This window comes from Phyllobates terribilis, unplaced genomic scaffold (genome assembly GCF_046119375.1).
Source record: "Phyllobates terribilis strain yellow unplaced genomic scaffold, ASM4611937v1 Scaffold_5__5_contigs__length_657084704, whole genome shotgun sequence".
NCBI lineage: Eukaryota > Metazoa > Chordata > Amphibia > Anura > Dendrobatidae > Phyllobates > Phyllobates terribilis.
Window position 1 is genome coordinate 388,132,473 of NW_027362765.1, and position 72,089 is coordinate 388,204,561.

Consider the following 72,089-nt stretch of genomic DNA (forward strand, 5'->3'; position numbering starts at 1 on the left):
CGCCTCCTACAAAAAGTGTGAGCCCCCACACAGCCTCCTATATACAGTGTGAGCCCCCACATAGCCTCCTGTCTACAGTGTGAGCCCCCACATAGCCTGCTATATATAGGATGATCCCCCACACAGCCCCCTATATACAGTGTGGGCCCCCACATAGCCTCCTATATACAGTGTAAGCCCCCACATAGCCTCCTGTCTACAATGTGAGTCCCCACATAGCCTCCTGTCTACAGTGTGAGGACCCACATAGCCTCCTGTATACAGTGTAAGGATCCACATAGCCTCCTGTATACAGTGTGAGGACCCACACAGCCTCCTATACACAGTGTGGTGACCCACATAGCCTCCTATATACAGTATAAGTCCTCTTATAGCCCCCTATATGCATGCACACATCCCATACACATATGAAAGAAAAACAACACATACTCACCTCGCTCTCTGTCCCCCAGCACTCTGCTCCGGTTTCCGGTGCACTGACTCTCCGCACAGCAGATGTGATGTAGTGATGTCATCACGTCTGCTATCTCAGTCACAAACGCTGATTGGTGGAAGTAGGAGCCGGCGGCCCAATCCTCCACCAATATATTCACCACAGTCGGCATCTTAGGGATGCAGATAGCGGTGATATCAGGATTACGGAGGGTATGGTGTGGCCCGTGGGCCACAGTTTTCAGCCCTTCGGCTGTCTTAGTCCATGAGCTGGGCTTTGTAGTTACAGCAGAGGTATATCTAGGTTTTCTGGAACCTGGGGCAAGAGTACAGTTTGGCGCCCCCCCAGCACATATGAGATTTGCACACTTAATCATGTGGCGATGAGCTGCTCTTCCTAATTCTCTCAATGTTCAGTGAAAAACTGAGAGAACATTTACATCCAGGTACCTTATAGATGACGTTGTCTCTGGAGTCATTCTTTTTCTTCTTCATCTTGTCCAGACGCCATGATGATTTTTCCCATCCACAGCTCGTCTCTGCAGACTTCCATCTTCTCCGGTCTTCTGCAGCACTTCTCCACATAATACCCTTAAAGATAGCAGAGTTATTATAATGCTCTGGAATAAAAATATCTGCCCTATGCTGAGCCCCTGAATAAATAATTGCCCCTCACTATATTCCCTGCACAAAATATGACCCCCACACTGTCCCCCTTATGGTACATGCCCTCCACACTGCCCTCTCCATACCATACTGTGACCCCTTATCACACTCCCCCCTCCTTGGCTTACTATCCCTTTCTGGCTGTGACCTTACACTGTCCCCCCATGCTACTCCCGCACACACACACACACACACTACTCAGTCTTTATTCTGTGCTCACTCACACTTTTCTCCACCTATACTGTCTCCTCATACTATTCCCCTCAATAGTCTCCTCATACATTTCCCCCTCCCACTTTCCATACTGTCTCCTCACACATCCCGCCGACTACTCCCTGGCTTCTCATATTTTGTCTTCAAATTTGTCCTGCTCCCCATATTGTGTCTGCACCAATTCCTCCCTTGATCCCTTGTGACCTCAAATCATCCCCACCCCATTACACTAAATCTCCCCTACACAGTAAATACCCCTCCACACAGTAAATACCCTTCCACACAGTAAATACCTCCCCCCGGCCTCCCCCCCACACACACGCACACACACTCAGTAAATACCCCCCTGGCTTCCCCCCCCCACACACAGTAAATATCCCCCAGCCCCCCCCCCACACACACACACAGTAAATACCCCCCGGCCTCTCCCACACACACACACACTAAATACCCCCCGGCCCCCACCCCCATGCACACACTCACAGTAAATACCCCCAAGCATCCCCCCCACACACATTAAATACCCCCCTGGCCCCCACCCACACACACACACAGTAAATACCCCCTCCAACCTCCTCCCTCCACACACACAGTAAATACCCCCCAGCCTCTCCCCCCACACACACAGTAAATACCCCCGGCCTCTCCCACACACACACGCTAAATACCCCCCGGCCTCCCCCCCCCCACACACACACAGTAAATACCCCCCCGGTCTCCCACACACACACAGTAAATGCCCCCCGGCTCCCCCCCCCACACACACAGTAAGTAAATACCCCCCCGGCCCCCCCCCACACATAGTAAATACCCCCCCGGCCTCCCACACACACACAGTAAATACCCCCCAGCCTCCACAACACACACACAGTAAATACCCCCCCGGTCTCCCACACACACACAGTAAATGCCCCCCGGCTCCCCCCCACACACACAGTAAGTAAATACCCCCCCGCCCCCCCACACATAGTAAATACCCCCCCGGCCTCCCACACACACACAGTAAATGCCCCCCGGCCTCACCCCCACATACACAGTAAATGCCCCCCGGCGTCACACACACACAGTAAATAACCCCCTGGCCTCCCCCACACACAGTAAATACCCCCCCTGCCTCCCCACCCACACACAGTAAATACCCCCCCGCCTCCACCCCACATACACACAAGCACAGTAAACACAGACACACAGTAAACAACTCCCCCCGGCCTCACACACACACAATGACAGTACATACCCCCCTCGAAAGTGCTCCTCTCTGGAGGGTTAGAGAGAGATGCAGCAGGCCTCGGAAGCGCTCCGCTCCAGAGGGTTAAAGAGAGAGGCAGCAGGAAGCGTGCTACGTTAGCACGCCCCAGCCAGGACCCTGATCGTCACGCCACGTGTCACGTACGGCGTGCTATGTCAGAGCGCCCGAGTTAAAGGTACCGCACACTGCCCGGCCCAGTTCCGGCTGCCGGGTGCAGTGTTGTTGTGTCACCTGCGGCCGCAGACGGACCTACCACGGGCCGCGACCACCGGTGATTTAAGTGTGCGGGGCGGCCCTGAACTGTCACTAAGTGACCGGCCTGGGGGGCATATGCCCCCCTGCCCACCACCCCAGCCCGCTCCTGACTCACAGGATTTCTTTATGAGTGGCGGGAGGAAGCAGGACTAACAGGCTTTCTATATGAGTGGGAAAATATATATTCTTGTACCGTGTTAGCCAGTAGATAGAAAAATATTTAGATTTGAGAGTCCTCAGTGGTTGATACCTTTTAATGGCTAACTGAAAAGATGGTAACAAATTGCAAGCTTTCAAGACTACGCAGGTACTCATTATGCACAAAACCTTTGTCACAGGACTTCTGAGAGACTAAGGAACCATCTTTTGCATGTCTTCTACAGCATCAAGAGTAAAGTCCAAGGGCAATTTGAAACTCGGAGGAAAACACTTACAGAAAACACAGAGCAAAAATTACAGCAATACTACAACAAACTACGGACCCATCTGATTCATAACAAGGAAAAGAACTGCACAGATTGCGCCTAAACTCAGGACGCTATACAAAAAGTTACAAAACAAAGCCAAAACCTGACAATTTGGACAACCACTCCATTCCACACACAGAAGCATCTAACTGGGTCATCAATCTCTCAGATTATACACCAAACAAAGCGGAGCTGACCGTGCTTTCTAGGGGACTCTCATTTTGTCCTACTAAGGCCCTAGATAAAACTGAACTCTGTAGTGATATGGAAAATTATTTCAGGAGACTGCGCCTGAGGGAATACTTCAATGCTACAGAAGATTCAGAACCCACGCGAACTGAAGGAAAAGGGATCTTGACAACCAAGAGGAGGTCAGATTGGACACCTCTACCTGGAAGCAACCCTCATTTGGATACATATATAGACATGTGATAAAATCCACCATCCTAGACACAAACAGGAGACAAGCATCCAACATCAGTGCCCAGGAGAGAAAGGCCATACAATCTTTGAAAACCAACAAAGAAATCATCATTAAACCTGCTGACAAGGGTGGTGCAATAGTCATGATGAACACATCAGACTACATGAAGGAAGCAAACAGACAACTGATGGACACGTGCTACTACAAAAAACTGGAGTCTGACCCTACACAGGACTATTACAAGCAACTAAACAAGTTGGTATCTTGTCTGCCTGACGAATCCATAAGAGCCGATGACCTGATACCAGAGAGTCCAAGAATAGGGACATTCTATATGCTCCCCAAAATCCACAAATCTGGAAATCCAGGAAGACCAATTATTTCATGTGTGGGCACCCTTACTGAGCAAGTTTCTGGATGGGTAGAGGGTGTTCTTAAACCACTGGTAAAGATTACACCCAGCTACATTCAGGACACGACAGACCTACTGAATAAACTAGCAGCAGTAGGTCCTCTACCAGAAGGAACCATCCTGGCCACCATGGATGTGGAATTTTTGTATTCTAATATCCCCCACAAGGATGGATTAAATGCCTGCAAAATCTTCATAGAAAATAAAGGAATTGTTGCCGATTCTGTGCTCAGACTTACAGAGTTCATCCTCACCCACAATTACTTTGAATTTGATAACAACATATATCTACAGGAGACTGGTACAGCGATAGGAAGTAAAATAGCTCCACAGTACGCAAATCTTTTCATGGCCAAGCTTGAAAGTGACTTTTTGTCCTCATGTCCCATCAGGCCTCTGGCCTACTTTCGTTTCATTGACAATATTTTAATCATCTGGACGGGGTCTGAGCAACAGCTGAAGACATTCCATCAACACTTTAATCGATTTCATCCCACCATCAACCTAACACTCAACTACTACTGTACTGAAATTAACTTTTTGGACACCATCATCAAGCTACAGAACAATGAAATAGAGACATCATCGTACCGGAAACCAATCGACCGTCCTACATACCTTAAATGGGACAGTTTCCATCCAAAACACATAAAAAACTCTATTGTCTACAGCCAAGCCATCAGATACAATCGGATATGTTCCAACCCTATGGATAGAGACAAACACCTTGATGGCCTCAGAAAGACCTTTTTGAAACAGGGCTACTATCCAAGAACAATTGAGAACCAGATAACAAGAGCCACCAGAATATCAAGGAATCATCTCCTACATTACAAAACTAAACAAGAAAGCAACCGGGTGCCTCTAGTAGTCACCTACAATCCAAATCTGGAGGCGCTAAGAAGAGCTGCACGGAAACTACAACCCTTACTACAAAAAGATGCCCGATTACAATCCAGATTTCCAGACCCCCCACTTCTGTGTTTCAGGCAGCCCCCAAATCTAAGAAGCATCATTGTCAAAAGCTCCCTGTCATCTCCACCAGCTACAGGTACCTTTCCTTGCAACCAGAAAAAATGTAAAACCTGTCCATTTATAATGACCACAGACAAGATAAAGATCCCCAATTCACATCAGGACTATAAGATCCCAGGTACGTTCAGCTGTATCACATCTAATGTAGTGTACTTAATTATATGTACCAAATGTCCAGCTGGGGGTCTTTATGTAGGGGAGACAGGGCAAAAACTTAGGACAAGGATGAATCATCATCGCCACACAATAAAAGAAAAAAGAATAGATCTACCTGTAGCCAAGCTTTTTTGTTCCCCTGATCACAGCATAAAAGACATGAAATTACTGGTATTAAAAGGTAACTTCAAATCTCAAAGAGAAAGAAATAAGATAAGATAAGATAAGATATACTTTATTTATCCCGGAGGAAATTGCGGTATCACAGCAGCAGAACACAGATCTCGAACAAATTCTGAGAAGAATCTCAGAATATAAACTGATGGTGACCTTTAACACTTTCAGAGCAGGAATGAATGTGTCGCATGGATTTATGTCATTCTACATCAACTAAGGAATGTGCTCCTCAGACTTGTGAGGCCATCACAACACTGGACCTAAACACAGGACAATAAAAGCTTCACACTCCTTATCTATTAACTGCTAAAATATTTATAGCCAGAACTGTTTATCTCTTCCATAATAACTCTGCTTTTCATCACCTGTCTTACCTATTGCATTTTTTGTGTGTCTTATTGTATATAAATATGTGACTCTTCAGATTTTGTGGTATACTAATCTGATGAAGAGACCTGCGTAGTCTCGAAAGCTTGCAATTTGTTACCATCTTTTCAGTTAGCCATTAAAAGGTATCAACCACTGAGGTCTCTCAAATCTAAATATTTTTCTATATGAGTGGGGGGAGAAAGCAGGACTCACAGGCTTTCTCTATGAGTGGGTGGAGGAAGCAGGACTCACAGGCTTTCTCTATGAGTGGGTGGAGGAAGCAGGACTCACAGGCTTTCTCTATGAGTGGCTGGAGGAAGCAGGACTCACAGGCTTTCTCTATGAGTGGAGGGAGGAAGCAGGACTCACAGGCTTTCTTTATGAGTGGAGAGAGGAAGCAGGACTCACAGGCTTTCTCTATGAGTAGGGGAGGAAGCAGGACTCACAGTCTTTCTCTATGAGTGGGAGGAGGAAGCAGGACTCACAGGCTTTCTCTATGAGTGGGGAAGGAAGCAGGACTCACAGGGTTTCTCTATGAGTGGGGGGAGGAAGCAGGACTCACAGGTTTTATGAGTGGGGGAGGAAGCAGGACTCACAGGGTTTCTCTATGAGTGGGGGGAGGAAGCAGGACTCACAGGCTTTCTCTATGAGTGGGGGGAGGAAGCAGGACTCACAGGCTTTTTCTATGAGTGGGAGGAGGAAGCATGACTCACAGGCTTTCTCTATGAGTAGGGGGAGGAAGCAGGACTCACAGGCTTTCTCTATGAGTGGGAGGAGGAAGCAGGACTCACAGGCTTTCTCTATGAGTGGAGGGAGGAAGCAGGACGCACAGGCTTTCTCTATGAGTGGAGGGAGGAAGCAGGACTCACAGGTTTCTCTATGAGTGGGAGGAGGAAATATGACTCACAGGCTTTCTCTATGAGTGGGAGGAGGAAGCAGGACTCACAGGCTTTCTCTATGAGCTATAAGTGGGCAGGAGAAGCAGGACTCCCAGGCTTTATGAGAGGGTGGGGAGAATTAGGCTTTCTCTCTGTTTGCAGCATTTACATTACTTTTTTTTACCTAAAAACTCTGAACACATTGGTAGAAAACTACATCGCCCTGAGCTTCCCCTCTCTCCTCTGTTGCCCTCAGATGTTCACTGATTTAAATATGTTAATATTTCATGATGGAGAGACCTCATCTAAGAAAAGAGCAATGAGCTGTTTACATCCCAGTTCATTATGGCAGCAGATACCGGCCACGTGCAGTCACCGAAACTGGAGGAAGTATTCATTACAGTTGTTATAAGCAGTCGTGTTAGTAGTAATAAATATTACACTATAACGCTGTGACACGCAGACAATTCACAATTCTGTTGAACCGGACTCGGATAACTGGGTTGTTCTGTGACCTGTGTTTTGTTGAGTAGAACCATAACGGTCCGAAATCCTGATAGAAAGCCAAAATATAGGCAAGTGATCTGACCTATGGACTATATACAGTGGTGTGAAAAAGTGTTTGCCCCCTTCCTGATTTCTTATTTTTTTGCATGTTTGTCGCACTTAAAAACAAATGTAAAAATTAGACAAAGATAACATGAGTAATCAAAAAATGCAGTTTTTAAATGAAGGTCTTTATTATTAAGGGAAAAAGAAATCCAAACCTACAGGGTCCTGTGTGAAAATGTGAGTGTCTACCCCCCCTTCAAAAGATAAATTAACTGTGGTTTATCACATCTTTGGGAAGCTCAGTTCAATTTCCCAGGCCACACACAGGGCCTGATTACTGCCACACATGTTCTCAATCAAGAAATCATTTAAATAGGACCTTCCTGACAAAGTGAAGTAAACCAAAAGATCCTCAAAAGCTAGACATCATGCTGCAATCCAAAGAAATTCAGGAACAAATGAGAAACAAAGTAATTGAGATCTATCAGTCTGGAAAAGGTAATAAAGCCAATTCTAAAGCTTTGGGACTCCAGCGAACCACAGTGAGAGCCATTATCCACAAATGGCAAAAACATGGAACAGTGGTGAACCTTCCCAGGAGTGGCCGGCCGACCAAAATTACCCCAGGAGCACAGCAATGACTCATCCAAGAGGTCACAAAAGACCCCACAACAACATCCAAAGAACTGCAGGCCTCACCTGCCTCAGATAAGGTCAGTGTGCATGACTCCACCATCAGAAAGAGACTGGGCAAAAATGTCATGCATGGCAAAGTTCCAAGACGAAAACCACTGCTGAGCAAAAAGAACATAAAGGCTCGTCTCAGTTTTGCCAGAAAACATCTTGATGATCACCAAGACTTTTGGGAAAATACTCTGTAGATTGATGAGACAAAAGTTGAACTGTTTGGAAGGTATATGTCCCATTACACTTAGCGTAGAAGTAACAGCATTTCATAAAAGGAACATCATACCAACAATAAAATATGGTGGTGGTAGTGCTTGTTGACTTCAACCTAGTAGGATCAATAATCATTCAAGATGCAGCGACGACACCAAGAGTCAATAGGAGAATATCGATGGGCAAATCAACAATGAAGTCACTGGACAAGGTCTTCAAATCGAGGAACAATGGAAGTCTTCAAACAGAGGCTGGACAGACATTGTTATGTTCTGCTACCAGAGCTAAGGAAAGAGAGGAGATCTGTCCCTACGATAGAACTCAGCTGAATCCCTACGATGTAACAGGGAACCTGATCCTGCGATCAGACCTGCTAAAGTCCTAAGCTAGTCTGTACGGAGACCTATAGATGTGGGGAAGGAATCCCTACAAGTACTAAGGACTGGGAGGAAAATGGACACCTCCTAACAGAAATAGTAGCAGACAGACGAACAAACAACATATATAGAACATAGAGGTCCGTAGACCAAGCAAACTAACAGAGTTAGATACAGAGCACAGGCTAGCTAGAAAGTAGATATACAATGAAGTCCAGCAAAGCCAGAAGGGCGGAGCAGGATTAAATAGGCCAACAAGGTCATGTGACCAGCAAAGGAAAAAAAACCTAAGAGCAAGGTTCTAACAGACATCTGTCTAAGATGATTTAGTGACTCCTCCATTGAGCCGGGGGTTGGACACGATGACCCTGGTGGTCCCCTCCAGCTCTAACATTCTATGATTCTATGAATCAATTTTGGAACAAATCAAGCCAGACATGTCACTTGAAGCAAGGATCACCAAGCTACGACTTGCCTACTTTGGACACATCATACGAAGAGAGCAATCACTGGAGAAGGACATCATGGTCGGAAAAATAGAAGGAACAAGGCGAAGAGGAAGACCAGCAACCCGATGGCTTAATACAATCAAAATAATGGTGGAGAAGACCCTGGTGGACCTATCAAGGCTTGCTCAAGATTGATCTTTCAACAGATCGTTCATGCATCAAGTTGCCACAGCTCCAGATCAAGCTGAAGGTCGTTAAAAAAATGCAACAAAAATGTAATCATGCAAACTGTGTGCAGGCATGTGGAACAAGTGGTTTAGGCTGTGTGCCCACTATGCGTTTTTTAAGCGTTTCCGCAGCGGCAATTCCGCTGCAGAAACGCTTAAAAAACGCTTGGTAGAAGGTCTGCCATGTTCCCCAATGATAATCCTCATGAGCTGTGCACATGCTGCGGAAATTTCCGCTGCGGATTATCATTGCGGAAAAATCCGCAGCACTACCATTAATTTTGCGTAAACGCGGCGTTTTCGCCGCCATTTACTTGCATTGGAACGCATGGAATCCGCATCACTGCATCTGTACATGCGGAATCCAAGCGTTTCAATGTGCGGATGGTACCCGGGTGTGGAGAAGAGGAGACTCTCCTCCGGACTCGGGTACCATAGAACTTGTAAAAAAAAGAATAAAATAAAAAATAAATATTATACTTACCTTCCGATGGCCCCGGTCTCCTTGTCTCTGCTTGCCGGCAACTCGCAGTAGACTAAAGGGCCTGCGCTGACGTCATTTAGTCATGTGACAGGTCACGCGACCGCTGACATCGGCAGGTCCTTAAATCTACCGTGAGCTGCCGGCAAGCAGAGACGCATCGGATAAAGACACCGGGGGCCATCAGAAGGTAAGTATAGATTTATTTTTTACCATTCTTTACGGTCACACTATGTAAATCCATGCCGGCTGCATGGATTTATATAGAGTGACCAAGTTGTCAAGCACTTTTCCAAGTGATGCTAAAATCGCTTGGAAAGCGCTTGTCAACCCTCATGCGGAAATGCAAGTGAAGAACGCTTCACTTCCGCTTGTCCCTGGCAGGAAAACGCATGTACAATCCGCATGTACAATCCGCATGCGTTTTTTCTGCCAGGGAGATGCAGAAATGCTCAGGAAAAATCTGGAGCATTTCTGCATCATGGGCACATAGCCTTAAACGCAATTATAGAGTGACTGCTGTAAATAGCTGAATCAGCATTCAAAGAGCTTAACAATCCTGGAAGTGAGGAAAGGGTGTTTTCCATAAAGCCATAGTCACACTTTCAATCAATAAAGCATGGAGATTCAATGGAGGCCATAGAATATATAAATGAATAAGTAAATGAATGTGCAGTCTAACAATTGTGAAGTTCTAGACAATCCTTCAGCCAGGGGCCATGCTGGAAAGGTAAACACTATTCAAAGTTTATCAGACAATGGTGGTCAGTGCATCTAATTAGCAGTCAAGTCCCCATGTGTAAACCATGGCATAATGGCATCACACCAAGGCCTTTTGTCCATCCAGACCTTCTCAAGGAGTGACTCCAAGGAAAAAAAACACCCTTTCCTCACATCCAGGATTGTTTAAACAATTTGAGAGCAGATTCAGATATTTACAGCAGCCGCCCTATAATTGAATTTTAACCACTTGCCCCCCTATGTCTGCACACAGTTTGCATGATTACATTTGTTGCATAATTCGTGACTATTTCATCTCCTGGCGGTTTAATCACTAAAATTGGTTAATTTGTAAATTGTTATATGCAGCTATTTACTACTTGTAAAATATTAATTTCTGCTTTTTGTTTTCTCATTGGCCAATGACCAGCTAATGTTTTTCCTGTTCATTTTCTTTTGTATGCACATTATTTTTCTATATGCATAATTTTTCCCGTAATGCATTTAATGGTTGAAGAGTTCAGGAGATTTTTTTATAAAATTAAATTCATGCTAATTATTGATCCTCTTGCTTTTGTTGCTGCTTTTTTTTAGTTCTGGGTTGTTTTTGTTCCTTTTTTTTCTACTAATTTGTATACCAGAAAAGCACCCAAATAATTCATTATTTTAGATAACTTGTATTCAAATTTCCTTAGGTGTGGCCCTCAATATATTTTCTTCTGTTTTCCTGTATGGGGACTCTCCCAAGACAGATGATTTTGCGGGAGATAAGGATCTGGGTTTGTCCAATTTCCGATGGGCGATCCTTTTCTTTTCTGTTAGATAAGCCGTCCCTAGAGGAGTCTGATAGCGGAACTTATAGGGAGCCCAGGAGAACTGAGCGCTCCTGTGTACGGAGGAGCCATCAGAGATAGCTGCCAACTGATCAGCCAAACCATCATTTGGCGGACAGCTATCCATGGTGTATGAGGCCACATATGCCTTGTTGTGCTTCATTCAATTACCAGACCTGATAAGAAAATACATACTCAACTTTTGGCAGCATTTTTTTTTTAATTTCAAAAACACACATAAAAATGCAATCCTTTTTACACTACTCTTTTTTGGAAATTTTAATAGGCTTTTGGTTAATTTTTTTAATTAATATGGGAAATTTGTTAAAGTGAGAATTCTGGAGCCACAAACGGCCTTACCACAGCTATTTTGCATTTCAGACATATTCTGTGCCCCATTTATCGAGAGGTGAGGCCTCGGGTGAAACTTTGTGCAGAAAAATTTTGGTGCACTATAAGTCAACGAAAAGGTGGTGAAAAAATTTGACGATGTGGTCTACAGATGCTCCCGTTTTATAATCCAACATGATCCACTATGATAAATACAGCGCACTTTGAGAGCATCCATTGTACGTTTAAATTGACTCCAAATTTAGATAGGGTTATTAAATCGGCCACAAAGTGGTTCATTACTTTTTGTTTTGTTGTTGCGTTTTTAATATTTTACATCTGGTGACGTCAAATTTAAAATTGTACCGTGCTGTGCAAAAGTTTTAGGCAGGTGTGGAAAAATGCTACAAAGTAAGATGAATGCTTTCATAAGTAGAAGTGTTCAATTAACAAAATGCAAAGTGAATATGCAAAAGAAAATGTAAATCCCATCAATATTTGGTGACTACTCTTTGCCTCCATCAGTTATTATAGGTACTAGTCACTTGTAAACAGTTTTTTAAAGAACTCGGCAGGAGGTTGTTCCAAACATCTTGGAGGACTGACCCCAGATCTTCTGTGTATGAGGCTTGTACAGATCCTTCTGTCTCTTCATGTGATCCCAGACAGACTGGATGAAGTGAGGTCAGGGCTCTGTGAGGGCCGGATCATCACTTCCTGGACTTCTCGTTGTTAATGACATTGGCTGGACGTTGGGGGTCATTGTCCAGCTATAGAATAAATTTGGAGCCTATCAGACGCCTCCCCAATGATTTTGGAGGGAAGATACATCATGTGTCTGTCATCTGCGGCACTACGTTTCCGTGGCAAACCACTCTATCTACGGTCCTCGATATTGCCCATTTCTTGGTGACCTCGATGCTGAGAAATACAGGCAGATCCTTAAGGTCTAAAGGAGAAAATGTCAAATTTCCAACACCCTGTCTGCAAAAAAAAAAAAAGTGCAGCGGGCAGGGCTTAGCAGATGGGGCATGGCCCAACAAATTTATCATAATTTACTCAAATTTGTTGGTTAAATTAAAACAAGAAGTGTCCTCTGTCAGCTGAAGGACGGGCCAAATTCAATAACAAGTGCACGCTTTCCAAGGAATTTGGTGCATCTTACTTCAGTGGACTTTGCATCAAGGCTGTCGTACAAAACCCCAGTCTGGAGCAATCAGATGAGTTTTGGATGAGTTTTTGAAGCAGCATATTTTCACTAAGCAAAAAACATAGCGTCTTACAGTTCCAGCAAAGTAGATGGGATTTATAGATCCCATGCCCACTGTGATTTTTTTTTTAAACTCAGCATAAACTAACTTGCGGTGCGTGTTTCAAATCCACAACATGTCATTTTCTCTTACGGGTGCGCTGAGTGTTGTGCAGATTTCCCCAATAGAATTGCATTAGATGCAGAAAATCCACAGGTAAAAAACACATGAAATCCACACATGACAGTATCAGTAAAGTTTTTTCAAAGACAAATACCAGGAAGTGTCAGTAACAGCAGATCTAAATTCTATACAATGTAAGACAGTTTAAACAGTTACATTAGGAGTGAGGTCCCTGCTGCTGGATAGCTTACAATCTACAAAGTAACCTAATTCACCTAATAGGTACAGAAATGCTGCAAAAAATCTGCAACATTAAAAACCCACCAAATAGAACTTAACTTTCACCCTCAACTGGTGAGGTGGGTTTTTGTCACGCAACCAGTGATGTGGGGTTTCCTATACCCCAGTGTTTAGAAATCTCTTATTTTTAAAGAAAATGCAAATATCACGTTTGCTTTAATCGTTTTCTTATTGGCGATTGATTACACATGAGTATAACAAATTTTTGACACCCACAAATGGATGGAAGCTAGTGAGACACGTATCCTCATACCAGCATTTTTCAATGAATGACAGCCGAACAAAAATTCCCTGGGGTGTGGCAAACCCCACCTCACCAGTTGAGGGTTAAAGCAGGTCTGGGGAACCTCCAGCCAGCTTGCCATTTATGGCTTGCAATGTCCTCTTCTCCAGACCCCGGGCAGCGTTCACTATAGAACGCTGAGACGTATGTAATAGAGGATTACTTCCTGACGCTGGCCAGTGTGCAGAGTTGGCGCACTCTGCTCTCCTGTCCCACTGAAGACAGCAGACGCAGCGCCTCCCATGCGATGTATATACAGCAGTCTCAGTGTCTCCTATGTGATGTATATACACCAGCCCCGATGTGCCTATTTGATGTATATTCACCAGTCTCGGTGTCTCCTATGTGATGTATATACACCAATCACAGTGTCTCCTATGTGATGTATATACAGCATTCTCTGTGTCTCCTATGTGATGTATACACACCAGTCCCAATGTCCCTATTTGATGTATATACAGCAGCCTTGGTGTCTCCTATGTGATGTATATATAGCAGCCTTGGTGTCTTCTATGTGATGTATATAAAGCAGCCTCGGTGTCTTCTATGTGATGTGTTTACAGCAGTCTCAGTGTATCCTACGTGATGTATACAGCAGTCTCAGTGTCTCCCATGTGATGTCTAGACAGGAGTCTCTGTGTCTCCTATGTGATGTATATACAGGAGTGTCGGTGTCTTCTATGAGAGGTAACTGTCTCCTATGTGATGAATACAGCAGTCTCGGTGTCTCTTATATGTATATACAGCAGTCTTGGTGTCTCATGTGCGATGTATATACAGCAGTCTCGGTGTCTCCTATGTGATGTATATACAGTTTTGGTATTTCCTATGTGATGTACACTGTGTGCAGAATTATTAGGCAAGTTGTATTTTAGAGGATTATTTTTATTATTGATCAACAACTATGTTCTCAATCAACCGAAAAGACTCATATATATCCAAGCTTAATATTTTTGGAAGTTGGAGTGTTTTTTTTTTAGATTTGGCTATCTTAGGAGGATATCTGTTTGTGCAGGTAACTATTACTGTGCAGAATTATTAGGCAACTTAATAAAAACCAAATATAATCTCATCTCACTTGTTTATTTTCACCAGGTAAACCAATATCAGTGCACAAAATTTAGAAATAAACATTTCGGACATGCAAAAACAAAAAAAATTAGTGATCAATATAGCCACCTTTCTTTATGATGACACTTGTTGTGGTTAATTTTTTTAATATCTAGATATCATTATTAATTTAGATAAAAACAATTTATATTTTTGCTATGTATGAAGTCTGCTTGAGTGTTTTCTAATTTTACATTGTGGAATGTCTGACTAAGATACTTGTTTCCTGAAAAGTCCTTGACAAGAAGGTTTACGCTGAGCCAAGGGAAATTTGTTACTAATAAGTCTATTTCGGTTTTCTGTAACAATGAAGTTCTGTTCTGTCTAGCTAATAAATATGGCGAGTCTTTGCTGCCACACGAGGAAGACTCTACCTGCTGACAATGCATGTCACATGTATTCTGTCTCTCTTCCTTCATTGATGAAGTATCCTAATTTGAATCTCACTGGCAATGTGAAGACCCTTTGCTGTCTATTCCAAAGTTCTCCTTAAAACAAAGAGGGTCTCCATAAAACGCTCAACAGCCTTCCATCCATAGATTCTGTCAGTTGCTTGATCTGTTTTCGATCAACATTGTGTGCAGCAGTCACCACAGCCTCCCACTGTTCCGAGAGATGTACTGTTTTCCCTCCCTGTACATCTCACATTTTATGATGGACCACAGGTTCTCTATGAGGTTCAGATCAGGTGAACAAGGGGGCCATGTCATTATTTTTTCTTCTTTTAGACCTTTACTGGCCAGCCACGCTGTGGAGTAGCTGGATGCATGTGATGGAGCATTGTCCTGCATGAAAATCATGTTTTTCTTGAACGATACCGACTTCTTCCTTACCACTGCTTGAAGAAGTTGTCTTCCAGAAACTGGCAGTAGGTCTGGGAGTTGAGCTTCACTCCATCCTCAACCCTAAAAGGTCCCACAAGTTCATCTTTGATGATACCAGCCCATACCAGTACCCCACCTCCACCTTGCTGGCGTCTGAGTCAGAGTGGAGCTCTCTGCCCTTTACTGATCCAGCCTCTGGCCCATCCATCTGGCCCATCAAGAGTCACTCTCATTTCATCAGTCCATAAAACCTTTGAAAAATCAGTCTTAAGATATTTCTTGACCCATTCTTGACGTTTTATCTTATGTTTCTTGTTCAAAGGTGGTCGTTTTTCAGCCTTCCTTACCTTGGCCATGTCCCTAAGTATCGCACACCTTGTGCTTTTTGATACTCCAGTAACGTTGCAGCTCTGAAATATGGCAAAACTGGTGGCGAATGGCATCTTGGCAGCTTCACGCTTGATTTTCCTCAATTCATGGACAGCTATTTTGCGCCTTTTTTGGCCAACACGCTTCTTGCGATCCTGTTGGCTATTTGCCATGAAACGCTTGATTGTTCGGTGATCACGCTTCAAAAGTTTGGAATTTTCAAGACTGCTGCATCCCTCTGCAAGACATCTCACAATTTTGGACTTTTCAGAACCCGTCAAATCTCTATTCTGACCCATTTTGCCAAAGGAAAGGAAGTTGACTAATAATTAAACACACCTTATATAGGGTGTTGATGTAATTAGTCAACACCCCTCCTCATTACAGAGATGCACATCACCAGATTTACTTAATTGGTAGTTGGCTCTCAAGCCTATGCAGCTTGGAGTAGGACATGTATAAAAAGTATCAAAGTGATCAAAATACGCATTTGCCTAATAATTCTGCACGCGGTGTATATACAACAGTCTCTGTCTCCAGTGTGATGTATATACAGCAGTCTCAGTGTCTCCTATGTGATGTATAGACAGCAGTCTCAGTGTCTCCTATGATGTGAATATACACCAGTCTTGGTGTCTCCTGTGCGATGTATATACAGCAGTCTCGGTGTCTCCTATGTGATGTATATACAGCAGTTTTGGTATTTGCTATGTGATGTATATACAGCAGTTTTGGTATTTCCTATGTGATGTACAGTACAGACCAAAAGTTTGGACACACCTTCTCATTTAAAGATTTTTCTGTATTTTCATGACTATGAAAATTGTACATTCACACTGAAGGCATCAAAACTATGAATTAACACATGTGGAATTATATAATTAACAAAAAAGTGTGAAACAACTGAAAATATGTCTTATATTCTAGGTTCTTCAAAGTAGCCACCTTTTGCTTTGATGACTGCTTTGCACACTCTTGGCATTCTCTTGATGAGCTTCAAGAGGTAGTCACCGGAAATGGTCTTCCAACAATCTTGAAGGAGTTCCCAGAGATGCTTAGCACTTGTTGGCCCTTTTGCCTTCACTCTGCAGTCCAGCTCACCCTAAACCATCTCGATTGGGTTCAGGTCTGGTGACTGTGGAGGCCAGGTCATCTGGCGTAGCACCCCATCACTCTCTTTCTTGGTCAAATAGCCCTTACACAGCCTGGAGGTGTGTTTGGGGTCATTGTCCTGTTGAAAAATAAATGATGGTCCAACTTAACACAAACCGGATGGAATAGCATGCCGCTGCTGTGGTAGCCATACTGGTTCAATATGCCTTCAATTTTGAATAAATCCCCAACAGTGTCATCAGCAAAGCACCCCCACACCATCACACCTCCTCCTCCATGCTTCACGGTGGGAACCAGGCATGTAGAGTCCATCCGTTCACCTTTTCTGCATCGCACAAAGACACGGTGGTTGGAACCAAAGATCTCAAATTTGGACTCATCAGACCAAAGCACAGATTTCCACTGGTCTTATGTCCATTTCTTGTGTTCTTTAGCCCAAACTTGTCTCTTCTGCTTGTTGCCTGTCAATAGCAGTGGTTTCCTAGCAGCTATTTTACCTTGAAGGCCTGCTGCACAAAGTCTCCTCTTAACAGTTGGTGTAGAGATGTGTCTGCTGCTAGAAATCTGTGTGAATTTTGACCTGGTCTCTAATCTGAGCTGCTGTTAACCTGCGATTTCTGAGGCTGGTGACTCGGATGAACTTATCCTCAGAAGCAGAGGTGACTCTTGGTCTTCCTTTCCTGGGGCGGTCCTCATGTGAGCCAGTTTCTTTGTAGCGCTTGATGGTTTTTGCAACTGCACTTGGGGACACTTTCAAAGTTTTCCCAATTTTTTGGACTGACTGACCTTAATTTCTTAAAGTAATGATGGCCACTCGTTTTTTTTTACTTAGCTGCTTTTTTCTTGCCATAATACAAATTCTAACAGTCTATTCAGTAGGACTATCAGCTGTGTATCCACCAGACTTCTGCACAACACAACTGATGGTCCCAACCCCTTTTATAAGGCAAGAAATCCCACTTATTAAACCTGACAGGGCACACCTGTGAAGTGAAACCATTTCTGGTGACTACCTCTTGAAGCTCATCAAGAGAATGCCAAGAGTGTGCAAAGCATTCAACAAAGCAAAAGGTGGCTACTTTGAAGAACCTAGAATATAAGACATATTTTCAGTTGTTTCACACTTTTTTGTTAAGTATATAATTCCACATGTGTTAATTCATAGTTTTGATGCCTTCAGTGTGAATGTACAATTTTCAAAGTCATGAAAATGCAGAAAAACCTTTAAATGAGAAAGTGTGTCCAAACTTTTGGTCTGTACTGTATATACAACAGTCTCTGTGTCTCCAGTGTGATTTATATGCAGCAGTCTCGGTGTCTCCTGTGTGATGTATATATAGCAGTCTCGGTGTCTCCTGTGTAATGTACACAGCATCCATACCACCTAAAATCACAGCCTCACTAAAGAGAAGCCGCACCAACCATCATGTTAGGAGGGTGTTTGATCCAATGTAGCAGGGTAATTTTTAAGCTGATAATTTCCTAAGGCCCCCGAGTGATGGTATAATTATTTAACTAGCCCCTGACAAAAAAAAGGTTCCCCAACCCTGCCTTAGCGTTTCTGCCTTTCATTCCACTTGTCCTTAGTTTGCATCTGGGCAGTGAAAAACTACAAAAAGATGAAAATTACTTAACCTGTTAAAGACCGGAGCCCGCTCCATACATGGTGGGTGACGGTTCTGTTATACAGCCAGCACCTTCCCCTAACAGGACTGTCCGGAGTGCGCTCTGATTGCTGCCGTTTAACCATATAGATGATGCTGTCAATCTCTTAACAGCGGCTTGTAAACGGTTGCTATATGGTGTTGTGGCCGAACAGCCTTCCCCTGCGGCACGGTCACAGGGTGCTGATTTTTGACAGCCCCTCCTGTCGCCGCCACGTTGGTACACCTATATAGGAGATGATTATTTTGACACTGTGCTGCGATAATGTGGAGCTGCAATTTATAGTACAAGAGATCAATGTCAAATGTAATAGAAAAAAAACGGTTTTTAAAGTTTTTTTTATTAAAATAAAGCTAAAAACTTGGAGCACTCTACAAAAAGCAAATATATATATAAAAAAAAAATAAACATGGAAATATACCATTAATAACCCCCCAAAAATATGGCTCCATCCACCAAAAAATAAAAAACACAGAAAATAGCAAGTCAACAAGAAATGGTATAGGGGGGTAAAAACAAAGTTATGACTCTCAGAAGAGGGAGTGGAGGGAAAAATACACTGGCCCCCAGAGAGCAGAGAGTGAGCCACTGATAACACCCAGTCATGAAAGGGTTACTAGCAAGCCCAGGACATTCCGGCAGTTGTCCCCTCCCTGCCCCAGTGCTCGGGCCCCCTGCCTCAGTCCAGCCTCGCCCCACCCCCCTCACTTCCTCCTCTGCACGACCACGTGGACCGCTCCAGTCCCGGGAAAAAAATACCTCTCTGCTCCCTGATTTCGCGCGAAAACAAGCGTCTGGGCGTGGTCTCCAGACATTGCAGCCAATCAGCGCGCGGAGGACTCTGCACGCAGCTCGGGTTTCGCGCCACATTAGTGACCTCACTGGGATGACTGTACACACAGGACAGAGAGATGCTCTGCAGAGCGGGGAGAGATGCTCTGCAGAGCAATAACATGACCCTCTGTAGCTGCTGCTCCCTTCAATGTTTTCTTGTTATTATTGATTACATGTGATAACTTTCTTCTACACAGTATGCAGGGATCTCAGCCCTGGCCGCAGAGCCTGGTGTGTGGTGTCACCTCCAGTTATATCTACAAGGGGTTTGAGATAATGGCGGTCACTTATGGGGGCACTGTAGGGGTCGCTCTTATGAGTGCATGATCGTTATGGGGGCGCTGCTGCAGTCGCTCGTATGGATGCACAGTCACTGTTATGGGGACATGGCGGTGGTCGTTCTCATGGCACGGGAGAGGTCACTCATGGGTGCACGGTAGTTATGGGGGCACTGTAGTGGTGGTCACTTGTGGGGGTACTCCTGTGGTCACTTGTGGGGGCACTGCGGTGGCGGTCACTTAGATGGGGGCACTGTGGCGGCCAGCAATTGTGGGGGCACTGTTGTATTCCTGTGGACACTTGGGGGGGGCACTGTGGTGGTACTCCCGTGGACACTGGTGGTGGGCAGTTGCGGGGGCACCGTGGTGGCAGCCACTTGTAGGGGCACCATGGCGGTGGGCACTTGTGGGGCTGTCATGGTGGTAGGCACTTGTGGGGGCACCGTGGCTGCGGGCACTTGGGGTGCCATGGTGATGGGCACTTGTGGGGGCACCGTGGCTGCGGGCACCTGCAGGGGCACTTGTGGGGGTGCCGTGATGACAGGCACTTGTGAAGGCAATGGCGGTGGGCACTTGTGGCGGTTACTTGTGGGGGCACCATGGTGGCGGGCACTTGTGGGGGTGCCATGGTGGTGGGCACTGGCATTGGGCACTTGTGGGGTCACTGTGGCTGCGGGCACCTGCAGGGGCACTTGGGGTGCCGTGATGACAGGCACTTGTGAAGGCAATGGCGGTGGGCACTTGTGGCGGTTACTTGTGGGGGCACCATGGTGGCGGGCACTTGTGGGGGTGCCATGGTGGTGGGCACTGGCATTGGGCACTTGTGGGGTCACCGTGGCTGCGGGCACCTGCAGGGGCACTTGTGGGGGTGCCGTGATGACAGGCACTTGTGAAGGCAATGGCGGTGGGCACTTGTGGCGGTTACTTGTGGGGGCACCATGGTGGCGGGCACTTGTGGGGGCGCTGTGTTGGCAGGCACTTGTGGGGGCGCCGTGTTGGTGGGCACTTGTGGGAGCACTGGCGGTGGGCTCTTGTGGGGGCGCTGTGTTGGTGGGCACTTGTGGGGGCGCCGTGTTGGCGGGCACTTGTGGGGGCGCCGTGTTGGCGGGCACTGTTTAGGTTGTTGTAGCTGTTCCCAGTACTTCCTCTCCACCATTCTAGGACTTATTATTGCACAGACGCTGCGCCTCCACCATGATAGAAACCAGGAGGGATTTGTGGACCTGTTCACACGTTTCGAAGTTTAATTCACTTCTTCCTCAGGAAATCCATACTGAGGTGAGGGGAGTTTTTTCCTGAGGAAGAAGTGAATTAAACTTCGAAACACATCAACTAAAACTGTACGTGTAATTAATTTTCTTAATGCGTCTCCAATAATCGCAGCGCGAACAAGTCCACAAATCCTTCCTGGTTTCTCTTCCTAGCATCTGAACACCATTGTTACACGCACAGCTCTCAGGTCAGCAGACTCTGCTCTTCTGGGCGGTTATCGGATAAGACCCTGTTGCGCTATTCTTTCTCCAGCCCATCTCCCTCCACCATCCTATGAGAAGATCTGCCACAACCAAGATGGCGGCGCTCCCCTCCCAGCCGCTCTGTTCCCGGCAGTGACTAACTCCTGGCTCCGCCCCCTCCCATGCGGCAAGGACCACGTGTTCCCGGGCGGCCGTGCTGTTGCTGCCGGCTGAGGATCGGAGCTGAGGGCCAAGATGGCGGCGCGGTGGGGAGCAGGAGACGGGACGTTAACCATCGGGGGAATGGAGCTCTTCACCGCCGCAGGATCTCTCCAGGTACAGTGCTGGGAAGGCGGCGTCCGGTCGAGCTGCTCCGGAGCCGGGGCGGCCGCTGTGAGAGGTGCGGGGCGCTGCAGGAGCCGCTGTGTGTGACACGTGGATGGGAGAGACGCGTGTGCCGGGCGGCGGGGGGCGCTGCTATCACCCGGCTTCTCCGTGTGTCTGCGGCCGGGAAAACACGTGGAGGCTGCGGAGACACGAGGAGAACAGCCGGGACCGGCACAGCTTGTACCGGCCCAATATACGGTCCGTGTAATGTCTGTAACACACGTGTAATGTCTGTGCCCCGCACGTGCACTGCTGTAATGTGTGTATAATACCCCACGTGTAATGTACGTATATCCCCTGCATCTATAACACCGTATATATATATCTGCCCCCTGCATCTAACACTGTATATATCTGCAACGCCGTATAGTATCTGCCCCCCCCGCGCACATCTGCAACGCCGTATAGTATCTGCCCCCTGCGCACATCTGTAACGCCGTATAGTATCTGCCCCCGCGCACATCTGTAACGCCGTATAGTATCTGCCCCCCGCGCACATCTGTAACGCCGTATAGTATCTGCCCCCCCGCGCACATCTGTAACGCCGTATAGTATCTGCCCCCCCGCGCACATCTGTAACGCCGTATAGTATCTGCCCCCGTGCACATCTGCAACGCCGTATAGTATCTGCCCCCCGCGCACATCTGCAACGCCGTATAGTATCTGCCCCCCGCGCACATCTGCAACGCCGTATAGTATCTGCCCCCCGCGCACATCTGCAACGCCGTATGTATCTGCCTCCCGCGCACATCTGTAACGGTGTATAGTATCTGCCCCCCCGCGCACATCTGCAACGCCGTATAGTATCTGCCCCCCCGCGCACATCTGCAACGCCGTATGTATCTGCCTCCCGCGCACATCTGTAACGGCGTATAGTATCTGCCCCCGCGCACATCTGTAACGGCGTATAGTATCTGCCCCCTGCATCTAACACTGTATATATCTGCCTCCCGCGCACATCTGTAACTCCTTATAGTATCTGCCCCTGCGCACATCTGTAACGCCGTATAGTATCTGCCCCCCGCACACATCTGTAACGGCGTATAGTATCTGCCCCCTGCATCTAACACTGTATATATATGCCCCCGCACACATCTGTAACGGCGTATAGTATCTGCCCCCGCGCACATCTGTAACGCCGTATAGTATCTGCCCCCGTGCACATCTGCAACGCCGTATAGTATCTGCCCCCCCCGCGCACATCTGCAACGCCGTATAGTATCTGCCCCCCCCGCGCACATCTGCAACGCCGTATAGTATCTGCCCCCCCCGTGCACATCTGCAACGCCGTATAGTATCTGCCCCCCCGCGCACATCTGCAACGCCGTATAGTATCTGCCCCCCGCGCACATTTGCAACGCCGTATGTATCTGCCTCCCGCGCACATCTGTAACGCCGTATAGTATCTGCAACGCCGTATAGTATCTGCCCCCCCGCGCACATCTGCAACGCCGTATGTATCTGCCTCCCGCGCACATCTGTAACGGCGTATAGTATCTGCCCCCGCGCACATCTGTAACGGCGTATAGTATCTGCCCCCTGCATCTAACACTGTATATATCTGCCTCCCGCGCACATCTGTAACTCCTTATAGTATCTGCCCCCGTGCACATCTGTAACGCCGTATAGTATCTGCCCCCCGCACACATCTGTAACGGCGTATAGTATCTGCCCCCTGCATCTAACACTGTATATATATGCCCCCGTGTACATCTGTAACGGCGTATAGTATCTGCCCCCGTGTACATCTGTAACGGCGTATAGTATCTGCCCCCGTGTACATCTGTAACGGCGTATAGTATCTACCCCCGTGTACATCTGTAACGGCGTATAGTATCTGCCCCCGTGTACATCTGTAACGCCGTATAGTATCTGCCCCCTGCATCTAACACTGTATATATATGCCCCCCGCACACATCTGCAACACCGTATAGTATCTGCCCCCCCGCACACATCTGTAACGGCGTATAGTATCTGCCCCCGTGTACATCTGTAACGCCGTATAGTATCTGCCCCCTGCATCTAACACTGTATATATATGCCCCCCGCACACATCTGCAACACCGTATAGTATCTGCCCCCCGCACACATCTGTAACGGCGTATAGTATCTGCCCCCGTGTACATCTGTAACGCCGTATAGTATCTGCCCCCTGCATCTAACACTGTATATATCTGCCCCCCGTGCACATCTGTAATGCTGCATTTTATCTCTGCCCCCCCCGTGCACATCTGTAACGCCATATAGTATCTGCCCCCCCTGCACATCTGTAATGCCGCATGATATCATTAGCGCAGTATATAATTTTATGCTATCTGTATCACCTTTCACAGTGTTAGATTGTTCCTACTGTGTCCATAATGCCTCATTAATAACCACCGGCTGCTGTAACCTGCCATCACCAGTCTGTAATATCTTATGATAACTTTCCCCTTTCTGTTAGTAATGGAATATTCCCCCTGATACCGGGGCGACTCCTGGACCGTAATACCTGACAGCGGGTAGTAACACATTGATTCTTTTACTAATAATATCGTCCTTTTTTTTCCTCCTCAAAGTCTGTAACATTTCATAATCTCTCCATCCGGTCATAGAACATTCCCACTATTAATATTGTGCACCAGTAATAACTACTGGCTGCTGTAACCTGCTATCACCAGCCTGTGATAACTATATCCCGATCTTAGTAATAGAATATTCCTCCTAATGATAGGACAACTCCGACACTGTAATACCTGATAAACGTCCTCTCCAATGTTCACTACCATGCCCTCCTTATAACGCCCTCCAGGCTCTGATGCCATATAACGGTGTTCTCCTAAAAGGCGTTACACCCATATTGTGCTGCTAATAATCTTCCCCTCCGCCATTTTATATATTGTAACGCCACATCCTCCCGCTCCTCTTACACCCACAAGTCCAACACTAAAAGCCCGGGCTATCACGCTACCACATAATGCCCTGTTATATTGCCCTAAGTCTGGAACTCCCCAGTCTGTAATTCTCTTATAACTTTATAACTAAATTTCTATTAATAACGCCGCCTCTAATCCTGCCCTAGTAATAACCTGCAGCTGCACCTCCCTCCTATCCCCCCCCCCCCCCCATCTATAATAATGTTATACTTATTAATAATTGTAAAGTGCCTCTAATACTGCAGGAGTAACACCCGCCGCCTCCTTTTCCAAGTCTATAAACATTTTAAAACATTTACTACTAATAACAGTGCCTCTAATCCTGCCCTAGTCATAACCTGCAGCTTCACCTCCTTCCTCCTCCCCTCATTCTATAATAGCTTTATCACCCATCCTATTACTTGTATATCTGTAGCAGTACTGGAGGGAGATGCGATTGGAGGAGGCAGAAAGATGCGCAATTATAGTACTCATCCTCAGCTGTGTAGGTGACCCCCCAGTGGTCTGGACTAGTGGACCGTTTCCATATTATCAGACCAGTGGTAATAATCCTACTATGGCCAGGGTCGACCACTTAATGCGGTTGTCAGGAGCCTTCTGTAGTCTGAACCCCAGAAATTAGACCATTGGAGTCTTTCTGGGAGATGCCCAGCCCTGGATGACTGCCGGAACTGGTCATGGCGGTCTGTCTGTGCCTGTATTTGAGAAAGGCTGTCGCAACTTGACGTGTCACGTTTATCCATCTTTTGGGGGGCGCTTTTTGCTATCTTTAGCGGTTTGTTAATTCTCCCCTGATGTCACTTCTTAGGCCACCCTGGTGCATTATATTAACATTTTCTACCTGTTGGAGGACTACAATTCCCAGTTTGCTGCCTGGCTTGCTAGGAGTTTGCAGTATTCCAATGTCTTGAGGACAAATAGTTCAGTGTTGCCTGTGTGTGTTATGGTGGGGCGCTCTGTAGTCTGGTGTCCTGCACTGATAATGGGGGCAGTTCTCTTTGTTGTCCTGTCCTCTGCAGCGGTGGTCGGGGTGCAGCTTTATATACACATGTATGGGAGGACTTGTGCAGGAGCGGCCAGCTCTTTCCATATGTTAGCATAGCAGACGCCGGGGTCCCACGTGTCTGGAGCGGGCGGCGTCCACTCCAGACTGCTGATGTGTGGATTTTTGCCTCCTGTGTCTGGTATTAGTGGTGTGGGGAGGACCCCGGCCATGTGCATACAGGTGCTGCGCATGGAGCTGCTCCCATGTTGACATGGAAGTTAATTAGTGACGTGCCAGAACTACCGGCAGGCCGGAGTTGTTTTTATTTTTGACAGTTTTTATTTAGCTTTTTTGCAGTAATGTAATTTTGTTTATTATTACATTTGGGGAGAGGAAATGCAAAATAAAAATATTTTTTGCATTTTTTCAAATGAGCAAGTTATGATTCATTCTGCAGGTCGATTAAAAAAATATGATGACACCTAATGAGTGCACTTTAAGGTTTTAGTACGTTTTTACCATATAGCGGGTTTTTACTGTGCAAAGGTAAATTTTGTGGTTTGTTGATACCATTTTGGAGTATCTATTGTTTGTTGGTTAATTTTAGAGTTGAGTTAAAAAAATATATTTGTACTGCGTGGTCCTGTGTCCAGTCATCTCCTACATGGCAGCCGGCATCTGCCGTTCACTAGGTCCCACAGAAGTGAAGTCCGCCCGGGTCTGGTTGCACAAAAACTGGGCTAGCAAATTGTTTTTTTTTTTGCGTGGGTGGAATGGAAATAAACAGAAGAGATGAGAGGTATCTCCAAAGCCGGCAGTGTAATATGGCATCACTTCCGCCGCTGATTTCGTAGTTACGCCCACTAGATAGTCATGACCAAAAAATGCCTGTTGCGGTGCATGGCAAAAATCTGCATCGAACCTAGCGCCACTACAGGAGACCTGAAGCATTACACGGTGCTGCCCCTTTAAGTTGAATTTCCCACACTTTGGCATTGTAGTAATTGTTTCCTGAGTCACTTTGTGTAATATTTTACTGCTTCCCATGAAACAATGAATCGCTGCCAGTGGAATGAATGAATCAGCGTCCCAGTCTTATGATATTATTTGTCAGGCTGTTTTTTTTTTTTTTTTTTTTACTACTTATTTAAACAGACTCTCCACTTTTGGGTTTAAGGCTTTGAAGTGTCACGTAGACTCCTGCTCCGAGTGCACCAGTTGTCGGTCGCTCGCATCTCAGGTTCAACAGCACTCTTGGTCCTGTTCTGGACAAATTACGTCGTTTCCTGCCTTTTTCTGTACATGGCCAGAGCAGTGAGTGGAGGGGGCTGGCTGCTCTTTTACAGTTAAATCAGCCACCTTCTCATGGATGACTGCCTAAAGAAAAGGGCTGGATGGGCTCGTAAAGTGACCCAGCCAGTTGCTTTCATTTCACAGCAATACTCATGTGCAATAGCTAAACCAGCCCCCTACTCCATTCTGGAGGATGTATTGCCAGAGAAGGGGGCTGGCTTGCCTATTGATATGATCCAGCCAGTTCCCATCACAGCAGTGCTGATTTTGAATAGCTAAGCCAGCCTGCATGGATGATGCATTCACAGAGAAGGGGGCTGGTTTGGCTATTGAGTTATTGAATTGAGCTCATGGGGGCGGTTTACCAAAACGGGTACAAAGGAAAAGTGCAGCCCTGATGATCCTACTCCTGTATCTCACATCGGCTTCCCATCAGACCTGTATTTCCTGTCTTGGTTTTTAAGGACGCCCTGAGTCTGGCTTGGTTAGAATTGCTCCTCGGGCTATATCTGGAGCGCGTCTGTGATGCCTGACATTCGTACTACAGGATTGCCTTCACTTTCTTTTCTTGTTGAGTTTGCGTAAAAATAACTTATTCTTCGCCCTAAAAACATTATCTGTGTCACTGAACTGATGACTGAAAATAATCAGGTAATTGTTTCAGGCCATATTTGGAGAGCAACCATCGTTTTAAAGTTTTTATTGTTTTTATATCAAAAGTGAAAATAAGAAATTTTGTAAAACTATCGGGGACATCCGCTTCTTTCTCCTCCTGGACTGATCATTCCCATTACTGAGATAGGAGATGACCGTTGGGGCTCAGAACATTCTATGGAGAACTTGCAGCGGAATGTCTGTGTTCCACTAGCTCCGCCTCCTCCTCCTTCATGGGGATTTAAAAGCACCAATAGCAATCTTTCTCTAGTGCGGGGTACCACAACTAGTTCCCACTTGCTTGTCGCAGTGTTACGATTATAAAGGAGAGGAATAAACATATGAATGAATAGATTTTAATAACATTTAATTATAATTAAAAGATACATTTAAATACTGACCAATAATAATTAACAAGACGACCGGATTGGATCAGCTCACATTCTGCTGGAGAGGCACAATATATGATCGAACCACAATTTGCCTGATGCAATGGCCTTATTACTGTGCACACTAATTTTAGGATTTGCTAGAGAGAATATAATATTAGATTTACCTTAGTTCTCTCTGCAGTGAGCCTGCCTATAACACCTTTGTATGCACTGTCTAGGTGTGTTTATCACATTGTGCTATTGTATAGGCTGAACACCTCACAAAAGGGATTAACAAACCTTTGTAAACTAGGTAATCTATTTAACACATCTTGTAAATTCAACAGTTGCAACATAGTAGCCAGTTTGCTAATTGGGTTGAGGAATACAATAGATCCAGCTGTATAAAATAACTAATACTACAAGGTCATGGATTAATTACTATAATATTAACAATTATTCCCATCAACAATTTTAAGGATTCGTATGTATACACAGTGCTAATCTAAAATATAATACTGTCTCTAATTACACAAGGTAAATTAAATCCCATTAGTAAATCAGAATTAATTGGGGGGCTTCGGTTTATTCTCTCCCTATCCCAATAATTATTATTTTTGGTCAGGTATCCAAGGGGTAATTTTTCTTTTTGGAGAGTGACATGCCAAGCCTGGCATTGGCTTGTCACTCTCCACACGGAGAAACGTTACCCCTTGGATTCTGGTCAGACGCCCCTCACCCAGCCAAACCAGATCTTACAATTTGCACTGATGAGGGGCAGCACCCCAAAACACTGTCTGTAAATTGAGATTTTGGTTGTGTTTTTCCGAAGTCATGTGACAAGGCTCGTTAAAGGGCCGATATTGACTTTTAGGATCGCTGTTTCCAATGGAAGGCACTATAGTTCAAGTTGTCTTCCTCTCCGAAGAGGCAATTTGCATGGTCAGGTATATAAATTTATATTTTAATATATTAAGTTATATTTTATTCACTCTATTCACAGGTCTATTCCTCTCTCGCCCCTTTACTCTATAATCAGTGACCTACGTATACTTACAGTGCAACGGTATACTGCAATATGAGAGCGGTTTATGACCCCCGCCACCTGTGTTTTGGCCAAAGTCGCCATATAGCCCCAGTTATATTCGAGCCTTCTTGCTCCTGGCGGTGTGTTTCAGGTATCCTTTGTTTTGCAGTGTCACAACCTGGAGGAAGACGAGACCTGCGATGGCCTCTCTGACCTCACGCTGTCATCCCTGGACGCAGGTGGAATCCTGGAAACGTTCCAAGGCTACATCGACAACTCGATCATTTCCATCATTGACGATCCTGCTGCACAGGCCGAGGTACGAGGCACAGGTGGTCTCATCTCACCGCAATGTATATCCGCCATGATACTAATACCTTTCTGGCAGGACCTCGCTTATCCTGCTCTTGTCATAACTCCGGAAAAAGTGTGTGTGCAGCACCCACATGAGCCATTGAACGCTGAGCTGCAATACCGCATTCAACCTTTGAACAGAAGTGGTGCCATAATCACGTTTTTTTGTTGTTTTTTTGCATCCTTATTAAAAATTTTTATTTTTTCCCCAGCAGAAAGGTCTTTATGACGATGAAAACGAATTGTCCCTTTTGACGGCTCTAACAGAAATCCTGGACAATGCAGATGATGAAAAAATGTCACCGTTTGACTCCATTCCAGATACAGAACTGCTGGTGTCACCGAAGGATCGAGAAGGCAGCGCGGTAAGTCCAGATGTAGACAGATTTGGGCTTGACCGGTGTCCTGACTTGGAATTCAACCCCAAGGCCACACAAGATGACTGGCAGGAGCTTATTTCTATTTTTCACCAGTGATATCACATGCATGCTCAGATAATTGGGCGTGCACGTTTATGGGGGGAATCTGCTGGAAATGCTGTTTTTTAGAAGTTCACATTTGTTTTCTTCTTTTGTTACAGAAGTTGTTTGCTTTGTCGCGTACACCCCCTGATCACGACATGTTCTCTCTGGATGGCCAGCGAAGAGCTACTCCCAGCAAAGTGAGTATAACAGCCATTTTTTTCAAGAGGTTGTGCAGCCCCTTCTCTGACGCAGCTGCCGGACACACGCTTGATACCCACAAGTCTTTCCATGCATAACGTGAAGGCGGAGGAGAAGGGGGCTGCACCTGAAGAGGTGCCGTTTCCTGGAGAAGTGTCCTAAGTTTTCTAGACTTCATGATTTTCATGCTTCGTTACAGATTTCTGGGCCAAACTGGGAACTATTTCCAGATGCAATCTGCTCCACACCAAAGAGACGCACCCGGCGTAAAAGCTTGATAGCATGCTTACCACGAAGGGCAGAAGCGGAGGAAACCCAACAAAGAAGTGACGGAGAGGATGAAGAATTGCTGTGTGTTATTGATAAAAGCCCCGGTGTACTAACACATGACAATAACTTGGACGTTAATGACGGGGATCCTGACCAGATCCTAATACACGGAACGCCTTGCATCATAAATACGGAGAAATTCGCCCTTAGCGAATTGGTTAAGTACATGCATCCTTATTGCCTACCTGCCATAACCATGTGCCTGGAGTCAGAAGATGACGAAAACCTAAAGGACGCAGTGTTTCTTGAGATTGTGTCCGAACAAGGGGAATGTATAAAAGTCCCGGTAGTGGTGGAGCCGCCGGCAGACATTTTATGTCCGGAGTCTTCAGATGAAATGACTGGAATGGATGTTGAGATGGAAAATCTACCTAACCACCTTTCCTCGTCGGAGAAGGTCGCCCCGGAGTTAGAAGTGCATGATTACATAAAAAAAGCGGATGGGGTCCATGAAGAACTGACGGAGTCTGTCACAGTTGTGCCTAAATTACAAGATTCACCCCCTCAACATCCACCGACTAACATAATTGTTAAGTCTCCGGATGATGACGACTCCCGTAACTCAGAGGAAGTGGTTCCAGACTGTAAAAATAATAGTGAACCCGATATCGCTGCACCAATAGTTTCTCATGAAAAGCTGCCACAGAAGGTGAAGAGATCTGGCAGAGCTAAGAAGCCCTCTAAATCAAAGTCGAAAAGTAAAGCGAAGATTGGCGCTGAAGACAAATCTCCAGATGCACCAGAACCGATACCAGTGCAAAGCGTCGCCCAACCACCCACGATCCGTCCAACCAACCCTTCTCTTCAGGAATCTGACTTTTTGGTTAAGACATTGGACCAGGTTAAAAAGGAGTCTCAGATGGAGCTCCGCTCCTCCAAGACCGGCCGTGCCAAGGCGAGAACTCGTGCAAGCATGGACACTTCCAACACCGAGAGAAAAGTGGCAATCGTGAAAATAAAGACTGTTTCTATGGAAAGCGAACGAGCAAAGAGTGCAATAGATGTTGGCAAAGATTTGGAGCAAAACCCAAAAGTTGAGAATCCTGTTTCTGCTGAGACGTTAGAACCTGCCACCAAGGCTGAAGTTTTACAGTCTGATAATGAAAACATCAAAGACATTCTGGTCCCTTCAGACGTTTGCAATGGAGAAGAATCGGGAGCCTCAAAGGTTGAAGACGTGCAAGATGGTGACTCCTTGCAGATGAAGGAAGCAAAGCCCAAGTCGCTCAGTTTAAGTGAATATAGGAAACGACTTCAGCACCGTCAGCCTAAACCTGCCCGAGAAAATGAAAACCTGTCATGTAGCAAATGGCCAACCGTCCCTGAGACCCCGACAGAGTTGGCAGAATTACCTTGCTTAATTGTACCCGGGCAATCAATGAAACCATCAGTAGAAGAAAAAGCATGTCCACCAAAAAAGGCTAGCAATTCTGGACGGGAAATTCCAGTAAGTTCAGCGCCGGTTCCTGCACCAATAACTAATCAAGAAGTCCACCACCTAAATGAGAACCTACGTCCAGCTGGCACAGTTGTTGCTCCACCTGCAATAACTCCCCAGCCTAATGTGCCACCTCAATTTTATCCACCTGTGTGGCCTACTGTCGCTCCACATCCTTCTTTTTACCCTGGCATGCCACCCTTGGCAGCAGTTCCTCATTATCCAAATAGTATGCCAGCAGTCCTGCCTGTACAACCACCACCTGTCATGAGTTGGCCTCCGTTTCCACCTCCACCTATTGCAGTGCCACCAGTACATCCTACTGGTTGGGTACCAGGGCCACCAACACCCTATTGGCCTAATGTACAAATGGCTCAAGGGATGCCTGAAATTCAGTCCCTTCATAACTCTTCTGAAAAGTCTGTTCCCTTTGCTGCATCCAATCTCCATGTGCTACCAGTTCAAGAAGGAAGGAAGGAAAGCGTAGTCCCAGCTGTAGAGCGCAGACCCCAGGCTTATAGGATACCAGCGATGAAGCCGGAGAATAGTGTAGGGCCAAAAGAGCCCAAAAATGATGTAACATCTAAATGTCTAAAGTCTAATTCGTCCTCTCTGTCAATGAAAGCTGCTAAGAAATCCCAAAATGCGCCCGTCCCAGAACCCAAGAAGGAAAATATTCTGATTCCAGATATGAAATCTGCAAACCAAATGGTTTTTAAAATAATGGAAATTTTGAAGAAAGCCCAAAAATTAGGTTTCCAAATAAAGCCGGCCTCCAAAGCCACCATTGAAAGTGCGCAACCAGGAATTCCGGTGCCACCGTCTGTATTGGGCTCGAAACCAGCACAGCCGGGTCAGACTGTTCCTACAAATATAAAGATGCTGGTAGGAAGCATATTACCTACACAAGAAACCCCAGCTATGGTACCAGATGTTTCTTCAAAGGCCGAGAAGACAATTGAGAAGTTTCCAGCCCAAGAAGTGGCAGAAGATAAAGTGGCTGCAGAGCCTGTCGTCCTCCCTCGTGCTGAACCCATCGGTACATCAGAGGAAAGCTTCCAGACTACAGCCGACTCTGACCCCAAGGAGTCCGAGAAAAGCTTTGCTTGTGAATCGGGTAAGAAGTGAGGGTGCATTGTCCCTTTTTAAGGCAGTGAATTGCTGCAATCGCAATAAAAGCCTGAAATGTAGTGTTTTAAAGAAATGGGCCAATCGATTCCTAGGACCCGGGTCCAGCGACCATGTTGGTTGTTTGTAGCTGCTGGATAGGAGCCCTGTGAACAGTCTCCTACCTACCAGAATCCTCTGCGCCATCGTTGTGATGCGTGCAAGACATTATTGCAGGCCTACTACGGTGATCAGAAAAGGCGCCAAGAACGTCAGCAGGTTCACAGGGCTTTTGTCCCGCGGCCGTGGACTGTCAATGTGATCCGTGTCCTGCTTATTGATTGGCTCATCTGTTTTATAACCCCTCCCCTGAGGAGCGCATATGACCAGTGGTCTTGAGTTTTGCAGTTTTATGGTTTTTTTTTGCCAAGTTCTATCACTGGCATGGAGGAATCGTGCGTGCTACTGGGTGATACAATCTGTGGGTTTCTATAGTTTATATTTTAAAGGGGTTTCTGGGAACAGAATATTCTTAGAATAAGTCACCAATATCCAATCAGTCGAGGTTTGACTTGTCATTAGTAAAGAGGGGAGGAAAAGTCGTGTGGGAGGAACAGAACATATCTAAGGCTGCGATGTATTGATGTGAGTTGACTTTCTTATTCCTTCCAGGTATTGAAGCGACGGATCTCACCAGCTTGCTGGAGCAGTTTGAGAAGTCTGAAGGTAAGCAGGGTTCCATATTTTTTACTTTTTAACCATTGATTGTTCCCTGCCTCTGACACACAGGAGCTGTGCCGTCCCTTTGTCTCGGGGAGAGCGTGCTTAGTCTGCAGCAGCTCCTTTTATTGGGGTTGGCTTGCTCTGCAGTAAATACTTAATGGGATCGGGTTGTAAAATGGAGACATGCCCAAACAATGACAACCTAGCCCTAGTCTGTGGCGCACAAGTGGAAACCATCCCATTTCAGTATTTGACTTTTCTTTTTGTATTTGTGTTGAATCGTCTTCTGATTTTAATCGAAAAATGCAAAATCCTAGTTTCACCGCTGCAGGGTTAGTGCATTAGAATAGGTCATGGCAGCGATGATGATCGGCACAATGCCAGCTCTCCAGGCTTTAGTTTTTATATCTTGTCCTCCGTTCCTTTCTTGTTTTGTACATGACCTGTCGATCTCCCCTCACGTCCTGATTACAAAAAGCTTAACACATTTGGTTCTTTGCAGCTAAAGAGGAGGAACGGCTCCCTCAGAGTCCTGATAAATTGGCTGTAGGAAACTCCGGGTAAGTAAAAGAGTTACCCTACAGCTACACCCTGCTGCCTGCGGCAGAACATGCAGACGCACCTGCATGAGTATATGATCCTATGGATGAAATATGAAACGTTTCTAGACTTTGTCGCTCCTTTTACTGCTGTTTGTCCTATTCACGTGAATCTGATGAGCAGCACATCCCTTCATAATCACAGCCCGTTCGTACAGAAGATAAACCAAGCAAATCCCAAAGAACTTTTCTTGTCGGCAGGCAATTTTCATTTTTGCTCTTTTGATTTCCCCCTCCACCCCCTCCCCCCCCCCCCCCCCCAAAAAAGCTCCCAAGTGGGTTGAAATGGTGATAGTGAGGAAAAAAAAACTCGATTTGTTGGAGATTTTTTTTCTTTACGGCATTCATTGCCTAGTAAAAAAAAAAAATGACCTTGCCACATTATTCTGCAGGCCAGTACAATTATTAGAAATCTAAACTTTGGTATTTCTTAAAATCAGTAAAACAAAAAAGAAAAAAACACTTAACTTTTTTTTTATTTTTCTGTGACAAACACCAGTGTCAATCGCAAAAATTTAAATGCCGCTGTCAGGGGTTGATGGTTGTATCTAAAAAGGCAGCGATCGGAGCTAATAAGGCAGCGATCTGAGCCAATTTTCAAGGGCAATTTCGGTACCCCAGACTTTTACACTGGGAGGTGAGTGGCGCTGACTATGTTGCCGGGAAGTGTGCACGGTCAGCAGGTATCTGCCGAAATTACTCGCCTCTCCGTGTGGACGTGAGCTGTGCTGTAATAACCCTTTTAAGCTCTGCATAGCACTAACTGAATAGTCTAAAACTGGCCATACACCTTGCCTGTGGGCTCGCTGCGCATTTCACGTGCACAAAACAAAAGAAGTCGGCTCAGTGGCGAGAGGAATAATCCTCTGCCAGGCATCTATGGTTTATCACTAGTGATGAGTGAGTGTCCTCGTTTAACCCTTTAACCGAGCATGCTCGGGTGCTTATGGAGTACCTTCGGCGTGCTCTTTTATTATGTTCGAGTCCCTGCATCTGCGTTATTTACGGCTGTTAGACAGCCTCAACACATGCAGGGATTGCCTGCTTGATGGGGAATCCCACATGTGTTTACAGCTGTAAATCATGCAGACGCAGGGACTCGAACATAATATACGAGCACGCCGGAGATAATCGGTAAACACCCGAGCATGCTTGGTTAAAGGGTTAAACGAGCGAGGCTCGCTCATCACCATTTATCAACCTTAAGAACAAAGGATCAGACATATCCTAATCCAGCAGCCTGATCCTTCATTGACCCCTGGCATCTTGCAAGAGCTGGGGCGCCCCCATGTACTATAGATGGGTGTCTGAAAATTGCAGGTTTGTGCTACATTCATTTACGACGGTCTGAAGCCTCACACTTTGGTTCGAGGCTCGTTGTTAGGAGGTTTTTTTGGGTAGTGATAATTGTCATTGTGATAAGTTTTGTTTCTTTGACAGGCTGGGGAAAACATTGGAGAAGAAGATTCATGAGAAACAGTTGGCACCGGAGTTGGTGAACACAGCTGGTGAGTAGCCGCTATCAGACATATAGACCGCCTTCAGTAAATACATGAATGATGCTAAGCAGAGGTAATAATGTAACTTTGCTGATAGTTCTCTTCACTCAAACTGTTAAATCCTACAATTGTGACTGCCTGCAGCCACCAGCTGCTGTATCTCACTGCATACTTATCTGTTCAGCCACCATTAGCTCACTGCATACATTAGCTCACTGCATACAGATGTATACAGCCACCACTAGGGGGAGCTCACTGCATACAGATGTATACAGCCACCACTAGGGGGAGCTCACTGCATACAAATGTATACAGCCACCACTAGGGGGAGCTCACTGCATACAGATGTATACAGCCACCACTAGGGGGAGCTCAATGCATACAGATGTATACAGCCACCACTAGGGGGAGCTCAATGCATACAGATGTATACAGCCACCACTAAGGGGGGGGGGTCTCACTGCATATAGATGTATACAGCCACCACTAGGGGGAGCTCACTGCATACAGATGTATACAGCCACCACTAGGGGGAGCTCACTGCATACAGATGTATACAGCCACCACTAGGGGGAGCTCACTGCATACAGATGTATACAGCCACCACTAGGGGGAGCTCACTGCATACAGATGTATACAGCCACCACTAGGGGGAGCTCACTGCATACAGATGTATACAGCCACCACTAGGGGGAGCTCAATGCATACAGATGTATACAGCCACCACTAGGGGGGGGGGCTCACTGCATACAAGTTTAAACAGAAAACCCATAGCCACCTGTATTGCCATGATGCTCATGCTGCTGAAGTTCAGTGCATTATGGGAGTTTCGACGATACTCCGCTGTATAGCTAAGCTGTGAAATGTCAGACACGACAACTTGTTTTCAGTAAGTTTTGCATTCGTATACATTGTCTCTAGGATGGTGTAACAGATTGTAAAAAAACAAAACTTTTTTTTTGTATTGAAGGTCTTACCCCTCCTGCAACTCCACCGCATCAGCTCTGGAAGTCTGTGGTTACTAGGCCTGTTACTGGCAAGTCCAGGTCTTTGCATGGCCAGGAGAAGACCTGTTCACCTCTGAAAACGGCAAAACTCATCGAGCCAAAGCCATTGCCACAAAGCCTCCTGAAAAGTCGCAGTGTTGTCTCTTCACCCACTGTTTCCGTGCCTCCTGTCCATGTGGCCTCTGGTGACCACGATTACTGCATCTTGTCGAGCCAGCAGGCAGAGAACAAGGCCACCCCTGCTCCGTCACCTGCCTCTTGTGAAGAAGGCTCTCGCTGGAATGTCAAGCACCATCCAAATATCACCATAAAGCCCATAGTGCAATTCAACAAACAGCAGCAGCTCAAAGCTTTCCCAAAGCCGCCTGCGCCAAGTGCACCTTCAGCAGTCGCCAACCAAAGCACCACCTGTGGCCCCGTCATACCAATTGCACCTTGTGAAAGCATACGAAAAGCTAGCACAGACCCCCTGGACCACAGGACTAATGTCATGGCCGAATCGGCTGTTGTCAGTGCACCAGCTTCAGTATTAATGTCTCCGGACTCCTCGCCTTGTCGTAGTGAAAACGGAGAGAGTAGAACTGATGTGAAAAGAGGAGACGCCTCGTCACGGAGGGCTCTGCGCTGCTATAGGAAATACAAGGGTTCCCCAAGTCCCAAAAAATCCTGGAGAGACAGGACTAGCGGTAGTGGCTCAGGCTCAAGATCCTCCTCCTCCTCGTCAAGGTCTCGGTCGGGGTCGCCTGCATCAAAGAGGAGAAGAACGTAAGTTTCTGTTCTAGGGGCTTTTATTTATTTATTTTTTTTACACTAGCTTGTATTGACTTAAAAACAACACTTTTTTTTTCAAAGGATTTTCATTAAGAATTTTCACGCATTGGCTGCTACATCCTCTATGTATCACTGTACATAGCAGACTGCAAATTTGTCAAAGGTGTGATTCTGATGGCAGGGACTGCCTAACTCTTACCTTGCTTCTCCGGAGATATCTTAGCTCATTTATGACCACATCAAAGTTCAACTTGTAACCGGTCATAAATCGGCTTAGATGATGGTTCAGGGGAAGAGACCTAAGAGTCACAGATGTTGGTGCCAAAAGACTGTTGCCCGGGAATCACAAGAACTGCCTCTTAACTGACGGCTTCCGTGCTTCTTCTTTTGATTAGCTGGCCTATTGTAACATCACTTGCGTCACACCAGGCTAGCTAATCGAAAGAAGAGTCTCGGATGCCTTCGGGTAAAGAGTTAGTGGCCGATGGATCAGGATGTGCAAATCGATTCTGGGTAACATGTCACAGATTGTCAGAAGAGCTCGCACTCGTATTATGTACAGTGACACACAGAGGCTGTACACATCAAAGTGGCCAACAGACTTACTTTCAGGAGACCCCGTCCTGCTCTCATGGAGCACATCTTTCAAAAGAAAAGTTCTCTAGCAGTAAAACAATAAAGGTTTCCATTCACTGACTGCAAGCGGAGATCTGGAAATGGGATAGATGAGCTTGATATGGGAAGACCCTTTTAATGTGTAGGCGTCAGTATGTGGACACTCGTGGCTGTGTGTCTGTGCATCATACATTGATTTATCTCTTTTTATGTGACTTTAGTTTGGAGGGAGCACAATTTACCACTTTAGTGCAGCAGGTTTTTCTTTTTTTTTTTGTCGTTGAGATACAAGTCGAATGTTTTGACATTATATCTGCCTGATGATCACATTAAAGCCGCGTGTGCAGCAGAGGTGTCAAAACATAGCGTGACGCCCCGGATAAGTGCTGACTGCGCGGGTTAATTGTTCATTCGCTTTGCAAGTCTGTACAGACCGGGGAAGATCGAGGTCTCGTTGAGAGACCAGTTCGGTTGTGTTAACAAAGTGTCGGGTTTTTCGGTTTTTAGAGTGTCCACACTGGAGAATTCACCACAGAATTTTTTTTATTTTAATCTGGATTTCCAAGTGAAAAGTTAAGTGGATGTGACTTTTATCAAAGCTCATTCACACAGTGTAGATTGTAAAAAGGCAGCAATTAATCAATTTTTGATGCATTTTTTTTACCACGGTCCTTCTGCGTGGCTGCACTAGGTGCACTGATATCCGAGAGAATTGTCAGGGCGTAAATCATGTATCTCCTCCACCCAACCACATGCAAAACTTGAACAGGATGTAGAGTAGCAAAATGAGAGCGGATTTTACAGAAGAAATTGACTGCCACTACTTTCACTCTTAAGCTTGGTGTTAAGTGCGTCATTATCGCCGTGTAGCTACATCATAGAATGTTAGAGTTGGAAGGGACCTCCAGGGTCCTCTGTCCAACCCCCTGCTCAATGCAGGATTCACTAAACCATCTCATACAGATGTCTGTCCAGCCTCTGTATGAAGACTTCCATTGAATGAGAACTCACCACCTCTCGTGGCCGCGTGTTCCACTCATTGTCAAGTTTTCTTCTAATATCTTCTCCCTTTCAGTTTCATCCCATTGCTTCTCGTGTTTGTGTTTCCATGTGCAAATGAGAATAAGGATGATCCCTCTACACTGTGACATCCCTTCAGATATTTGTAGACAGCTATTAAGTCTCCTTTTAGCCTTCTTTTTTGCAAGCTAAACATTCCCAGATCCTCTAACCGTTGCTCATAGGACATTGTTTGTAGACCGCTCACCTTCCTTGTTGCTCTTCTCTGAACTTGCTCCAGTTTTTCAATAGCTTTTTTAAAATGTTCCCAGAACTGGACACAGTATTCCAGATGAGGTCTGACCAAGGAGGAGAAAAGGGGGGATAATGACTTCACGTGATCTAGACTGTATGCTTCTCTTAATACATCCCAGGACTGTGTTTGCCTTTTTTGCTGCTGCATCACACTGTTGACTCCTGTGCAGTCTGTGATCTATTAGTATACCAAAGTGTTTTTCACACGTGCTGTTGCTTAGTTCTACTCCTCCCATTCTGTAGATGTAATTTTCCTTTTTCTTGACCAGATATAGAATCTTGCATTTCTCCCTGTTAAATACCATTCTATTAGTCGCTGCCCATTGTTCAAGCTTATCTAGATCCTTCTGAATCCTTTCTCTGGCTTCTCAAGTGTTAGCTATCCCTCCTAGTTTTGCATAGTCTGCAAATGTGATTAGTTTATCTTCAGTTCCCTTATCTAGATCATTTATAAAAATGTTGAACAATACTGGGGCCAGGACAGAGCCTTGTGGTACCCCCACTAGAAATGCTCTTCCAATAGGATGTGCTATTGTTTATTACCACTCTTTGAGTACAATCACTAATCATGAAAGGTGCCGTTACCTGATGTGTATAGGGGTCCTCAATGCTGCTCTGATCTGAGGAACAAGTGTTCAGTTTCCCTGCAGCGCCCCCAGAGGAGTAATGTAGCATTACACCATTCCTTTTTGAAAACTTTAGTCTGTGTAGTAAGAAGACAGGTCCTCCAGAGAAGCTGTTTCCATATTTTAAGAATTTTGCACATGTGATTTAATGAGAATATTCCCAATTTTTTCTTTTCTTTAACACTTTTTGTTTTTTTTTTTTTTTTTTTTAAATTTTACTTTTTTTATTTTTTTTTATTAACCCCTTTCCAATGTGGTCAGTAATAGTACGCACCACGTCGGAAAGGCCGGATCAGCGGAGGCTCCGGCGCTGAGCCCGCACTGAACCGGGCACTTATCAGCTGATTATTACAGCTGACATGTGCCCGCAACAGCCACGGGTGGAATCGCGATCCACCCGCAGCTGTTAACATGTTAAATGCCGCTGCCTTTGCCCCGCCCTTCAGTGACCCCCGTCACATGATCGTGTGTCACTGATGGGTGAGCATGGCAACCCGGGGTCTGCAGCTGACCCCTGTGGTTGTCATGTAAAGATTGCTATGAGCGCCACCCAGTGGTCTGTGCTCATAGCACAGGAGCATTTCTCCTGCATACAGGCGATCTGCTCATTGCCTGTATGCAGTAGAAACGATCAGGAAACTTCAGCTTCTAGTCTCCTATGGAGACTATTGAAGCAAGCAGAAAGTGTTAAAAAAATATATATATTTATATTTATTTTTTAAGATTTTTATTTTTAAAAACAAGTTTAATTCACCCCCCCTTTTGCCCCATTCAAAATAAAATAATAAAAAAAACCACATTCACATTTGGTATCGCTGCGTTCAGAATCGCCCGATCTATCAAAATAAAAAAAGAATTAATCTGATAGGTAAACGGCGTAGCGATAGAAAAAATTCCAAATGCCAGAATTACTTTTGTTTTTGGTCGCTGCAACATTGCAGTAAAATGCAATAACGGGCGATCAAAACATCGGATTTATCCCAAAATGGTATTAATAAAAACATCACCTCGACGCACAAAAAGTAAGACCTCACCCGGCCCAAGATCACGAAAAATGGAGACGCTACGGGTCTCAAAAAAAAAAAAAAAAAAAGCTGCATTTTTCAGCAAACTTTGGATTTTTTTTTCTCCACTTAAATAAAAAAGAACCTATAGATGTTTGGTATCTACGAACTCGTAATGACCTGGAGAATAATAATTGCTGGTCAGTTTTAGCATTCAGTGAACGTGGTAAAAAAAAACAAAAGCAAAAAATACTGTGGAATTGCATTTTTTTTTGCAATTTCACCGCACTTGGAATTTTTTTCCCATTTTCCAGCACACGATATGGTAAAACCAGTGATGGCGTTTAAAAGTAAAACTCGTCCCGCAAAAAATAAGCCCTCACACGGCCATATTGAATGAAAAAATAAAAAAGTTCTGGCTCTGGGAAGAAAAGAAGCAAAAAACAAAAATTGCTCCGGTCATGAAGGGGTTAAGGGTTTGTTTCTTCCTAAAATGAGCAAATTGGCAGTCAAGCATTTAGTTTTTGGCCTTTTGGGGTTTGTTTTTTTTTTGTTTTGTTTTTCCTTTTTTCTGTATATTTTTTTTACATTGTTTTTTTTCCCCACATTGAAATGTATATTTAAGAAGTTTTCTAATTTCAGAAAACACCCCAGAATTTTTTTTCTCTCCCAGGTCCAGTGCTTAGTCTCCACCGCTGCTCCTGGTGTCACGTAATGTCAACATCGTTGCAGCCAATCAGTGAGCTCGGCTTGGGCAAAGCCGCTGAGTTCAGTGATTGGCTGCAGACAATAACAGACATCCTGGAGCAGCAGCGGGAGACTCTGCGCTTGACCCAACTAAAGTGAGTAAATTTTTTTTTTTTTTTTAAACCAATCGCAGCCCAAAAAATTTAAAGGGGTTGTCTGCTACTCATGACAACCCCTTTTCAACCTGTATATATTCCCCTTTAAAAATAGCAACACTTATACTTGCCTCTGTCACAGACACCGGTCCAGCAGTGTCGGGATGGTCTCCCAGCGATCGTGTAAAGCGAACCCTGCGGCTGCTACTCTTCCCGCCTTTGGAGCGTATCGTATAGTGCTAAGCAAGTCAGATCCCTCTAGATTCCTGGCATTGGCTTTGACGTTAGATGTCTTGTGCTTCTACAGTCATGAGACCAGAAAGAAGTGCGAAGAGAGGAGTTATTCCAGATATTACAGGCTGTGTCCTACTTCACAAACTTTTTTTTTTTTTTCCCTCCCAATGAATAAAAAAATAAAAAATTAATCATTCAGTTTCCTATAGTTTTGTCTACAGCTCCCTAACATTCTACATCTCCATGGTAACCGACTACAAACGAACCGACCGTAGTCTGATCCGGCAGTCATCCTCTCTTCTATATATCCCGCTCTTCTAGATAATCTACAAAATTACATTACCATAAAGTAGAGGACAAATGGAAAGAGACGTGACTGCGAGGTCAGACTACACAGGGTCTTCTTACCTGTAGTCTGTTATCATGGAGACCACAATCTACATTGGAGCTGTAGACACAACTGCAGGACGTTGTTTTACTTTGTGCCTATTTGAAAGTTGCTAAATTATTAATTTTAGCGATGTTGGGCCAGGAACATAAGACTTAGCTTTTGGGCATTGCCAATGGGCCTGCTAGGAGTACAGCGCTCAGCTTTTCCTGGGGAACTTGTTACCAGTGAATGGAGCGGCGGTGGCATGCATGTGGGATCACCACTCCATTCCGACAGGCCAGGGGTGGCTCCTTTCTTGTGGTCACTCGGAGTCCCAGAGTTCAAACCTTCACCAATCCCGTTGTATATGGAGGTTTTATCAGTCATTGTAATCCGGCCTCTGATAAGGAAACTGCTGAAAACTCTTAATGAAACGATAGAAAGTAAGAGTCTAAAATCTCTCCAGTGTAATATTGTCGCAGGATGTATACACCCGGTTATACCATGACTGCCATGGTCAGTCTCCTCTATATTGCACGTGGGTTCATGTTGTGTTTTTTCCCTTTTCTTAGCTCAAGATACAGATCCAGAAGCAGGCACAGGTCTCGCTCCTCCTCCAGATCTAGTTATGGCACCAGCGGCTCCTCTAGATCTTCGTCATGTTCATCCCGGTCGTGCACTCCTTCTTCCAGTCAATCCCGCTCACGATCCCCATCGCCCTACGGGCGGAGAGGTCGGAGCCGAAGTCGGAGGTGAGTGTGTATGCTGCATGAGTTATCGGCACAGTTTGGTAGTACATGTTGCTATGGGCTGTAGTTTTTTTCTTTGCCATTTTTTAATGTGAAGTCTTGTTTGACAGGTGCGAATCCAGAGAAAGTTATAACAGGAGGAAGATGTTTCACAAAGAGCGAGCCATTGTAAGTACTTCCAGCCAGCGCCTTTTGCACTGTCGCCCTTCCCACCGCCTCTGGCGTCGCCCTTCCCACCGCCTCTGGCGTCGCCCTTCCCACCGCCTCTGGCGTCGCCCTTCCCACCGCCTCTGGCTGCCCCATGTTGGCGCTGTATATGATTTTAGCTGTCGTCGTGCATTACCTGCTGTTAATATGATTGCACCTGACTTTTCAGGAGGAGCGAAGGGTCGTGTACATAGGCAAAATCAACAGTCTCATGACCAGATCGGAGCTGAGTCGCCGCTTCTCCATTTTCGGGGAGATAGAGGAGTGCACCATCCACTTCAGAGAGGAGGGGTAAGTGTTGAGTATGAAGCCTGTGGGGAAGCGGGAAAGTATAAGAACCTGTCGCCTCTTAATGACTGGCAGTACAGCTTTTCATGTGGATCTTTAAGAGGCAATATGTCGTGTTTCCATGTCAATTCCTGGAATCTGATAAGACTGGATTTTTAACATTTCACTGACATCCATCGTATGGCACAAATCTACTGCAGATTCATTATCTGTGCTAGGATTTGTGCACATGACATCTTTTAGATGCACCGTTTTTACTATAGGAAGATTAATCAGGAAAATGCCGGCGGTGTAGAACATGGCGGCTTCCAAAGAAGTGATAAAAGACAGATCATGTGCACCGCAAGTGGTTTTGACATCGCTGTGCATATGTATGTACTACTTGCTGTTTTTTCAAGCCCTTTTTCAGTTGGGTTTCAGGAGGAATCCACCTGAGAAAGAAGTCCTTGTGAAATTACTCTTACACAGCTGGATTCTGCTTCCAGCAGCAGCGACCAGAGGAAAGCTGGTTAATCTGACTTTGCTGCATGGCGATGAAGTAGTGAAGATGGCGGAAGATTGGCAGGAGCTCAGCCACCGTAAAGGACAAGCCCATGGGCTGGTCCCTTGTGATGGTTGAGCTTGTGCCGATTTTCTAGTCTATCAGGATGCACACAAGCTCCCAGCCATTTCCATGTAGGTTACTCCGGTTATGTCTTCTGTGCTGATAGCTGAGGGTTTCAGCAGCTTGAATTGATGACTGGTTTATCCAGTCGGGACAACCACTCTGTTAACCATGTAAGGCCCGACTTCCAGGCTCTACGGAAGGTGCAAACTAAACAAGAAATTGTGCACTTATCCAAAAGCCACACAACGCTGTGAGTGACATTGCTCCTCCTTTGCTCTGGTTACCTCTGTATTAATGTGCATTCTTCTTTTCTCCCCCAGTGATAACTACGGCTTTGTGACGTACCGCTGTACTAGGGAAGCCTTTGCTGCTATTGAAAATGGCCACAAACTGCGCCTTCCAGACGAGTTGCCTTTCGATCTCTGCTTTGGAGGCAGAAGACAATTTTGTAAAAGTAATTATGCCGATCTCGGTATGTACCTTTTGTGCAAGTCGTGGGACATCAGCACAAACCCTAGCAATGTCTACACACAGGCTGCGTTTTTTGCTCCTCAGCTCATCTGCACTTGGGGCTTGACAAGATTTGTGCACATTCGTATTCGCATGTGTATCAGGCATGGCATTCCCGTTTCCAAAATTGATCCTGTCTCCACTGGATAGGGGATAATTGTTCCCCCATAGTCGGCAGCAATTGCAATCTTGCAGCCAGGGAAGAGCAGGTGACATAAGTCCTCCATCTGCTGGTCAAAAAGTTATCAACTATCCAGTGCATAGATAATTTTTGGGACACGAGAAGCCTTTTAAGCCTCAGTTCAGCCAGTAGCAGGTGCTAAGGGGCTCCTAAGCTGGGGAGAGGGTGTCTGTTCCAGATGGCACCTCCTGTGCCCGTTGTCCACGCTTGATGTGTACATATGACAGAAGTTTGGAGCCCTTTCCATCCCCAGTGGATGTCAGCTAATTTACACAGCAGACCCTCTCCGATATCGGAGCTAGCTCTAGTTGCAGCAGCTTAACCAAGATGCTGTGATGATCGGCAACCTCAGCATTTTTAGTGATTAGAAGGTGTTTCCTCAATTTGGGTCCCGTGATACAATCTCAGAAACCCGATGGGTCGTTATTAATTATCATCATATTTTTTTTTTTTTTACCAGATTCGAACCGTGACGACTTTGATCCGGCGCCGGTTAGAAGCAAATTTGAAGCTTTAGATTTCGATACTTTATTAAAACAAGCGCAAAAGAATCACCGGAGGTAACGCCACGCCCGGAACATCAGTACGGAAGAATCATGTATAACGAAGTTACCTCAAACACTGGAGAGAAGGCCATTCACTAAATACAAGCATGAGACTCCCAACATCTGGGGTGGGAGACAAGTGCTGGATTATTTTTCATTTTTAATTAAATTAAAAAAAAATAATCATAAAAAAAGGTTTAAAGACGTATAATTTTTTTTTAAGAATTGATCTTTTTTTTTCTAACCTATTTAATGGGCGCTTAGTGTGCACTGCCCAGATCTGATGAGAAATCACTATGCAGATCGGTAATAAATCTATAACGTACAGCGGAGTCCTTGTGTCGTCATTTAGGTGCGGGAAAGGTGGGGCGACGTTACTGGCCTGCTAGGAAACAGCAGTGATCATTTGGTATATATCAGAGGTGGGCGGTCATTGATACTCATTTTTTTTTATGGAGGTCCAAAACAATAGGTCGAACCTAACTCTGCTCAAGCTCAATATTAAAGGGTTAATATTGCAACAACCAGTCTCAACGTGGGTCTCGTGTTGTTCAAGTCGAGTCCAGATGTTGCGGACAGTTAATGCACCTTGAAATATTCCCGTCTCACTTTCTGGCTTAGTAGTACAGTTCAGACAAGCATATGTGAAGTTGTCCCTTTTTTCATCCTGGGAAAAAAATTGTTTCTACATCCCTATACTGTATAAATATTTGTATTACATCTGCAGTTTGGCTAAAGAACTAGACAGGGGATTTTTAGTCTAAATCCAGACTGTATTGCATTCCTTTGAAAGCGAATTTCTCTTTTGCTCAACATTAGACAAAATTTTGGAAAAAGCTTCGGACTCAAAAAAATAGGTTCCCACTAGCAAACATCCCGAAGTTCAAAACTCCCTTTCGTCCATTTTGGAAGAACAGACAAGTCACATCTCCGGCACAAAGGGGACCCTAAGTGAAAAGGGTCCAGGAATGGAAGAAAAAACTATCACCTGAAAAGTTTTGTCTGGGTTCCCCAAAAGATTCAGGAGGCAATGACTCCAGGACCCAGGTAGGTGGAAGACTAACACAATTTCTACCTGCCTGGCAAAAGATATCTTCTAGTCAGTGGATCTTAGACACCATAAGCGAAGGGTTAAAGCTTAAATTTTGCACAAACCCCCATACCGATATTCCAAAGCCACAAAAAATATTTGTGCCCTCACACAAGGTAGGCATCTCTAAGGTCGATGGTCCCCAGATATAAAGACATCATTGTCAAACATGAAGGAACTAGAAGCCATCAGGCTAGTTCTATTATGGCCATGTTAACGGGTTACCATGTAAAAATAGTCAGACAAGATGGCAGTAGCATATATGAACTGACGAGGTGGCACAAGGTCCAAAAGCCTCATGGCAGAAGCAAGGGAGATTATGTCCGTAGGCGAAGGAAATCTCCAGTTCCTATCAGCAACTTACTTGAAAGGGAAAGAAAACTTGGAAGCGGACTTTAGCCGTCATCAAATAAGTCAGGACGAGTGGTTCTAAGTCCATTAGTATTCCAGGAAATCAATCTCTGGTGGGCGAAACAGTTGATATACCTTTTTGCAAACAAAACAAAGTCCAGAAGTTTTTCTCAAGACCCAAAAGGAATCCAGGGTTGGGTGCACTCCTCCACAAGTGGCCCAGGAATCTAGTTTATGCCTTCCCTCCCATTGCATTACTTCAGGCAGAGGTGATGGTGAATGCTCTTTTCTGGCCCAAAAGGACTGTTTACGTGGCTGCACCTAATGGCGGTAGGAGATCCGTGGGTCCATCCAGAAATTGCAGACCTTGTATCTTGGGCTAATCCTGCATCCCAATGTAAGGGGCTTTCATCTGAAGGCGTATCATTTGAGCAGAAGCTCTTAGCGGCCAGGGGGGTTCTCGAAAAATCTTATCACCCTAATGAATTGTAGAAAGAAGGTTACCACTAACACTTATACTAGAGTTTGGGCCAACTTTTTTCGGGGTTAGATCTATTCAAAGACCACCCGATTCCTTGGTCAAAAATTTTAGAATTCCTGCAGAATGGGCTGGAGAGGGGGTAGGGCAGGATAGCGGATCACCCCTGGGTAATAAGATTTATTAAAGCAGTAGGTTGGTCCAGTGTACTGCCTCAGCTATGTACCTCAACTTAGTCCTGACAGCCCTGACGAGGGCCCCATTTAAACGATTGCCAGAGTGCCCAATCAGAGTATGAACCTTAATGTCAGCCAGAAGCATTGAGGAGTTGCAGGCTCTTTCTGTAAACCAACCTTTCACAAGCTTCCTCCCAGATAAAGTAATTTTGAGACCCGGCCTTCCTTCCTAAGGTGTCCTCACCCTTTCACAGGACCCAAGAAATAGTATTACCCTCATTCTGCAGCAACCGCAAGAATGAAAAGGGAGTTCCACACACTAGATGTCAGGAGATGCCTTTTGCAAAGGCTTTTTTCACTAAATCTACCTCTACACTGTGTGCACAATTATTAGGCAAATGAGTATTTTGATCACATGATACTTTTTATACATGTTGTCCTACTCCAAGCTGCATAGGCTTGAGAGCCAACTACCAATTAAGTAAATCTGGTGATGTGCATCTCTGTAATGAGGAGGGGTGTTGACTAATGACATCAACACCCTATATAAGGTGCGCTTAATTATTAGGCAACTTCCTTTCCTTTGGCAAAATGGGTCAGAAGAGAGATTTGACGGGCTCTGAAAAGTCCAAAATTGTGAGATGTCTTGCAGAGGGAGGCAGCAGTCTTGAAATTTCCAAACTTTTGAAGCGTGATCACCGAACAATCAAGCGTTTCATGGCAAATAGCCAACAGGGTCGCAAGAAGCGTGTTGGCCAAAAAAGGCGCAAAATAACTGCCCATGAATTGAGGAAAATCAAGCGTGAAGCTGCCAAGATGCCGTTCGCCACCAGTTTTGCCATATTTCAGAGCTGCAACGTTACTGGAGTATCAAAAAGCACAAGGTGTGCGATACTCGGGGACATGGCCAAGGTAAGGAAGGCTGAAAAAACAACCACCTTTGAACAAGAAACATAAGCTAAAACGTCAAGAATGGGCCAAGAAATATATTAAGACTGATTTTTCAAAGGTTTTATGGACTGATGAAATGAGTGACTCTTGATGGGCCAGATGGATGGGCAGAGAGCTCCACTCCGACTCAAGACGCCAGCAAGGTGGAGGTGGGGTACTGGTATGGGCTGGTATCATCAAAGATGAACTTGTGGGACCTTTTCGGGTTGAGGATGGGATGAAGCTCAACTCCCAGACCTACTGCCAGTTTCTGGAAGACAACTTCCTCAAGCAGTGGTACAGGAAGAAGTCGATATCGTTCAAGAAAAACATGATTTTCATGCTGGACAATGCTCCATCACATACATCCAACTACTCCACAGCATGGCTGGCCAGTAAAGGTCTAAAAGAAGAAAAAAATAATGACATGGGCCCCTTGTTCACCTGATCTGAACCCCATAGAGAACCTGTGGTCCATCATAAAATGTGAGATCTACAGGGAGGGAAAACAGTACACCTCTCGGAACAGTGTCTGGGAGGCTGTGGTGGCTGCTGCACGCAATGTTGATCGAAAACAGATCAAGCAACTGACAGAATCTATGGATGGAAGGCTGTTGAGTGTCCTCATAAAGAAAGGTGGCTATATTGATCACTAATTATTTTGGTTTTTGTTTTTGCATGTCAGAAATGTTTATTTCTAAATTTTGTGCACTGATATTGGTTTATCTGGTGAAAATAAACAAGTGAGATGGGATTATATTTGGTTTTTATTAAGTTGCCTAATAATTCTGCACAGTAATAGTTACTTGCACAAACAGATATCCTCCTAAGATAGCCAAATCTAAAAAAAAAACACTCCAACTTCCAAAAATATTAAGCTTGGATATTTATGAGTCTTTTGGGTTGATTGAGAACAGAATTTTTGATCAATAATAAAAATAATCCTCTAAAATACAACTTGCCTAATGATTCTGCACACAGTGTATTCATTCTCTTTCAGGGCCCCGGCAGAGGCTAGGCAGCAACCAAAGGGTCCCTAGCCAGCTGGGTCAAAACAGTTTCTCTGGCATACACGTCAGGTGGCCTGGCCCCTCCCTGAAAATTTATAGCCCTGGTGGAGTGCGCTTTTATCTACAGTGATTTGAAAAAGTGTTTGCCCCCTTCCCGATTTCTTATTCTTTTGCAAGTTTGTCACGCTTAAATGTTTTTGTTTCAAACACGTCGTCCTTCATGAGTTTCTGAATATCCGGACCCACAAAAATGCCTTTCTTCAGTTTTGTTTCGGTCAGTCTCTGAAACTTGGTGCACAGGTACTTAAGTCTCCTTCTTTCAGTAGAACTTTCACAAACTGCTTCATAAGTCCAAGCTTAATGTGGAGTGGTGGCAGGAGAACTTTAGAGGGATCAACTAAACTTTCTGCAACTATGTTCTTGAGTTCAAGTTGGCCAACTTTTTTTTTAGGTTCCAGTGATGTGTCCTGTCCCATTCACACAAAAAGCATGGGTACTTTGTGTATCCTCTTTGCTGACCAAGGAGCAAAGAGAGAACTTTCAGGTCACCACATATTGACCATCCTTGATCCTCGTAGGGAAGTTTCTTGAGAATAAAGTCTAAATTCTTATTCTCATAGCTTTCCTTCAAGTGCACAGAATGCCCTACAGGTACTGAAGCATACTTGCTGCCTTTGTGCAGTAGCACAGCTTTCAGGCTAATTTTTGGATGACTCAATAAAAAGTCTCCACTCACTCACATTGTACTCCAATGTTTAATTTTTCCATTAGCCTAGGATCATCACTTCAATACACTAGAGCACCGTCTTGAGAAAAGAATGGAAGGAATTCCTTTTCTCTGCTTCTGTACCATGAAAAACAGGTACCAGGAGCTAGGAGGTTTTTTTCCTTTAGGCTAAAGCCTAAAAGTGTCTGCAACATGTTTAGGAAGGTCCAAATTTCTGACTAAATCATTTAATTTGAGCTGTGAAAAAAGCTGTGGGACTAGTGTGAAAGTCTTCATTAGAATCCTACTTTTCATGTTCTGAATCAGGTGTATCTTCAAGTATTTCTGGAGGTGAAAATTGTCTCTTCAGAGAGGATGGGGACTAGAACTCTAGTGCCACCTACAGGAAGTAGCAATTCTGAAAGTCAATAGTGACCCTTTAACAAGCTTTATCACAGAGACTTAAGACCCCGTCACACATAACGAGATCGCAAGCGAGATCGTTGATACTTCACGGTTTTTGTGACGCAATAGCGATCTCGTTATGTCTGACAGGTAGCAACGATCAGGCCCCTGCTGTGAGATAGCTGATCGTTACAAAGCTTCCTGGACCATTCCTGAGTCGTTGCACTCCCGCTGGACAGTGTCCATTGCTGTATTTGACACCTTATCAACGACCTCGTTAGCGATTCAGAACTGAGACACGTAGGCGTGCATAAATTGGACTTTTCCGCGCCCCTCGTCCCCGATTGGTGGTCGCTACAGCGTTCTCATTTTCCGCCGTGCATAAAGAAGGCAACAGAATAGCGATTCCATCCTTTGTTTCTGACCTCGTGCTGGATTGCAGATCCTAGCAGAATTCTCCGGGCTGTTGATATCCGTTCATTCGAATGAGTCCTGATTTTGCGGATCGTTGTAGCGACCAAGGCCGCCCAATCAGAACGCAGTAGCGTCCACCAATCGGAGATGAGGGGGTGCTGAAAAGTAATTTTATGCACGCCTTTGTGACACAGTGCAGTCCCTATCAAGGTGTGGATCGTTGAAATAGCTGCTGTGTGAAAGCGTCCCAACGACCGCCGAGATCGTTAGTTAGATCGCTGGGGCGGCCGAAATCGTTGGGAAGTTCTGCATATTTGACAGCTCCCCAGCGATCACGAAACGACTCTCCAGCGATCCCAAAACCGTGACGTAATAACGATCTCGCTAGCGATCTCGTTATGTGTGACGGGGCCTTTAGGCTAAAAGTCTATTAAGTGTTAAAGGGTCACTATTGACTCTTAGGATTTCTACTTCCTGTAGGTGGCACTAGAGTTCTAGTCCCCATCCTCTCTGAAGAGACAATTTGCATATTTCCCAGAGGAGCATTGCAGCTTTAAAAGTCTCCTCACCTGAGGTGCTTAACACATCACTCTCCGCAAGGAGAAATATTACCCCTAGATATCTGGAGGTGAAGGGACAGGTATTCCTGGACTGTCAGGCACAGGGCCAATCGCTGATGGGAGTTCTGGGTATATAATTTCCTTCTTTTTAAGGATGGATCCCTCCACGTTGCATGTACAAAAGTAACAGTGATTGCTATGATTTTGCGGTTCCCTCTTGATCATAGGCACGCCAAAACCACAGCTCTTTCTTCCCTTTAGACCACTGTTGTAGTTCTTCTACACAAACAGAACACACTACATGTGGAGTCCATGACTTTTTTCCTGATCACCTAGTTTTACAAAAAAGTACGCATAATACACTTTTCTAACGAAGTTCATAATGTTCCTTCACTATTAAACAAACGCAAACGTAGCAAAACTTGTCAGGTGAATTACGACATGCCCTTGTAGCCATTTCGATCAACGTTGTTAGAAACAGGAGCTTAATCCACCACAACCACTAAATACTGAAAGGAATCGTGGTCAGCAGCGCACCACCACACTCTTATCAACTCTGTCTAAAAGAAAATCTGCCTTTGCTCTAAATATCACAGTGCAGCTTTCCGTTCTTATACTGCTGAGGTAAAATGTAAGCTGTGCTCTGATTGGCTGCTATGGACACCACCACACTGTTATGAACTGTGACTGAAAAAAACAAATCTGCCTTTACTGCCCATAACAACCAATCACAGTACAGCTTTAAGTTCTACTGCTGAGGTAAAATGTAAGCTGTGCTCTGATTGGTTGCTATGGTCACCACCACACTGTTATGAACTGTGACTGAAAAAAAGAAATCTGCCTTTACTGCCCATAACAACCAATCACAGTACAGCTTTCAGTTCTTCTACTGCGGAGATAAAATGAAAGCTGTGCTCTGATTGGTTGCTATGGACACCACCACACTGTTATGAACCGTGAATTAAAAAAGAAATCTGTTTTTACTGCCAATAACAAATCACAGTGCAGCTTTCATTTCTTATACTGCTCAGGTAAAAAAAAAAAGGATATGCTATGATTGGTTGCTATGGACACCACCATACTCTTTGGAAGCTGGGCTGATAAAATCTTCTCTGCCTACAGCAGCCAATCGCAGCACAGCATCCACTAATTTCCACAAATCTTCCACCAAAGGTCACGCAAAGAAAAAGCCTAACGAGTCAGTGTTTGTGAAAAAACTGTACTTGATGGAATTTCTTTTCAATATTTTTACTCAATTCAGTGATCGAAAGTATATAAAATAAGTATTTGATACACTGACGATTTTGTAAGTTTTCCCACCTACAAAGAATGGAGAGGTCTGTAATTGTTATCATAGGTATACTTCACCTTTGAGAGACAGAATATAACAATAAAATCCAGAAAATCACATTGTATGATGTCTAAATACTTATTTGATGCAATAAAATGCAATTTCATTATTTGATCACCTACCAACCTGCAATAATTCTGGCTCTCACAGACCTGTTAGTTTTTCTTTAAGAAGCCCTCCTACTCTGCACTCATTACCTGTTTGCACCTGTTTGAACTTGCTACCTGTATAAAAGACAGCTGTCCACACAATCAATCACACTCCAACCTCTCCACCATGGCCAAGACCAAAGAGCTGTCTAAGGACACCAGGGACAAAATTGCAGACCTGCACATGGCTGGGATGGGCTACAGGACAATAGGCAAGCAGCTTGGTGAGAAGGCAGCAACTGTTGGCACAATTATTGGAAAATGGAAGAATCACAAAATAACTGTCAATATTCCTCGGTCTGGGGCTCCATGCAAGTTCTCGCCTCGTGGGGTAAGGATGATTCTGAGAAAGGTCAAAAATCAGCCCAGAAATACATGGGAGGACTTGGTCAATGACCTGAAATGACCTGAAATGAGCTGGAACCACAGTCTCAAACATTACCGTTAGGCAACGGCCCCACTATCAGTATTCGGTCAGTATTTTTTCTCTGGAGTGGGAGACAAAACAAGTTGAGGAACAATCAGAGAAAAGGTATAATAGAAATAAGTCACCAATTCTGCATTTATCACCCACTCCTGGGTTTGGCTCCCACTTCTGAGAAAAATACTGACCAAATACTGATAGTGGGGCTGTGGCCTTAGTAAAACACTACGCAGTCATGGATTAAAATCCTGCAGGGCATGCAAGGTCCCCCAGCTCACGCCAGCACATGTCCAGGCCCATTTTAAGTTCGCCAATGACCATCTGGATGTTCCAGAGGAGGCATGGGAAAAGATCATGTGCTCAGATGAGCCCAAAATAGAACTTTTTGGTATCAACTCCACTCGCCATGTTTGGAGGAAGTAGGATGAGAACAAAGTCAAGAACACCATCACAACCGTGAAGCATGGTGGGGGAAACAACATACTTTGGGGTTGCTTTTCTGCAAAGGGAACAGGAGGACTATATTGAAGGGAGGATGGATGGGGTCAAATAATGTGAGATTTTGGCCAACAGCCTCCTTCCCTCAGTAAGAGCATTGAAGATGGGTCGTGGCTGGGTCTTCCAGCATGACAATGACCCGAAACACACAGCAAGGGCAACTAAGGAGTGGCTCCCTTAGAAGCATTTCAAGGTCCTGGAGTGCTCTAGCCAGTCTCCAGACCTAAACCCAATAGAAAATCTTTGGAGGGCGGTGAAACTCAATGTTGCCCAGTGACAGCCCGAAACCTGAAAGATCTGGAGAAGATCTGTATGGAGGAGTGGGTCAAAATCCCTGCTGCAGCGTGTGCAAACTTGGTCAAGAACTACAGGAAACGTCTGTCTGTTCTGTTTTTCTATTGTATTAAATACTTACTTCATGCAATAAAATGTAAAAATCATACAGTGTGATTTTCTGGTTTTTATTTTTAGATTCTCTCTCTCACAGGTGAAGTGACCTATAATAAAAATAACAGACCTCTCCATTCTTTGTAGGTGGGAAAACTTGCAAAATCGTCAGTGTATCAAATACTTATTTTCCCCACTGTATTTAGGGAGTAGGGTAGTAATTATAAAAGAGTATATCTATTTAGCCTAACATGCATATATGTATGTATCTATCAAATTAACCAATTGGAGGACCTCTCATACTCTTTAAACCACTGAAGCGTAGAGAGAGGCTCAGCCTTTTAAAGCTGTAGGTTTCTTGTCCTTGGGGATCCTCTCTCTCTACATGATGCTGTTGTAGGTTCAGGAATATCCAATTACTGATAAGTAATTATATATTTTTCTGGTTAGCCAATAAAAGTATCACCCCGTGACAACAATCAGTGGAAACCAGACAAGTCATCCGAGATCCAGACGACTTATCAAAGTGTGTTATCTCTCAAATGCTGCAGCAATTCAGGGGAAGTCATACATGACGCAATGCACTACCCATGGTCAGCTACTGCCACTAGGAGGTAGACACAGCATCAGTGTTCGCTTCTCCTTCATTAGAGATGGCACCCTAAAGGGCCGAATATAAGATGATCCAGTGCATGTGAGTGTAACTTTTAATCAGACTTATCCTCTTAGTGGTGCCCAAGAAGGACCCATCGGTTTATCCTGTCATGAAGGTTAACCACCTCAACAAGGGGTTGGTCACTTCTGTATGGAGTACTTGAGTACAGGAGGGTTTCCAACCATCAGATTCCCCTACAAACTGTCTCGTTCAGCTGGATAATCTATGTCCCGACTCCTCTTTCCTTCCCAAATGATTTATTTTGAAAGAGAGTCTTTCAGTAAAGGTTTTCTTACCTAGTAAAAATTGGCTACCCTAAGGCAAGGTGTCACGGGTGTGTCAGATGTAACAGACAGTCACCCTGCAGTTGGTTGCAGAAGATCTCTTTGTTTGGCATTACAGACACCTTCTTAGCCGTTTCACTCTAGGATCCAGCGGCTACCTCCTTCCTGCTCTAAATGACACACTGGCCTGGCTGTTTAAATAGTTTCACTTTGCAGCAAGAGGGTGCCGGTGATATTCACTTGTGTACGCTTGGAGCTATTTCAGACGTCTTTCTACTTCTCTGGTGCTAGGAGGAAGTTTGGAGTTATCGCTTTGAAATCTTCTCAAGCTAAGCTACTTTTTCCCTTGTTTGTCTCCTTTGTGGTCTTTAGTTGTCAGTGGGGATCGACTAGTGCTCATCCTCCCCTTCCCTATCCGGGGCCAAGCGCTAGGGAAATACAAGGGTAGGTTCCTGTGTGGCGATTGGTGAAGAACCAATATAGGGATGGTAAGGCAGACAAGGTGATATCAGATCAGCCTAGGAGGTCTCCACTCCCCCCTTTCCCTAGAGTCAGGACTCCCTTCCTCTCTTCCCTTTGTGTTGCACTTAGTCTTTCCTACACAGTGCGTGACACAAGGGGTTGGAATATTTCAGAGAAACTTCCCAATTTCTCTCTGCCTGTCTTTGCGGATTCTGTGAACCATGATGGCTTTGATACAGGCAGACCCCTACGCTAAGGTCCACATCCATTTTCTTCAAAGAACAATCCTCGCTCATTGAAATCACTGGAGTCATTGCATCACCTGAACCTCCATCTTTTATCACTCCATCATTTGATCACTCTTTGGGTGCCTGTTCAGTCTACTCTGAGTCTCCCATTTTCCCCTCATCAACAGGAGTCTTATCTTAGAAGGACAAAGGCAGGATGTGATCCAACAATTCGTATAGCTCCGTTAAAAATGAAACACCACTGTCTCCCATTGGCATCTGCCCCTCTGAGATGATGTTTAAGGGCATTTAATGGGCTATTGAAGATGCCATTCTAAGGGATCATGGGTTTTCTGAACACATCAATAATGAAGAATGCCAGGAAATCATCCTCTTCTAGAATCAAAGAGGGAAGTTTTACTTTTAATATTGTGCAAATTGCCTCTTCAGAGAAAAAGAGGACTTGTACTCTATAGCGCCACCTATTGGAAGTAGCAATCCTACAAGTCACAATCAACCCTTTAACGAGTCGTGCAATATGACTTAGGATAAAAGCCAAATCAGAAACTCAATTTGCAGACACGGTGTTTGGGGCTGTTAGCCCTCGTCAGTGCAAAGTATGAGTACTGATTTGGCTAGTTGAGAGGCTCTGGACTGAGGTCTAAGGGGTAGCGTTTCTCCTTATGGAGAGTGACACACCAGCTCTGGCACGTCAAGGTAAGGAGGCTTATTCGCCATGCAATGCTCCTCCTCCAATATGACTTAGGATAAAAGCCAAATCAGAAACTCAATTTGCAGACACGGTGTTTTGGGCTTCGGGCTGCAAATTGAGATTCTGATTTGGCTTTTATCCTAAGTCATATTGCACGACTCGTGAAAGGGTTGATTGTGGCTTGTACGATTGCTACTTCCAATAGGTGGAGCTATAGAGTACAAGTCCTCTTTTTCTCTGAAGAGGCAAATAGCATATTAAATTTCCCAGAGGAGCATTGCATGGCGAATAAGCCTCCTTACCTTGACGTGCCAGAGCTGGTGTGTCACTCTCCATAAGGAGAAACGCTACCCCTTAGACCTCAGTCCAGAGCCTCTCACCTAGCCAAATCAGTTCTCATACTTTGCACTGATGAGGGCCAACAGCCCGAAACACCGTGGCTGCAAATTGAGATTCTGATTTGGCTTTTATCCTATGTCATATTGCACGACTCGTTAAAGGGTTGGTTGTGACTTGTAGGATTGCTACTTCCAATAGGTGGAGCTATAGAGTACAAGTCCTCTTTTTCTCTGATGAGGCAATTAGCATATTAAACTTCAGCAGAAATCCGAGAACAATGGTAGAGTTCCAAAGCATTTTTAAACTTCAGCAGAACTGCGAGAACAATGGGAGAGTTCCAAAGCATTTTTAAACTTCAGCAGAATTCCGAGAACAATGGGAAAGTTTGAAAGACTTATTTAAAAAAAACAATAACATTCCGAGATCAATGGGAGAGTTCCAAAGCATTTTTAAACTTCAGCAGAATTCTGAGAACAATGGGAGAGTTCCAAAGCATTTTTAAACTTCAGCAGAATTCCGTGAACAATGGGAGAGTTCCAAAGCATTTTGTAATCTTCAGCATAACTGCGAAAACAATGGGTGAGTACCAAAGCATTTTTAAACTTCAGCAGAATTCCGAGAACAATGGGTGAGTTCCAAAGCATTTTTAAACTTCAGCAGAACTGCTAGAACAATGGGAGAGTTCCAAAGCATTTTTAAGCTTCAACAGAATTCTGAGAAAAATAGGAGAATTCCAAAGCATTTTTAAACTTCAGCAGAACTGCGAAAACAATGGGAGAGTTCCGAAGCATTTTTAAACATCAGCAGAATTCCGAGAACAATGAGAGAGTTCCAAACCGTTTTTAAACTTCAGCAGAATTCCAAGAACAATGGGAGAGTTGCAAAGCATTTTTAAACTTCAGCAGAATTCCAAGAACAATGGGAGAGTTCCAAAGCACTTTTAAACTTCAGCAGTATTCTAAGAACAATGGGAGAGCTCCACAGCATTTTTAAACTTCAGCAGAATTCCGAGAACAATGGGAGAGTACCAAAGCATTTTTACACTTCAGCAGAATTCCGCGAACAATGGGAGAGTTCCAAAGCATTTTGTAATCTACAGCAAAACTGAGAAAACAATGGGTGAGTACCAAATCATTTTTAAACTTCAGCAGAATTCTGAGAACAATGGGTAAGTTTCTAAGCATTTTTAAACTTCAGCAGAACTGCTAGAACAATGGGAGAGTTACAAAGCATTTTTAAACTTCAGCAGAATTCCGAGAACAATGGGAGAGTTCCAAAGCATTTTTAAACTTCAGTAGAATTCCGAGAACAATGGGAGAGTTCCAAAGCATTTCTAAACTTCAGCAGAACTGCGCGAACAATGGGAGAGTTCCAAAGCATTTTTAAACTTTAGCAGAATTCCGAGAACAATGGGAGAGTTCCAAAGCATTTTTAAACTTCAGCAGAACTGCGAGAACAATGGTAGAGTTCCAAAGCATTTTTAAACTACAGTAGAAATCCGAGAACAATGAGAGAGTTCCAAAACATTTTTATACTTCAGCAGAATTCCAAGAACAATGGGAGAGTTTCAAAGCATTTTTAAACTTCAGCAGAATTTAAAGAACAGTGGGAGAGTTCCAAAGCATTTTTAAATTTCAGCAGAATTCCAAGAACAATGGGAGATTTCCAAAGCATTTTTAAACTTCAGCAGAATTCCGAGAACAATGGAAAAGTTCTACAGACTTATTTAAAAAAGCAATAACATTCCGAGAACAATCGGAGAGTTCCAAAGTAATTTTAAACTTCAGCATAATTCCGAGAACAATGGGAGAGTTCCAGAGCATTTTTAAGCTTCAGCAGAATTCCGAGAAAAGTAGGGGAGTTCCAAAGCATTTTTAAACTTCAGCAGAATTCAGAGAGCAATGGAAGAGTTTCAAAGCATTTTTAAACTTCAGCAGAATTCACAGAACAATCGAAAAGTTCTACAGACTTATTTAAAAAAACAATAGCATTCCGAGAACAATGGGAGAGTTCCAAAGCATTTTTAAACTTTAGCAGAATTCTGAGAACAATGGGAGAGTTCCAAAGCATTTTTAAACTTCAGCAGAATTCCGAGAACAATGGGAGAGTTCCAAAGCATTTTTAAACTTCAGCAGAACTGCGAGAACAATGGGAGAGTTCCAAAGCATTTTTAAACTACAGTAGAAATCCGAGAACAATGAGAGAGTTCCAAAGCATTTTTATACTTCAGCAGAATTCCAAGAACAATGGGAGAGTTTCAAAGCATTTTTAAACTTCAGCAGAATTTCAAGAACAGTGGGAGAGTTCCAAAGCAGTTTTAAATTTCAGCAGAATTCCAAGAACAATGGGAGATTTCCAAAGCATTTTTAAACTTCAGCAGAATTCCGTGAACAATGGGAGAGTTCCAAAGCATTTTGTAATCTTCAGCATAACTGCGAAAACAATGGGTGAGTACCAAAGCATTTTTAAACTTCAGCAGAATTCCGAGAACAATGGGTGAGTTCCAAAGCATTTTTAAACTTCAGCAGAACTGCTAGAACAATGGAAGAGTTCCAAAGCATTTTTAAGCTTCAACAGAATTCTGAGAAAAATAGGAGAATTCCAAAGCATTTTTAAACTTCAGCAGAACTGCGAAAACAATGGGAGAGTTCCGAAGCATTTTTAAACATCAGCAGAATTCCGAGAACAATGAGAGAGTTCCAAACCATTTTTAAACTTCAGCAGAAGTCCAAGAACAATGGGAGAGTTGCAAAGCATTTTTAAACTTCAGCAGAATTCCAAGAACAATGGGAGAGTTGCAAAGCACTTTTAAACTTCAGCAGTATTCTAAGAACAATGGGAGAGTTCCACAGCATTTTTAAACTTCAGCAGAATTCAGAGAACAATGGAAGAGTTCGAAAGCATTTTTAAAACTTCACCAGAATTCCGAGAACAATGGGAGAGTACCAAAGCATTTTTACACTTCAGCAGAATTCCGTGAACAATGGGAGAGTTCCAAAGCATTTTGTAATCTTCAGCAAAACTGCGAAAACAATGGGTGAGTACCAAAGCATTTTTAAACTTCAGCAGAATTTCAAGAACAGTGGGAGAGTTCCAAAGCATTTTTAAATTTCAGCAGAATTCCAAGAACAATGGGAGATTTCCAAAGCATTTTTAAACTTCAGCAGAATTCCGAGAACAATGGAAAAGTTCTACAGACTTATTTAAAAAAGCAATAACATTCCGAGAACAATCGGAAAGTTCCAAAGTAATTTTAAACTTCAGCATAATTCCGAGAACAATGGGAGAGTTCCAAAGCATTTTTAAGCTTCAGCAGAATTCCGAGAAAAGTAGGGGAGTTCCAAAGCATTTTTAAACTTCAGCAGAATTCAGAGAGCAATGGAAGAGTTCCAAAGCATTTTTAAACTTCAGCAGAATTCACAGAACAATCGAAAAGTTCTACAGACTTATTTAAAAAAACAATAGCATTCCGAGAGCAATGGGAGAGTTCCAAAGTAATTTTAAACTTCAGCATAATTCCGAGAACAATGGGAGAGTTCCAAAGCATTTTTAAACTTCAGCAGAGTTCCGAGAACAATGGGAGAGTTCCAAAGAATTTTTAATCTTCAGCAGAACTGCGAGAACAATGGGAGAGTTCCAAAGCATTTTTAAACTTTAGCAGAATTCCGAGAACAATGGGAGAGGTCCAAAGCATTTTTAAACTTCAGCAGTATTCCGAGAACAATGGGAGAGTTCCAAAGCATTTTTAAAACTTCACCTGAACTTTGAGAACAATGGAAGAGGTCCACAGCATTTTTGAAACTTCACTAGAATTCCGAGAACAATGGTAGAGTACCAAAGCATTTTTACACTTCAGCAGAATTCTGAGAACAATGGTAGAGTACCAAAGCATTTTTACACTGCAGCAGAACTGCGAGAACAATGGGAGAGTTCCAAAGCATTTTTACACTTTAGCAGAATTCCGAGAACAATGGGGGAGTTCCAAAGAATTTTTAAACTTCAGCAGAACTGCGAGAACAATGGGAGAGTTCCAAAGCATTTTTAAACTTCAGCAGAATTCCGAGAACAATGGGAGGGTTCCAAAGCATTTTTAAAATTTCACCTGAATTCCGAGAACAATGGAAGAGGTCCAAAGCATTTTTGAAACTTCGCCAGAATTCCGAGAAAAATGGTAGAGTACAATAGCATTTTTACACTTCAATAGAATTCCGAAAACAATGGGAGAGTTCCAAAGCATTTTTAAACTTCAACAGAACTGCGAGAACAATGGTAGAGTACCAAAGCATTTTTCCACTTCAGTAGAATTCCGCGAACAATGGGAGAGCTCCAAAGCATTTTTACACTTCAGCAGAATTCCGAGAACAATGGGAGAGTTCCAAAGCATTTTTAAACTTCAGCTGACCTGCGAGAACAATGGGAAAGTTCCAAAGCATTTTTACACTTCAGCAGAATTCCGAGAACAATGGGAGAGCTCCAAAGCATTTTTACACTTCAGCAGAATTCCGAGAACAATGGGAGAGTTCCAAAGCACTTTTAAACTTCAGCAGAACTCCGAGAACAATGGGAGAGTTCCAAAGCATTTTTAAACTTCAGCAGAATTCCAAAAACAATGGGAGAGTTGCAAAGCATTTTTAAACTTCAGCAGAATTCCGAGAACAATTGAAAAGTTCTACAAACTTATTTAAAAAAACAATAGCATTCCGAGAACAATGGGAGAGTTCCAAAGCATTTTTAAACTTCAGCTGAACTGCGAAAACAATGGAAAAGTTCTACAGACTTATTTAAAAAACAATAACATTCCGAGAACAATGGGAAAGTTCCAAAGCATTTTTAAACTTCAGCAGAATTCCGCGAACAATGGGAGAGTTCCAAAGCGTTTTTAAACTTCAGCAGAATTCCGAGAACAATGGGAGAGTTCCAAAGCATTTTTAAACGTCAGCAGAATACCGAGAACAATTGAAAAGTTCTACAGACTTATTTAAGAACACAGTAACATTCCGAGAACAATGGGAGAGTTCCAAAGCATTTTTACACTTCAGCAGATTTCCGAGAACAATGGGAGCATTCCAAAGCATTTTTAAACTTCAACAGAACTGCGAGAACAATGGGAGAGTTCCAAATCATTTTTAAACTTCAGCAGAATACCGAGAACAATGGAAGAGTTCCAAACCATTTTTAAACTTCACCAGAACTGCGAGAACAATGGAAGAGTTCCAAAGCATTTTTAAACTTCTACAGAATTCCCAGAACAATGGGAGAGTTCCAAAATATTTTTAAACCTAAGCAGAACTGCGAGAACAATGCGAAAGTTCCAAAGCATTTTAAATCTTTAGCAGAATACCGAGAACAATGGGAGAGTTCCAAAGCATTTTTAAACTTCAGCAGAATTCCGAGAACAATGGGAGAGTTCCAAAGCATTTTTAAACTTCATCAGAATTCAGACATCAATGGGAGAGTTCCAAAACATTTTTAAACTTCAGCAGAATTCCGAGAACAATGGGAGAGTTCCAAAGCATTTTTAAACTTCCGCAGAATTCAGAGCACAATGGGAGAGTTCCAAAGCATTTTTAAACTTCAGCAGAATCCTGAGAACAATAGGAGAGTTCCAAAGCATTTTTAAGCTTCAGCAGAATTCTGAGAAAAATGGAAAAGTTCTACAGACTTATTTAAAAAAACAATGACATTCCGAGAACAATGGGAGAGTTCCAAAGCATTTTTAAACTTCAGCAGAATTCCGAGAAAAATGGGAGAGTCCCAAAGAATTTTTAAACTTAAGCAGAAATCCAAGAACAATGGAAAAGTTCTACAGACTTATTTAAAAAAACAATAACAGTCCGAGAACAATGGGAGAGTTCCAAAGCATTTTTAAACTTCAGCAGAATTCCGAGAACAATGGGAGAGTTCAAAAGCATTTTTAAACTTCAGCAGAATTCCGAAAACAATGGGAGAGTTCCAAAGCATTTTTAAAACTTCACCAGAATTTCGAGAACAATGGTAGAGTATCAAAGACTTTTTACACTTCAGCAGAATTTCGAGAATAAAGGGAGAGTTCCAAAGCATTTTTAAACTTCAGCAGAACTGCGAGAACAATGGGAGAGTTCCAAAGCATTTTTAAACTTCAGCAGAATTCCGAGTTCAATGTGAAAGTTTGAAAGACTTTTTTAATAAAAACAATAACATTTCGAAATCAATGGGAAAGTTTCAAAGCATTTTTAAACTTCAGCAGAATTCCGAGAACAATGGGAGAGTTCCAAAGCATTTTTAAACTTCAGCAGAATACCGAGAACAATGGGAGAGTTCCAAAGCAATTTTAAACTTCAGCAGAAACCTGATAACAATGTGAGAGTTCCAAAGCATTTTTAAATTTCAGCAGACTTCCGAGATCAATGGGAAAGTTTGAAAGACTTTTTTAATAAAAACAATAACATTTCGAAATCAATGGGAAAGTTCCAAAGCTTTTTAAACTTCAGCAGAATTCCGAGAACAAATTGGTTGAGTTCCAAATCATTTGTAAACTTCAGCAGAATTCCGAGTTCAATGTGAAAGTTTGAAAGACTTTTTTAATAAAAACAATAACATTTCGAAATCAATGGGAAAGTTCCAAAGCTTTCTAAACTTCAGCAGAATTCCGAGAACAATGGGAGAGTTCCAAAGCATTTTTTAACTTCAACATAACTGCGAGAACAATGGGAGAGTTCCAAAGCATTTTTAAACCTTAGAAGAATTCCGAGAACAATGGGAGAGTACAAAAGCATTTTTAAACTGCAGCACAATTCCGAGAACAATGGAAAAGTGCTACAGACTTATTTAAAAAAACAATAACATTCCAAGAACAATGGGAGACTTCCAAAGCATTTTTAAACTTCAGCAGAATTCCGAGAACAATAGAGATTTCCAAAGCATTTTTAATCTTCAGCAGAACTACGAGAACAATGGGGAGTTCCAAAGCATTTTTAAACTTTAGCAGAATTCTGCGAACAATGGGAGAGTTCCAAAGCATTTTTAATCTTCAACATAACTGGGAGATCAATGGGAGAGTTCCAAAGCATTTTTAAACCTTAGAAAAATTCCGAGAACAATGAGAGAGTACAAAAGCATTTTTAAACTGCAGCACAATTCCGAGAACAATGGAAAAGCACTACAGACTTATTTACAAAAACAATAACATTCCGAGAACAATGGGAGACTTCCAAAGCATTTTTAATCTTCAGCAGAATTCTGAGAACAATAGAGAGATCCAAAGCATTGTTAATCTTCATCAGAACTTTGAGAACAATGGGAGAGTTCAAAAGCATTTTTAAACTTTAGCAGAATTCTGAGAACAATGGGAGAGTTCCAAAGCATTTTTAATCTTCAGCAGAACTGCGAGTACAATGCAAGAGTTCCATGGCATTTTTAAACTTCAGCAGAACTGCAAGAACAATGGAGAGTTCCAAAGCATTTTTAAACTTCAACAGAATTCCGAGAAGAATGGGAAAGTTCCAAAGCATTTTTAAACCTAAGCAGAACTGCGAGAACAATGAGAGAGTTCCAAAGCATTTTTAAACTTTAGCAGAATTCCGAGAACAATGGGAAAGTTCCAAAGCATTTTTAAACCTAAGCAGAACTGCGAGAACCATGAGAGAGTTCCAAAGCATTTTTAAACTTCAGCAGAATTCCGAGACCAATGGGAGAGTTCCAAAGCATTTTTAAACTTCAACAGAACTGCGAGAACAATGGGAGAGTTCCAAAGCATTTCTACACTTCAGCAGAATTCCGAGAACAAAGGGAGAGTTGCAATGCATTTTTAAACTTCAGCTGAATTCTGAGAACAATGGAAAGGTCTACAGATTTATTTAAAAAAACAATAACATTCCGAGAACAATGGGAGAGTTCCAAAGCATTTTTAAACTTCAGCATGATTCCGAGAACAATGGGAGAGTTCCAAAACATTTTTAAACTTCAGCAGAATTCCGAGAACAATGGGAGAGTTCCAAAGCATTTTTAAACTTCAGCAGAATTCCGAGAACAAAGGGAGAGTTTCAATGCATTTTTAAAACTTCACCAGAATTCCAAGAACAATGGAAAAGTTCCAAAGCATTTTTAAAACTTCATCAGAATTCTGAGAACAATGGTAGAGTACCGAAGCATTTTTACACTTCAGCAGAATTCCGAGAACAATGGGAGAGTTCCAATGCATTTTTAAACTTCAACAGAACTGCGAGAACAATGGGAGAGTTCCAAATCATTTTTAAACTTCAGCAAATTTCCGAGAACAATGGTAGAGTTCCAAACCATTTTTAAACTTCAGCCGAATTCCGAAAACAATGGGAGAGTTCCGGAGTATTTTTTAAGCTTCAGCAGAATTCCGATAACAATGGGAGAGTTCAAAAGCATTTTTGAACTTCAGCAGAATTCCGAGAACAATGGGAGAGTTCCAAAGCATTTGTAAAACTTCAACAGAATTCCGAGAACAATGGTAGAGTACCAAAGCCTTTTTACACTTCAGTAGAATTCCGCGAACAATTCAGAGTTCAATGGGAAAGTTTGAAAGACTTATTTACAAAAAACAACAACATTCCGAGATCAATGGAAGAGTTCCAAAGCATTTTTAAACTTAAGCAGAATTCCGAGAACAATGGGAGAGTTCCAAAGCATTTTTACACTTCAGCAGAATTCCGAAGAACACTGGGAGTGTTCCAAAGAATATTTAAACTTCAGCATAACTCGAGAACAATGAGAGAGTTCCAAAGCATTTTTAAACTTCAGCAGAATCCCGAGAACAGTGGGAGATTTCCAAAGCATTTTTAAACTTCAGCAGAATTCTGAGAACATTGGGAGAGTTCCAAAGCATTTTTAAACTTCAGCAGAAGTCCGAGAACAATGGGAGAGTCCCAAAGCATTTCTAAACTTCAGCAGAATTCCGAGAACAATGGGAGAGTTCCAAACCATTTTTAAACTTCATCAGAATTCCGAGAATAATGGCAGAGTTCCAAAGCATTTTTAAACTTCAGCAGAATTCCGAGAACAATGGAAAAGTTCTACAAACTTATTTAAAAAAACAATAACATTCCGAAATCAATGGGAGAGTTCCAAAGTATTTTTAAACTTCAGCATAATTCCATGAACAATAGGAGAGTTCCAAAGCATTATTGAACTTCAGCAGAACTGCGAGAACAATGGGAGAGTTCTAAAGCATTTTTAAACTTCAGCAGAATTCTGAGAACAATGGGAGAGTTCCAAAGCATTTTTAAACTTCAGCAGAATTCCACGAACAATGGAAAAGTTCTACAGACTTATTTAAAAAACAGAAGCATTCCGAGAACAATGGGAGAGTTCCAAAGCATTTTTAAATACAGCACATTTTCGAGAACAATGGGAGAGTTCCAATGCATTTTTAAACTTCAGCAGAATTCCGCGAACAATTGAAAAGTTCTACAGACTTATTAAAAAAACAATAACATTCCGAGAACAGTGGGAGAGTTCCAAAGCATTTGTACACTTCAGCAGAATTCCGAGAACAATGGGAGAGTTCCAAAGCATTTTTAAACTTCAGCAGAATTCCGAGAACAATGGGAGAGTTCCAAAGCATTTTTAAATACAGCACAATTCCGAGGACAATGGGAGAGTTCCAATGCATTTTTAAACTTCAGCCGAACTGCGAGAACAATGGGAGAGTTCCAAAGCATTTTAAATCTTTAGCAGAATACCGATAACAATGGGAGAGTTCCAAAGCATTTCTAAACTTCAGCAGAATTCCGAGATCAATGGGAGAGATCCAAAGCATTTTTAAACTTCAGCAGAATTCCGAGAACAATGGGAGAGTTCCAAAGCATTTTCAAACTTCAGCAGAATCCTGAGAACAATGGGAGAGTTCCAAAGCATTTTTAAGTCTCAGCAGAATTCCGAAAACACTGGAAAAGTTCTACAGACTTATTTAAAAAAACAATGACATTCCGAGAACAATGGGAGAGTTTCAAAGCATTTTTAAACTTCAGCAGAATTCCGAGAAAAATGGGAGAGTCCCAAAGAATTGTTAAACTTAAGCAGAAATCCGAGAACAATGGAAAAGTACTACAGACTTATTTAAAAAAAACAATAACTTTCCGAGAACAATGGGAGAGTTCCAAAGCATTTTTAAATTCAGCAGAGTTCCGAGAACAATGGGAGAGTTCCAAAGAATTTTTAATCTTCAGCAGAACTGCGAGAACAATGGGAGAGTTCCAAAGCATTTTTAAACTTTAGCAGAATTCCGAGAACAATGGGAGAGGTCCAAAGCATTTTTAAACTTCAGCAGTATTCCGAGAACAATGGGAGAGTTCCAAAGCATTTTTAAAACTTCACCTGAACTTTGAGAACAATGGAAGAGGTCCACAGCATTTTTGAAACTTCACTAGAATTCCGAGAACAATGGTAGAGTACCAAAGCATTTTTACACTTCAGCAGAATTCTGAGAACAATGGTAGAGTACCAAAGCATTTTTACACTGCAGCAGAACTGCGAGAACAATGGGAGAGTTCCAAAGCATTTTTACACTTTAGCAGAATTCCGAGAACAATGGGGGAGTTCCAAAGAATTTTTAAATTTCAGCAGAACTGCGAGAACAATGGGAGAGTTCCAAAGCATTTTTAAACTTCAGCAGAATTCCGAGAACAATGGGAGAGTTCCAAAGCATTTTTAAAATTTCACCTGAATTCCGAGAACAATGGAAGAGGTCCAAAGCATTTTTGAAACTTCGCCAGAATTCCGAGAAAAATGGTAGAGTACAAAAGCATTTTTACACTTCAATAGAATTCCGAAAACAATGGGAGAGTTCCAAAGCATTTTTAAACTTCAGCAGAACTGCGAGAACAATGGTAGAGTACCAAAGCATTTTTCCACTTCAGTAGAATTCCGCGAACAATGGGAGAGCTCCAAAGCATTTTTACACTTCAGCAGAATTCCGAGAACAATGGGAGAGTTCCAAAGCATTTTTAAACTTCAGCTGACCTGCGAGAACAATGGGAAAGTTCCAAAGCATTTTTACACTTCAGCAGAATTCCGAGAACAATGGGAGAGCTCCAAAGCATTTTTACACTTCAGCAGAATTCCGAGAACAATGGGAGAGTTCCAAAGCATTTTTAAACTTCAGCAGAACTCCGAGAACAATGGGAGAGTTCCAAAGCATTTTTAAACTTCAGCAGAATTCCAAAAACAATGGGAGAGTTTCAAAGCATGTTTAAACTTCAGCAGAATTCCGAGAACAATTGAAAAGTTCTACAAACTTATTTAAAAAAACAATAGCATTCCGAGAACAATGGGAGAGTTCCAAAGCATTTTTACACTTCTGAAGAATTCCGAGAACAAAGAGAGAGAGTGTTCCAAAGCATTTTTAAACTTCAGCTGAACTGCGAAAACAATGGAAAAGTTCTACAGACTTATTTAAAAAACAATAACATTCCGAGAACAATGGGAAAGTTCCAAAGCATTTTTAAACTTCAGCAGAATTCCGCGAACAATGGGAGAGTTCCAAAGCGTTTTTAAACTTCAGCAGAATTCCGAGAACAATGGGAGAGTTCCAAAGCATTTTTAAACGTCAGCAGAATACCGAGAACAATTGAAAAGTTCTACAGACTTATTTAAGAACACAGTAACATTCCGAGAACAATGGGAGAGTTCCAAAGCATTTTTACACTTCAGCAGATTTCCGAGAACAATGGGAGCATTCCAAAGCATTTTTAAACTTCAACAGAACTGCGAGAACAATGGGAGAGTTCCAAAGCATTTTTAAACTTCAGCAGAATACCGAGAACAATGGAAGAGTTCCAAACCATTTTTAATCTTCACCAGAACTGCGAGAACAATGGAAGAGTTCCAAAGCATTTTTAAACTTCTACAGAATTCCCAGAACAATGGGAGAGTTCCAAAATATTTTTAAACCTAAGCAGAACTGCGAGAACAATGCGAAAGTTCCAAAGCATTTTAAATCTTTAGCAGAATACCGAGAACAATGGGAGAGTTCCAAAGCATTTTTAAACTTCCGCAGAATTCAGAGCACAATGGGAGAGTTCCAAAGCATTTTTAAACTTCAGCAGAATTCCACGAACAATGGAAAAGTTCTACAGACTTATTTAAAAAACAGAAGCATTCCGAGAACAATGGGAGAGTTCCAAAGCATTTTTAAATACAGCACATTTTCGAGAACAATGGGAGAGTTCCAATGCATTTTTAAACTTCAGCAGAATTCCGCGAACAATTGAAAAGTTCTACAGACTTATTAAAAAAACAATAACATTCCGAGAACCGTGGGAGAGTTCCAAAGCATTTGTACACTTCAGCAGAATTCCGAGAACAATGGGAGAGTTCCAAAGCATTTTTAAACTTCAGCAGAATTCCGAGAACAATGGGAGAGTTCCAAAGCATTTTTAAATACAGCACAATTCCGAGGACAATGGGAGAGTTCCAATGCATTTTTAAACTTCAGCCGAACTGCGAGAACAATGCGAGAGTTCCAAAGCATTTTAAATCTTTAGCAGAATACCGATAACAATGGGAGAGTTCCAAAGCATTTCTAAACTTCAGCAGAATTCCAAGAACAATGAGAGAGTTCCAAAGCATTTTTAAACTTCAGCAGAATTCCGAGATCAATGGGAGAGATCCAAAGCATTTTTAAACTTCAGCAGAATTCCGAGAACAATGGGAGAGTTCCAAAGCATTTTCAAACTTCAGCAGAATCCTGAGAACAATGGGAGAGTTCCAAAGCATTTTTAAGTCTCAGCAGAATTCCGAAAACACTGGAAAAGTTCTACAGACTTATTTAAAAAAACAATGACATTCCGAGAACAATGGGAGAGTTTCAAAGCATTTTTAAACTTCAGCAGAATTCCGAGAAAAATGGGAGAGTCCCAAAGAATTGTTAAACTTAAGCAGAAATCCGAGAACAATGGAAAAGTACTACAGACTTATTTAAAAAAAACAATAACTTTCCGAGAACAATGGGAGAGTTCCAAAGCATTTTTAAATTCAGCAGAGTTCCGAGAACAATGGGAGAGTTCCAAAGAATTTTTAATCTTCAGCAGAACTGCGAGAACAATGGGAGAGTTCCAAAGCATTTTTAAACTTTAGCAGAATTCCGAGAACAATGGGAGAGGTCCAAAGCATTTTTAAACTTCAGCAGTATTCCGAGAACAATGGGAGAGTTCCAAAGCATTTTTAAAACTTCACCTGAACTTTGAGAACAATGGAAGAGGTCCACAGCATTTTTGAAACTTCACTAGAATTCCGAGAACAATGGTAGAGTACCAAAGCATTTTTACACTTCAGCAGAATTCTGAGAAAAATGGTAGAGTACCAAAGCATTTTTACACTGCAGCAGAATTCCGAGAACAATGGGGGAGTTCCAAAGAATTTTTAAATTTCAGCAGAACTGCGAGAACAATGGGAGAGTTCCAAAGCATTTTTAAACTTCAGCAGAATTCCGAGAACAATGGGAGAGTTCCAAAGCATTTTTAAAATTTCACCTGAATTCCGAGAACAATGGAAGAGGTCCAAAGCATTTTTGAAACTTCGCCAGAATTCCGAGAAAAATGGTAGAGTACAAAAGCATTTTTACACTTCAATAGAATTCCGAAAACAATGGGAGAGTTCCAAAGCATTTTTAAACTTCAGCAGAACTGCGAGAACAATGGTAGAGTACCAAAGCATTTTTCCACTTCAGTAGAATTCCGCGAACAATGGGAGAGCTCCAAAGCATTTTTACACTTCAGCAGAATTCCGAGAACAATGGGAGAGTTCCAAAGCATTTTTAAACTTCAGCTGACCTGCGAGAACAATGGGAAAGTTCCAAAGCATTTTTACACTTCAGCAGAATTCCGAGAACAATGGGAGAGCTCCAAAGCATTTTTACACTTCAGCAGAATTCCGAGAACAATGGGAGAGTTCCAAAGCATTTTTAAACTTCAGCAGAACTCCGAGAACAATGGGAGAGTTCCAAAGCATTTTTAAACTTCAGCAGAATTCCAAAAACAATGGGAGAGTTGCAAAGCATTTTTAAACTTCAGCAGAATTCCGAGAACAATTGAAAAGTTCTACAAACTTATTTAAAAAAACAATAGCATTCCGAGAACAATGGGAGAGTTCCAAAGCATTTTTACACTTCTGAAGAATTCCGAGAACAAAGAGAGAGAGTGTTCCAAAGCATTTTTAAACTTCAGCTGAACTGCGAAAACAATGGAAAAGTTCTACAGACTTATTTAAAAAACAATAACATTCCGAGAACAATGGGAAAGTTCCAAAGCATTTTTAAACTTCAGCAGAATTCCGCGAACAATGGGAGACTTCCAAAGCGTTTTTAAACTTCAGCAGAATTCCGAGAACAATGGGAGAGTTCCAAAGCATTTTTAAACGTCAGCAGAATACCGAGAACAATTGAAAAGTTCTACAGATTTATTTAAGAACACAGTAACATTCCGAGAACAATGGGAGAGTTCCAAAGCATTTTTACACTTCAGCAGATTTCCGAGAACAATGGGAGCATTCCAAAGCATTTTTAAACTTCAACAGAACTGCGAGAACAATGGGAGAGTTCCAAAGCATTTTTAAACTTCAGCAGAATACCGAGAACAATGGAAGAGTTCCAAACCATTTTTAAACTTCACCAGAACTGCGAGAACAATGGAAGAGTTCCAAAGCATTTTTAAACTTCTACAGAATTCCCAGAACAATGGGAGAGTTCCAAAATATTTTTAAACCTAAGCAGAACTGCGAGAACAATGCGAAAGTTCCAAAGCATTTTAAATCTTTAGCAGAATACCGAGAACAATGGGAGAGTTCCAAAGCATTTTTAAACTTCCGCAGAATTCAGAGCACAATGGGAGAGTTCCAAAGCATTTTTAAACTTCAGCAGAATCCTGAGAACAATAGGAGAGTTCCAAAGCATTTTTAAGCTTCAGCAGAATTCTGAGAACAATGGAAAAGTTCTACAGACTTATTTAAAAAAACAATGACATTCCGAGAACAATGGGAGAGTTCCAAAGCATTTTTAAACTTCAGCAGAATTCCGAGAAAAATGGGAGAGTCCCAAAGAATTTTTAAACTTAAGCAGA

At 43.4% G+C, this 72,089-nt stretch overlaps 1 protein-coding gene across 3 annotated transcripts; it reads left to right on the forward strand.

The window, feature by feature from the left end:
* The first annotated feature begins 21,370 nt into the window (after nt 1-21,370).
* On the forward strand, nt 21,371-45,740 carry PPRC1 (PPARG related coactivator 1). Of its 3 annotated transcripts, none has more exons than XM_073684942.1 (14): nt 21,371-21,541; nt 29,007-29,156; nt 29,404-29,556; nt 29,772-29,852; nt 30,053-32,738; nt 33,401-33,454; nt 33,954-34,011; nt 35,491-35,558; nt 36,520-37,321; nt 42,905-43,084; nt 43,192-43,249; nt 43,458-43,579; nt 44,504-44,655; nt 45,335-45,740. In XM_073684942.1, the coding sequence occupies exons 1-14, from the start codon at nt 21,461-21,463 to the stop codon at nt 45,436-45,438; spliced, it is 4,749 nt and encodes a 1,582-aa protein (XP_073541043.1). In that variant the 5' UTR covers nt 21,371-21,460; the 3' UTR covers nt 45,439-45,740. The 3 variants fall into 3 exon arrangements, with proteins under 3 accessions (XP_073541043.1, XP_073541044.1, XP_073541045.1); XM_073684943.1 differs by having other exon boundaries at nt 29,407-29,556; XM_073684944.1 differs by having other exon boundaries at nt 29,007-29,150; nt 29,407-29,556.
* Nucleotides 45,741-72,089: the final 26,349 nt, after the last annotated feature.

Excerpts from the sequence above, each read along its gene's own strand:
- PPRC1 (XM_073684942.1), top strand. The coding sequence starts at position 21,461 with ATGGCGGCGCGGTGGGGAGCAGGAGACGGGACGTTAACCATCGGGGGA. Across the intron at positions 37,322-42,904 it reads GCATCAAAGAGGAGAAGAAC|CTCAAGATACAGATCCAGAA; the intron begins GTAAGTTTCTGT and ends CCCTTTTCTTAG. Across the intron at positions 43,580-44,503 it reads ATCCACTTCAGAGAGGAGGG|TGATAACTACGGCTTTGTGA; the intron begins GTAAGTGTTGAG and ends TTTCTCCCCCAG.